The sequence below is a fragment of the Mytilus edulis genome, chromosome 3, assembly GCF_963676685.1.
Source record: "Mytilus edulis chromosome 3, xbMytEdul2.2, whole genome shotgun sequence".
Lineage (NCBI taxonomy): Eukaryota > Metazoa > Mollusca > Bivalvia > Mytilida > Mytilidae > Mytilus > Mytilus edulis.
In genome coordinates this window covers 71,044,713-71,105,660 of record NC_092346.1, presented here as the reverse complement: position 1 = coordinate 71,105,660, position 60,948 = coordinate 71,044,713, and the positions used below count along the sequence as shown (strand labels likewise).

General features: G+C 31.9%; 2 protein-coding genes across 3 annotated transcripts; both read left to right on the top strand.

The window, feature by feature from the left end:
- The first annotated feature begins 9,377 nt into the window (after window positions 1-9,377).
- On the top strand, window positions 9,378-26,745 carry LOC139517310 (uncharacterized). Of its 2 annotated transcripts, none has more exons than XM_071308233.1 (6): window positions 9,378-9,548; window positions 19,583-19,711; window positions 20,841-20,967; window positions 21,453-21,923; window positions 24,298-24,476; window positions 25,358-26,745. In XM_071308233.1, the coding sequence occupies exons 1-6, from the start codon at window positions 9,489-9,491 to the stop codon at window positions 26,642-26,644; spliced, it is 2,253 nt and encodes a 750-aa protein (XP_071164334.1). In that variant the 5' UTR covers window positions 9,378-9,488; the 3' UTR covers window positions 26,645-26,745. The 2 variants fall into 2 exon arrangements, with proteins under 2 accessions (XP_071164334.1, XP_071164335.1); XM_071308234.1 differs by lacking the exon at window positions 9,378-9,548 and adding an exon at window positions 11,999-12,171.
- Window positions 26,746-34,654: 7,909 nt separating this feature from the next.
- LOC139517291 (uncharacterized) lies at window positions 34,655-58,670 on the top strand. The gene is made up of 11 exons (XM_071308201.1): window positions 34,655-34,714; window positions 38,770-38,954; window positions 41,838-42,050; window positions 44,393-44,605; window positions 46,678-46,788; window positions 50,266-50,358; window positions 52,781-52,891; window positions 53,444-53,554; window positions 55,020-55,484; window positions 56,655-56,833; window positions 57,253-58,670. Exons 2-11 carry the CDS (start codon window positions 38,795-38,797, stop codon window positions 58,327-58,329), a joined length of 2,733 nt encoding a protein of 910 aa, XP_071164302.1. The 5' UTR covers window positions 34,655-34,714; window positions 38,770-38,794; the 3' UTR covers window positions 58,330-58,670.
- The last annotated feature ends 2,278 nt before the right edge of the window (window positions 58,671-60,948 follow it).

Here is a 60,948-nt window from a genome sequence, read left to right as displayed (position 1 = left end):
TCACGCCAATTAACAAAGCTATTAGGGTGTTTGAGCATTTGATTTTGCCATTTGAATAGGGACTTTCCGTTTTACACTTTCCTCAATGCTAGGCATTTTTGTGAATTTACTTTTTATCTTTGTGATGATCTCAGTGACTTCTAAGTTTTGAAATCTGATAGGCAATCATTTTCCCTAATAGCTTTGTTAATTGGCGTGAAAAGTAATTTGGCTGTTTTAAAATCGATGACTCAACTAAACTAAATCTTTCAGTTTGACCATAGTTTTTTTCATGCTCAATGTACATTTAGTATAACTGGGTCTTATTTAAATTTATGTGAACAGTTGTGTTGTTTTTATATGAGCACAATACTACATTTTTTAAATCAGTTATACGATTTATCTATGTAAACTAAAAGAAATATGTTCAAATGCAAAATATAAGCTCAACCAGAAAGTACTTTGCTGTCATATGAAGTCAGTGGTTCTAAAGAAGATCAAAAGTGGGGAAAAAAACCGACAGATTACATGGCTTTCATTTTAGCTAGGACAAATGTAAGAACTACATAGTCATCAGTGACAGAAACTCGGTAACGATCAATTAAGTCGTGATGGCTTCTGTAAAATATTCGAAGATCACGTCAACTTTATTGTTATACCCCTTGTTTCAGTAGCTATCTTGCATGAAGCAATCCCCTACCAAGAAAGTAAATACAACCTCTGCTGTGCTATTGACTGTGGAATATAAAGTTTTATATTTTTATATAGTTTTATATATTTTCTTTATACATTTGATGGAATGTTACTGTATAAAACTGGAAAACTTACAATCAAAGTAACAGTGAAGTCATAGATCTGAACATATCTTTTGTTGGAGAGTGGTTATCGTAAATACAGCTTAGTCATACTGTGGCTTACGATTAAAAATCTGCGTATACAGTGTTGAATTCGAGGTTCTGTGATGCAGGCTTAGTATTATCAATGATATAGGTGTAATCAGCATGAAATCACCGGACCTAGAATAATATAATAAAGAACATTATCTATATAACTAAAAATGAAGAAAACGATATACAGTAGCGTGTTTCTATTCATCAACACAAGCTCGTTTGACTTATGCTTATTGAAACATTAAACTACAAACAACCCACAAAATCAAAAGTGTTTTTGAACACTAAAGGGTAAAGGTTGCTAACAATTTGCAGTAGGAACTTTAAATTAAACATTGAATTGTATGTATTGCGGTATACAATGAATAGAAATTAGTTATGAACAAAGAAAGACAACTTAAATTTTCAATATTACTTTAACATTGACATGATCTGTATTTTTAAAACAGATAGAAGTTTAGATTCAGACACTAACCAAAATTTGTGTCTTTTCTGGACTTGTATGATTATACATATTCACGTTATTGTGTAACTTCATTAGCAGAGTACTATATTTCATTGATAACTTTTCTTGATGTTTGTTTAAGGGTAGGGTACTAGTATGTAGGATGTTGTGTTCAATACACTACTCACCGAGATAAGGGTTTTGATTGAACAAAATGCAATATTTTCACTAAACGGCCTTACAAATTATCTGAATTGCTTTAAAAAATTTAACATTAGTAACAAGTGCTTTGTAATAGATTTCAAAAATCATCTTGCGAAGTTAAAACCTTTCACCTTGCAGTTTCTTGATATTCATAAATTGGCTAATCAGAAGGAGAGAATCACTAAGTCTTTGATTGGAATTGTCCATGTGCATTTAGAGATGTCATTTCGAAGAAAGAGGTTCTAATTATGTCAAAAGTGATGGATCTGTAACATTACAACTTATGAAGAATACAGCTCCACATCGTCTATTAATGCGATTACATGTAAAAAAAAAAACCCAATCATTATTCAGTATTTCCTAGAAATTGTACAAACACCAAGGACCAATTCAGATGCAGCAGAGAAAAAAACATAAACCAGAAACTTTTTTCCGATAGATATCAAAGGTATCACAATATCCACCAAAATGACTGACAACAATTAAGAAAACTCATTCTTATGAAAGACTATAATCTTTTTTTATCATATTTGACATTACTAAGCTAAGACACAGAGAACTCTTGAAATGACCTATTTTTCTCAAACCATTTGAACAGCTACATCTTGTACCTATACACTCAACTGTTGTTTTATCCAGTGATTACCAATAAAAAAGATGCATATTGATTACAAACCAAAGGACTTGCCCTTCTATTAAGAACCAGATATGGATGTGGAATAAGTTGTTAAAACCACCCATGTTTTTTCTTCAATGTCTTATGAGAAACTATTCAAAGGCAGCTGTATTAATCATTTTATGGAACTGTTTTAGTTGCAGCAAGCTGTAATTGTCTTTTAGAAGACTTTTGGTCATTCGTTTTGATGTATCATATAATCAAGAGTACATCTTTTGTTAAAAGATACCTAGCTATGAATATTATTAATTGTTTTTATTATTACAGAGGGTCCAAAAGAAAACAATTATCAATCAGATACCAGTTTGAATATATATCATTAGGTAGCATTTTAAATTTTTTTATGAGAAATCTGTACTTTTTAATTTTATGATATCAACAAGTTCTATATTGCAAAAACCTAGTGTACTGCATTACATTGATATCATGCCCATTGACCATGATTATTTTTTCTATAAATAATTACTATGATAAGTAATTAACCCATGCATGCAGATGAAAGAAAATATGGATTGTTTTGTGTCCTAAGCTATCAAAGTTAATTAAAGTTATAAGCAGACCTTCATGTTGAAAATGTCTGAATATCAATTGTTTATTCGTTTATTATGACCAATATAATATAGTAATCATATCTTAAATTTAAAACCATAATGTTTGTTTCATACAAAAATAGCTAGTTGATAACACAGGATTGTAATGTTTTGATTGTTTCTTAAAGGGGCACTAGCTGTCAAATTCATTGTAACCGATTTGACTCAAATTCTCATATTTGGTTTATAACAAGGTAAAACATTTATCCAAACTATCAAAAGTCTAAAATAAACAGTTTACAGAGCATGGGGTAGATAATATATTTGTTCGTTTCGTGTGTATTTTAGTCCAGACGTCACCTAATTAACTATCGATTTGACCTCAGATGACCATATAAGCGATGTAAACAAAAATAAAGATACGAATAGATTAAACCAACACGTGCAATTGGATTTTTATAGGTCTGTTTGATTTTATTTTATAGATTAAAAATAGATGTTTCTCATTGTTTTTAACCATATACGAATGATTTTATGTGCATCGAATTAGTAATCAAATGATTTGCCGTACTTTCACTTTCATTGTTGACATTCTTTTTCTTTAAATAACCAGTACACGTACAATGCATGCGTTGTCAATCTCTAGCTAGGGGTTAACTTGAAGTTCACATGAATACCGGTTAGAATGATGATGACGTTTTCACTTGCAAGTGAATCAGTCAAAAATTATGTTTAATCGCTTATTTCAACAAAATTAAAGGAAATTGTTTGCTCAAAGCAAATTATTATTTGATTATTCCAATTTGATTAATGATTGATCTAAAAAAAAATCATACTTTATTTTTTTATATATATCGTAGCTAGTGCTCCTTTAACTAATTATTTTTGTAGATCAAAACCCATTTGTGATAAAAAATCTTAAGTCATAGAAAAGATAAATTAATAGTTATTGTTATTACTATTTTGCTTATTTTGTTATTTTATTTGTTGTTTTTGAAACATTTTTAAGTTGATTTTAAAACAACATATGGATGAGAGTATCATATACATAGGGTTTTTCTTTTGTTTATTTGTAACCATTTTAATCTATAGTCACATAATATAAGAATGTGACAATTACCTATAGTGTAATATATAGTTTGAAATGATTATTGTAGTTGCAAAAGTTTTTTGTTTTATGAATACTTTTATTTGGTTTTCTTCAGACACATGATGTTGTCAGTGTTTTGATACTAGGACTTGTTTCCAAATGTATCGTTGACTTCTGAAATAAAATAAAACATTCTTGATAATTTAAGCAACTGGCAAACCTGAGAAAAATTATGTAATTTCCCTTTTTTTCAATTTTAGTTTCTTTTATAACTACATTAAGTACATAACTTTTACTTAGTTTTAGCCTTTGTCTTCCTTTGTAAATTGAACATCCGCGTTTTTAGTGATATACAATTTTATTTTATGAAAGATGTTTAAAGGAAGAGAAAAACCTGTGACCTAATATTATAAACAATTTTTTTTTATCTTATATTACTTATATTATAAATACACACTACTGCAAAAAAGGTCAAATGGAAAATTTGAAAGGTAAGATAGACATGAAATTGAGAAGTCACTGCACAGTCATCATCCATTGTCAGCTACTTATTTGTTTTTAACTAAATACTGTCATGACTTGTTTTTTGAAATGCACTTTTATTTGTCATTAAAGTTTTTAGAAGGAGAAATACAAGTACATTGATTGATTTGTTTTTCTACAGTGGCACTTTAAACAATATATATGTTTTGGTTTTGCCCATTGCAAATAAGTGTCTTTTGCATAAATGTAAGACAACTTTATTGTTTGAAAGTTGATTTTCTAATTAGATATGCATAATAATAAGCATATTTTACAGGTGTTTGATGTATGATATGCGCGTCTGGCGTACTAAATTATAATCCTGGTACCTTTGATAACTATATATGCTGTGAGATAGACAGCTTAAACCAGTTCTTAGTTCATTCGTGCCATACCAGCAGTTGTTGATAGAATTATTTAAATAATTTGAGTTTCAGGAATTTTCTATTTGATATATTTGTCTTTTTATTGATTTCGTACCAAAAGCTTATGCCGTCAACAATAGTTTACTTCTCAGTTTGGTTAATAACAAAAAATGACTTCCTATATAAAAAAAACCTTCATTTTGTAATTAATTTTTTTTTTACAGTATGTTTTCTTAGACAATGTGACAAGTGTCTAGGGTTACAATGCAGACTCATTTTCTTTGAGTTTAGTATATATTTGATTTTTGGTCATTTGTACAAAACAACACTGCGGCAAATTTGTTGACTAAGGCTAATTGTGCACTGAGGTCTTCACTTCATAGATGTAGGATATGTTAGCTCTTCATTCCTCTTTTTATAGTACAGTACAATCATATGGTATAGGTATCATTTTCATTTTCCATTTGGTTTGGTTACACTTTGGTATTTTAATTCTCCCCTGAATATGAAAAAAATGCATCTGTTTGATCAGTATCCTACAGGAAGAGTGTATAACCATTCTTATTTAATTTCCCAGTCATGTTTCATTGTCTAATTATTATACCCCCGCTTTGAAAAAAGGAGGGTATACTATTTTACCTCTGTCTATCTGTCCGTCAGTCCGTCCGTCCGTCCCATGAATATTTTTGTTGCATTTTTCTCAGGAACTATAATGCCATGATTTCTGAAATTTGGTTTCAGGGTTTATATAAGTCAGCTATACCGTGTGATGTGTTTTCAGATTCATCACTCGACAACTTCCTGTTTACCGAACACTTATATCAATTTACACATGATGGCCAAGTTGAAAATTTTCGTCGCATTTTTCTCAGGAACTACAATGCCAGGATTTTTGAAATTTGGTTTCAGGGTTTATATAAGACAGCTATACCGTGTGATGCGTTTTTAGATTCATCACTCGGCAACTTCCTGTTTACCGAACACTTACACATTTTTAAACTATTAACATTATCCACTTGCGGCGGGGGTATCATCAGTGGGCATTAGCTCACAGTTACACTTGTTGTTTAAGAACTATAATATTTTCCATTTTGTTTTGCATCTAGTTTTTTTACATACATACAGAATTGAAGCTCTTTAATTCAGTCCCTATGTAATTGAAATATCATTAGCTTACAGAAAGATTTCTTTCATGGTTATGTTCCTGTATTATGATAAGCTGTCAAATATGTTCATTTCAATGTTTATGAAAGTGTTATAACGTGTAGGTTAGAATATATGGACATTTGTTTTTGTTTTCTTTATCTGAATGTACTACATCAAGTTTGACTGATATATTCGGTTTTAACCATATGTAAAAATAAGGAGATGATGTATGATTGCCAAAGATACAAATATCCTTTGAAGACCAAAGTACATAATGTGAACATAGACCCTTTGTCGCTATTTCTCGGCCATTACTGGACATCAAAAGTACCTTTAAAATTTTGACGTCATAATAGAAAATATCTGACACCACAATGGATAAGTGATTGTTGCATGACGTCAAAAGTCCATGCAGAACATATTCTCAGTCTAAGTGTAACAGATTTCCAAACAGTGATACAATTCACCATACAGCCTTCAACTATGAGCAAAATTTATGCTATATAGTATTTTAAAAATGTGAAACAAGTTTAAACAGTTAATTCAGGCCTTACTCAAACTATAACAGTAAACACAAATAATGACAGACTACAAACTATGCAGTAATGATAATAAGGTAAGCCTTTTCAAAGCCTGTTTCTAAACAGAGAGCTATTATCTGAACACTTCATATTTTAATTGAGACAATTTTATCTTGTCTATCTTGTGTCCTACTTATATTAAGCAACAAGAAGGAGTATTCATTGAAATCCGTTGTGAAATCACAATTTCATCTTGTTTAATTATCAAGCTGGGAAAGACTTGTTTGGAACCTGCTCTAATAAAAATCATTTGATTTCGTTTGGAGGAGGAAAAACACAGAGACATATATAATTTATGATCGACAAGTTTTAACAAACCTTTTCTCTGAAACTACCTAATATTTGAAACATCTGAAACCTAATTACATTGAAAAATGTAAAACTCTACAAACCACTGTCAACCAAGAGCCAACGAGCTTTGTGACAGAAATACAAAGTTTCCTTTCAAAACAAAAGGCTATCTGATATTCAACATCTTTTCTAAAATTACTTAGCGACAGGAGCCAAACTTGGATAATGTATGCACAGATCATTATAGGAAAACAAAACTACTACAAGCTATATTTTATCTTTCATTGAGTAATGAAGTGTTAATTTGACAGACACAAATGATTGATTATCGACCCTCTTTGTTGATAGTTAACTATATTTATTTAGTCTATGGAATGATTGGAAGGTGTACATGTCTTACTTGCAGGATTTATTTTACCTTGACCTTACTTTCATGGATCACTATTGTAACGTTTATTTGATACTTATGGTAAAATGTATTAACTTTGATTAAAATCATATTTGACTGTTTTGTTCTTTTAGCTGATGCCCCTTTAAAATGTATTTAATAGGTTATGCTCACTTCAAGGAAAGACGTAGATCTGAATAAATTTGTGAATTATATGTTTAAAAATTAATATTTTGAAGATTAAACAAGTGTTGAATTCATGTTTAGAATCATTTTCATAACAGCGTGGACAACAGCAATACATATGTCGGTAATAATACTGAATCATTTTCCTTTAACTTGATTATCATCGGCTATTGATAACAGTGTGTTGCGCTCATTCAGTCTGTCAGAGGCCTTGCAGTGTGGGATTTGAATAGAAAAAAGGATAAAGTACATGCCGGTGCACGAGAAAAAAAGGAAGTTTAAGTATTCAACATTTAAATTAAATCACCACACAAGATTAAGTCCTCTGCTAGTTCGTATTTTTTATTTAGACGTTTAGAATCCACAGTTTAAATGTTTATAATACGTACAATATCTATCTCAGTCAATTGAAAACCTGAGAGCGCCAAGAAATGGTCTTGTCCACGCTGTTATGGAAATGATTATATGTCAAAGTTGGATCAATCTGCCGGATAAATTAGGGTGAGTATGAGGTTGAGGATACATAATAATGTATATAAAAAGATGTGCGAAAAAAAACCCGTTACATTATGTTTGGTAAAATGTACAGAATAAATGAAGAAAAGTTACTTATATATTAAAAAGAAAGAAAAAGTGAAATCATAAAAATACTGAACTCCGAGGAAAATTCCAAACGGAAAGTCCATAATAAAAAAGAGTTGCAGAATAGAGATTAATGGACAAAAATAAAGAATATAGATAAATGATCAAAAAATTTAGAGAATACAGAAATGAAGAGCCTTCTAATCAAATCCTTACACCTACATAATTTATACGTTCATGAAAACTTTCAATCTACTGATTTTAATACTGTTTTACAGCAGTACTAGTAATTTGTAAATAATGTGATAACGTTTATCAATGGGACTTATTTCTTTAACCTCTTGCTTAAACTACATTTTTCTTGATGTGAAAAATATTGAATACATACTAAGTGGCTTTAAATATCCTATTGATTTTCATCATCCTAGTAAATAAATTTATGTTCATATAAGGGACGGTGGTCATACGGTCCATCGAACACACACACACACATACATAAACAAACATATGGAAACCTTAGATGAGTAGCCGATAATAATATGCATATACAGTTGATAAACTATTTTATCAAACATAGAAAAATACAGGACGGCCCTTATTTAGTGTATATGTAACTGTAAAACGCATAGTACCTGTTGTATCACACAGAAAAAGAGTTACCTAATAAGCTAGCTTTTATGTATGAACAAAATAAAATGTTAAGAATGCCTATTACATGAGGGTATGGATGAGGTTTACAAACAAATAATAATGGTATGACAAGCCGTTCTCATCAAAGCTATGTTATAATCATTTTTACACACTGAATAAAAAACCACATTAGGATTTAAAAACCTAAATACACACTGAAAACTGAATAATACACACTGTCGTTTTAAATAGACACATGGAGATGAATTTAACCGATGACACAATGATAATTTGAAGGGTCATCAGTTGCGAGATATATACAAAAAATAAATATGATTTTTTGTTTTGTTCAATCATTAATGAAAGTGAATAGTGAAATCATTTTTAGCAGTCAGTTTAGTTCAGTTTTACCAAAATAAGCTAAGAAACATCGCTGGTGAATTATACACTTGCGAGTGAATAATTCGACCTCATTGATTCCGTATTCGTGTGACCTAGATACTAGCCTAGATAACGTCAAGACTGAAATCCACGCATAATGGTTATTTATATTATTGAGTTCATTCGTTGTTTATTGTTTATTTCAGACTTATTGAAATTTTGACTTTACGTTTTTGTATGTTATAAATCAAATATGAGGATTTGAGTCAATCGATTAACATGATTTTGACACCTAATGCCCATATTAAATTATACACATTAAAAATGACCAACACAAATAAGATGAACGTTTTAATAAAGTTTGAAATTAAAAATGAAACCGAAAACTGAAATAAAAATGTATTATTGTTTCCAGAAAGTAGGTTATTACTCATAACAAAGCATGTATATACTCGGGTATTTTTGTTTAAATCCGGGTATTGGAATTTCGATTGACAGATGGGCTCACATATATAGAGAGAGTGTTTATTTGTTTATCTTTCCGGCAATTTGATTACATTGACCTGACCTGTGTTCAAATGAAACTATCTATGTGAGGAGAGATGTCTGCTTATGGAAATGATTGCCAATTATTCTATGACACAAGCTCGGGATGTGAAAAGGTATAGCTATATATATTTGTTTTTATAACATACAAGGAAATAAACAAATGTCCTCGAAATAAGACACATATAAAACTCATCTTTGTAGAAGTAAAGTAAACAGTTTATACTTTAAATGGTTAACATGTGGTTTCATTTTGTAATGCTGTTGGATTATTTTGTTATAGTTAGTGATTGATTCACCTGCAATAGGAGGGTGCGTGGTTTTGTTTTAAAGAAAGGTTAACACATAAGTCCCGCTGGTATGGGTAAATATTTTACAATGTCAATCATGACAATGGGGATCAGTTTCACATAGGTAATATAATAATAGGTAGAAACTTATATGTCTATGAATCATACATTTTTATCATCTATCAATATGTCTGTACACGTTTTACAAATAATATGAGCGCTTCGATGTTATTAAAAACTTATAATTGTTTCCCATGTATTATATCAGATAGATGTGAGATACATAAATGGGTAATAATTTCCTATGGCATATAAGATAAAAGTCATTTTCAGTAGAGGACCCATTATGGACCTAATCAGTACAGTGATTTTTATTTCAAACAATTGGAATATAGACTATACACAAGAAAAACAATACAAACAACGACTATAAATTGTGTTAATAAATATGGTTACATTAATCATCATGTTTAGCGTTTATTGACCATGCACCAGAAGTAGCATCACTTCCATTATAAGAATATTTTTATGATTTTAAAGCCCTTGGTGTTGTCCATCTGCATAAGTCACACATGGCAGGTGCTTAAAGGACACTCAACCAAATGCAAACACATATAACTGTTTGAATACTTTACAACACAAGCTTAAAGTTATACAAACGAAGGCTTATTAGATAGCCCTTCTCGTGGCTATAAGCACATAGACAGGATTATTATGCAATTATTCAGATTCAGGAGTCACCAAGGCAGGTGCGTAAAGAATGTAGTAACATATTATTAAAACATTTTGTGTAAAATTTATTTGAATTTGGATTCAGTCTCTAACACAATTTGTACAAATGCTATGAGAAAACAATACACAAAATTAAACAGAAAAAGCAAACAATGATATGAAATTTGAGTATTTTTCATTATGTTTTATGAAAGCCCTATTTCGTACTTGATATTCTTGTTTCATCTTGTTTTTAATTTGAAGTACGCTTTAAGGCGTTTTCATAGAGTTCTCCTTGTGCAGAGGAACTGATCCTGATGCCCTCAAGTGAATACTAAGATATGTGTAGTTATTAACATATTCAAGCAACACATTTTTATTTTTAAAACATTGTGGATATGTCTACCTGCTTTGTTGAAAATTATAACTTTAGGTTTTATTCGGTATTGACAGTTAGACACCAAACATAACAATATTGAGCAAGTAAATTTAGCTTTTTTTGAGTCCTGGAGAATTTGATAGTAAAATGATATGTATGGATAGGGATTTTTGCAAAAATCAGCAGATAAAAGAGGGGCGAAATATTCCAGAGTTATAGTCAAACTCATAGATCGAAAATAAACTGACAATGCCATGGCTAAAAAAAATCAGATCAGGAATTGGGACAGCAACAAATAACTCGTCCATGCTCATTTTTTTGAAAATAGCTCAATAAAGGTAAAACAAGGAATGATTTCTATTATTGATGATTCAATAAAATTGAAATAATCCTTTTATATGTTTATGGTAGAAATTAGAATACGGGTAAAGCCATGTAAAAGGTTAAATGTTTTCACTTAATTGGAAGCAAAATAAAATACTTTGCCTCTCAAATTTTTTCTTTATATATATATATTGGCTTTTGTTTAGTGGATGTGTACAATCAAAACATGTAATGATAAAGAGCTTGATTCAAAGTCTGTAGCAACAACTATTATTTCCTGAAACAGCAATATTGATCCCATATCCCACCGTCCACGTTTCTATCGATTAAGGGACGATACAAAGACTAATTTCCAATGCATTTATTTCAATCACTGGGTCAGCAAATTGTTAAAACCTGGAGGATAAAACTGTCCCCGTTGGCTGTAAAATACTACTGTAACACGCATAATAAATATTGTATCACATTGAAAAAATGTTTCATAATAACTTGTTATTAAGTATGACCGAAATAAAATGCCAATTACATGAGAATCTGGATGGAGTTTACAGAATAGGTACTAATAGCAAACACAGAAATTAATAGAGGGTATAAGGGTGCAAATAAAATTACGCAGACTTAGCTTTATTTTTATGGATAAGGAAAACTGCAATAAAACTTAATATCATGCAGAAATTAAAGACCCCATTCCCATCTAGAACCTCATACTTTACGTTTGGGAGCATTCAACTAAAAAAATTAAAGCTAATGAAATTCAAACGAAACCGAAAGTTGAATTATTATTGTTTCCAGAAAGTATGTTGATATTAGTAACAGAACATATAAACTTAGGTATATTTAAAAAAAACCTGGTATTGAAATTTTGATTGACAGATGATCACAGATGGTCACATACATATATAGAGAGTGTTTAAGTGTTTCACTTTCTGGCAATTATCTGTGTTCAAATGATACTGTTATTCAATAAGTGAGAAGATGTCTGCTTATGGAAATGATTGCCAATTTTTCTACGACACAAGCTCGGGATGTGAAAAGGTAAAGCTATATTTTATAACAAAATAAAGTTAGTTTTCTTAATTACAATTCAAATAAATAAACAAAAATGTCCTCGAAATCAGACACACATAAAACTTGTCTCTGTCGAAATAAAGTATTCTTTTCTATACTTAACGCGGTTAGCTTGAGGTATTTTTGTTTTATACTATGGGGTCATTGGGTTATTGTTTGTGATTAATTCATCAGCTGGGGGTGTTAATGGGGGGATCTTCCGTCAAAAAGGTATGCACACATGTGCCACTGGTATTGATAACTGTTTTAAAATGTCAAATATAGCAATGCAGTGCAATTTCACAGAGTTAATTTAAGAGGCCCCTCATGGGGGGTACTAGTAATCACATAATCACCATTTTTTTGCCAATATAATCACATAATCATTAAATATTTGCTTATCTTTAGTAATCAAATAATCATAAACTAAAAATACAGTCCTAGGTAATCAAATAATCATGAAATATTTGGCTTAATAATCAAATAATCATTAAAAAAACGGCCAAGTAATCACATAATCAAAAACCCCATGAGGGCCCTCATTTAACATTAGGTACAAATATAAGCAATTGGTAATAAATGTTTAACTCCTATCAAGATGTTTGTACAATTTTGTACAATGAGTATGCTCAGTGAGTATGAGTGCTCCCATGTGATTAGAACCTAATCAATATGTCACATATTGTATATCTAAATGCTGAAAGATACAAAAATAGGTTATGAATTCCTGTGAAATATATATATGGATAGAGATTTTCGCAAAAAATCAACATATTTTATTTAAACCCCAGCCTGACGTCTGCACCAAAATATCGAAGGCGTTCTAATAATGTTCACTTGTATTGTAGAATACCCTAGATTAAGTGATATAGATACAATGGTTAAGCGTTGATTCATGAAAAACAAACCATTCGCCCATCTATAACTTAAACTATTGTGATAATGTCTTTTCAACATTAAAGCCTATTCTTAATTAGAAGGTATTGTAAATGAGATTAAATAATCATGGTATCGTAACAAACGATGCATTACAATAAATAATAAATTACAATTAAGTATTAGATAAAATACAAAGGTAACAAAGAAACAGGCCGGTAACAGCCGTTGCCGGATAGTTTTTCTGACTACGATTGCCTATTATTGTATATATAAAGGTGCAATCCATATGTTTTCGTTGTACCGATGTATATCAAATATTCATTTATATATATAAGTTAAATAATTAAATTGTAACCAATTGGTAGCCGAAAGGTTTCGTCGAAATTTTGATGTTAGTGACACTTAAGAGAATTCATGGACGGGTTCGATTCCCAGTGCAGGCATATAGAAATTACAAAAAATAAGGGTAAGTTTTTAAAATTATTCCATTAGCGACGAATTTAGGAAACACTGCTTCTAGAAAAAGAATCCACGGTAAATGAATAGGTTGACGTCACCACAATGGTTAAAGTATGATTTAGAACTTGTACGGCTTTACCCCCCGCAGAGCTATAGAAAAACAGTACATTAACGGGTGTTACACGGACTCTTTTTGGATGATACACGGACTCATTTTGGATAATACACGGACTCTTTTTGGATGATACACGGACTCATTTTAGTTGTTACACGGACACTTTTTATGACTAGTATCACTCGGGCATGATCAGTGAGTTCATGGGCACTTTAAATTTCAATCCGATTTGATTTTTTTGGTTCACCTACATATTTCCTGTCTTTTTATTTAACAAAATATGTACGTTAGCAACAATATATTTTTTCAAGCATATTTAGTAAAGTACTATTCATATCAGTACACAAACGGATTAGACATTTAACTTTAAAAAAAAAAATTATGAGAAAAAAAAAATACTATGGTCAAGCAGATGATAAATTAATGTTCTGCATGATTCCTGATTTTCCGAATACCGTATATTTTATAGTGCTTATCTAAACAAAAATATTCGGGTGATGTCGTTGAAAAGTAAAAAGTTAATATACTCTAAAAGAACCCTTTATGAAGCAAAATAATCGGTCAATAAATGTTTTCTTCAATATATGGACGTGAATAGTATTTTGAACAATGCTGAAAGTAAAGATATGATGATACCGACGTTTATATTACAATAAAAAAGACAGGAAATAAGTAAATAAAAAATCAAATTTTATCTTTTTATCAACTCACCAATGCACGATTGATCCTATAAATAAAAGTGTTCGTGTAATATACGTCCAAATAAGTAGCAAATCTAGAAGAAAATCATTCAACTAATGCCATCAATTTTGGAAAATAAGCTGCGAATGGATCATATAGTAACACGTGTTTTATCCCGATCAACACTTGCAAATCTAGAGACGAGCATGAATTTAAAAAAAAAATCAAAGTATATGCCTGAATACATATAAAATTAAGACAAAATCCATTTTTTCACAACATTTCATTCACGAATGAAGTAGGAAATTCATTTTTTGATACATTTATATTATTGAATTTATATATACATATATATACATATATATATGTGTTACAGTAAATAGGTGAAATTAGGAATTACACGTAATAACTAAACATTTGAGTAAATACCTGTAATTACTAGCCAATTTAGTAATTACATGTATTTACTAGTTGTTTCAGTGATTACTGGTTATCACTGATTTTTTTTGTAATTTTTACAGCTATTTACTAACTTGATGTTTTTGTTTTAAAATTCAAAACATAATACAAGATACCAAATAAGAAAGTAAAGGGATAGGGATTTTAAGGGAGCTTACTTAAGGATGTAGGAATATAAGGTACATCAAAAGTGCATACTCTTTAGTGTTTGTGAATTGAAACTGAAAAATGGTTGTTTTATAGGTTTTAAAACTCTGTAAATATATGCATGCAAGATAATGATATCTATCCAAAATTGATTTTCATAATTTTGTTGAACTAAAATCTCCATCATGCACTGTGGTTTAAAACTTTAAAATAACTTTCTCCAAATATCCTACTAAACTTGGACAGAAGCTAAATGTTTATGATCATAAGATAATATCCAAAAGCAAAGTTTGTAAAAAGAATCCTTTTTTTCATATATTACTTATAAATGGACTAGTTTTTCCCCAGTTAACATTACATACACTCTGCAGTTAAAGTTTTTAAAACATTAGATTTTATAAACCATCCTGGATTTTTACCTAATTTTGACAGAAGTTTCTTACAGTACTAGTCAAAATATAGTATCTAGAGGAAAATTTTAATATTTTTTCCGCATTTTTGTTGAGCCTGTGATTAACAGCAAAAGTAGCCTATTTGTTCTGCAAAACCCTTACAATTTTAATAGCTTGATACATCGATAACCCATCTCCAGCTAGGGGTTTAATTGAAGGTCACATGAACACATATTCAATGAGGTCCAAATATTCACTCGCAAGGGCACAACTCATCAACCTTGTTTCTCAGCTACTTTAACCAAATAGAACCAGATTGGCTACTAACAGTGAATTATAATTTCACTATATCATTTTTATTAATGATTTAACAACAACAAAAAATATAATTTTTTTTATATCTCGAAGCTAATGTACATAACAGTTCATTCCAGTTCTTAACCTACATAACGCCATCTTATCTTTATAAGGTAGTAAGTCTAAATATTCTTCAAATTCAAAGTTTTCTTTTTAAAAATTTAAAAAATAATGCTTTGGGAGAATTTTCAATGTCTGCTGAAATTGGTCAAAAATTATCTGTATAATGCTCAACTTTAACCATTTTGGATTAAAACTAAAGTTACTCTGATTTAACCAAATATTTGAAAGTCCATATTTATTCAAGATATTTTTTTATAGAAATCAACCAATCAAATTTTATAAGAGTACTAACTGGTCTTCTAGTTAGTATTACCATAACTTTCACCTGACCATAATACAACATTGTTTAAGCAGTCAGTAAATAGGTGTAAAAATTCATTTTTAAATTAGTAATTACTGGTAATAACTGGGTCGTTTAAGGAATTACTTGTATTTACTAAGTGCATCGGGGATTACCTGTAATTCCTAAATTTTAGTAAATACATGTAATTCCTAATTTCACCTATTAACTGTAACATATATATCAGTGGCGGATCCAGCCATTTTATAAAGGGGTTTCCCAATCAAGGACACAACAGGGGGGTCTCCATTTAAATGCAGTGATCGTCCATAAAAAGGGAGGTTCCAACCCCCGGGACCCCCCACCACTGAATATTGAATTCATGTATTTGGAAACAAACGTGCAATTTCTACGATTTTTTATAAGGGGGGATGGGGGATGGAATGGCACATCCTGCATTTTTTCATCAAAATAAAGATCACATCCTTTTTATTTTAAATTCAATTAGGCCCCCCTCCCCGCTTTCCGTTTCATCAATAAAAATCAAACGTTAGCTTACTTACCACTAACATATTTGTTAAATATATTACTTGTTTACGAAGTTGCATTTTAAAAAGTCTTAAATGTGTACAACATTCATCTTTTACTTGAAAAGATTCTTTTTTCTCAAATTATTAGATTCCCGATTTTTTTTCTTGAAAAATCTCTCAGTTGAAGAGAAATGAACTATAACTTACATTTACTGCTTTATGGCTATATAAGTATCTAAATTTTTTAGTCTTGCAAAATATATTATTACTTTCTTGAAACGTCGTACAAGTCAGATACAAAACAAAAGTAACAAACAAACAGGCCAGAATCAACCTGCCGTATAGTTTTTCAACACTTGTAGTCAGGTTAAGGTCCTTGGCTATCGCCTCGGACCTTGAACTGACTACTCGTGCAGAAAAACTATCCGGCAACGGTTGTTACCGGCCTGTTTCTTTGTTACTTTTGTATAGTATCTAATACATACTCACCCCTTCTCGTCCAATGGAAAGTCAGTTTTTTTCCCCTCTTATTTTCATAGTACATGGTTTTCCATGCACTATGAAATGCTATACATGAATGACTTTTCATTGTCAGTTAATTATGAAAGTGAACTCTTAATAACTGCACTAACGAAGTGTAAAATCCTCTTAGGCATTTTTCATGGGAAAAGATTCTACAGTATACTGATTAAAGATGAAAGAGCAAAGATTAAAACAAAACGTTTTGATTTTTTGCAAATTTTCATGCATTTTTTAACGGTACACATATATAGAATAAACAAAAACAATTTGAGTAAGGATGTAGGCTATATAATACTTATTTAATTTATATACCTGACATTTGGTGGATTTTTTTTTTACTTTCAAGAAAACAATGCCAGTCTGCTGATATATAAAGCAAAGAATTTAAGATTGTTTTAGAGAAACACAAATACATGTATAATTTATTAATAAAGAGTAAGCATTTAATGTTGAATGGTCTGAATTTAAATATTTATACAGAGAGTTTTATATTCATGAAAAAATGTCAAATTTCAAAAAGGGATTTATATAACATTGTGTTGCTTTTTAAAATAAAAAAAATCTTAAGATATATAAGTATTGAATTTTACCTTAAGCAGTAGAAAAACAATTTATCCATTCGGTCCTCACAAATTATGTCCGAGCTTTTTCATTCCATCCATTGAAATGATGATTACCTATGTTTTACATTTAGTTCATTATAAAAAGTGAACTCTTATTTAGGTTTGAATATTACAATGGGAAAGGATAATTTTGTAAGGTCTCTCGAAAATGTGAATATGTTCTAAATTGGTCAGACAATATTTGGTCATGTTTATGAAGATTTAAGCCCTCGGCTTCGCCTTGGGCTTAAATCTTCATAAAACATGACCAAGTATTGTCTTACCTATAAATAACTTATCGATAAAGATTTAAACCTCACTCGTTATATAATCAAACTGTTCCCATAAATTTAAACAGATACAACTGAGGAGCAATTGTCATAAGTATTTTAAATACTTAAGATAAGCAATTAAAAAAAAAATAATACCAGTATTTCAAAGTGAATAAAAACAAAAGAATTATAAGATATATGCAGCACTCTATAAATGTATTTTGATCTCCACTACTGGCTTTGTAAATGTTGTTCATAATAAATACTTATGCAGGAAAAAGGCCATAATCAGGAAAAAAAGATCGCGAATAAGGATAACGACAGATAACTTGTCCGTGCTCATCTTTCTGATATTGTACTGTAAAGTTAAAACCAGCAATGATGTTCATTCTATTCATCATTATAAAATTGAAGTAGATCTATCAAGCTTTCATTAGAAGAATTTAGATTATTGGTAATATTTTTGAAAAGTGTACAGTAGTTATGTGTTTTAACTTAATTGGAGGAACACAAAAGTTGGATATCTATTCATTTATGTGAATGTGTACAACACACGTAATAACGATGAGCTTGATTCAAAATATGAAACATTAACTATCATAAGCGTAATATTGTTTCCTGAAACAACAGTATTGATCCCATTACCCACCTTCTACGTTTATATTGATTGCGGGAAGCTTAATCAATCTTAAAGGCACAAAGTGGTATGACCACTTTCTATTGATTGTATTTCGACCATCGTGTCAAAAGATGAAAAAAAAAGAAAAAAGAGATGTAAAAGATAACAGAGAGACAATCGCACTCACAAGTAAAACATAAAATTGACAATACCATGGCTTAAAAGAAAAACGACAGACGGACACAATTAATAAAAGTATGCAAAATACAACATAGAAAACGAAAGACTTAGCAACACTTCTAGCAGGAGTTAGAATATTCAAGTCTGAATAATACAAATAAACTTGAAGTAGAGAAATTAAGCTGGAATACCCTTCGTCGTTGTTCTTTTTATGCGTATTTATTTATGCTCTGTTATTACAGTTCACATCTGTTGAAGTAAATGTTATTTTGCACCCTATCAAAATGCGATATTACAGAAGTATGACAAAATGATGTGTACCAATATTTTGTAAGAAAGACACAGACTTGTATAAAATCATAATGATCAAACGAACAAAGTTTTGTTGATGATCAAATTAAAGGATACATCATGAACTTATAAAACTGACCAATATTGTAATAGTCATTGTCGTATTGCTATCGAAACAAGGTAGACGTACTTAATGTATTTGCTATTATGGGAATAAATTGAAGAAAAAAAAATGTATTCATTTAGTCACTTATTCCCTGTTTCTTCTTAGGTTTTTGTATTACTTTCATGAGCACTAAAAATTAATGTGAAAAGTAAAATAACAAAAATACCGAACCCCTAGGAAAATCCAAAACGGAAAGTCTGAAATCAAATTGCAAAATAAAAAGCTCAAACACATCAAACGAATGAATAACAATGGTCGTATTTCTGACTTGGTGCAAGAACTTACGATTACTTTTTGATTAGTTATGATTATCAGATACGTTTTCCTGAAATTATTTACCTGTATTCTTCAGCATTGCTATAAATTTTAATTTTCTCTGTTTTAGGGAGATAGATGTCCGTTTAGACATAGTGAGCCAGCTAGGTCGAGCTTCGTTACTTGTAATTTTTGGCAGAAAGGGAGATGCACCAAATCTAACTGTAAATTTAGACATTCAGTAGTGAAACAACAGCAGGTACGCAGGTCATACAATTACGCTAAGGTATCGCTGCCAGAAAACTTTCGTACTTCCTGATTTTTTATTTTAAAGAATTGACTCACCCCGGAAGCTAAGAAATGACTGTCATATTTATCTAATGTCAAAATATATCAGCTCATATCTTTCTTTCCTGATATCCGTCTGTAGGGCGGGTCAGTACATCCTTTCTGTTGGTACATGTATAGTTTGGTAGAAGAAGGTGAAATTCCAAAATTACCGAACTCCAAGGAAAATTCAAAACTGGAAGTCCTTTATTAAATGGCAAAATCAAAGCTAAAACGCATGGGAAACAACTGTCATATTACTGACTTGGTACATTCATTTCCATATGTAGAAAATACAGGATTAAATCTGAAGAATCGTTTAACCCTTAGCATATGCCCAATATACACGTAGTTCATAAAATTGAGAATGGAAATGGGGAATGTGTCAAAGAGACAACAAACCGACCAAATAAAAAACAACAGCAGAGGGTGACCAACAGGTCTTCAATGTAGCGAGAAATTCCCGCACCCGGAGGCGTCCTTCAGCTGGCCCCTTAACAAATATATACTAGTCCAGTGATAATGAACGCCATACTAATTTCCAAATTGTACACAAGAAACTAAAATTAAAATAATACAAGACTAACAAAGGCCAGAGGCTCCCGACTTGGAACAGGCGCAAAAATGCGGCGGGGTTAAACATGTTTGTGAGATCTCAACCCTCCCCCTATACCTCTAACCAATGTAGAAAAGTAAACGCATAACAATATATGCATGCATGTATATAACAAGTAATTTGAACGTTTGGAACTGAAGCATGTATTATATCATACAAACCCGATCTTGATTTATCAATGTGCTTGATTGAACCATTACGATTTTCAACTTTTCATTTTTCGATTAACTCGTATGAGACATCCGAGAATACAAAAAAAAAGAGAGAAAAAAACCGTATTAAACTAGAAAATATGATGTACTATTTATATACCTCTTGCTATATGAATATATTGAGATTCTGTAAATGCTTTTTTAAGTTTCATTTTATCCTGAATATTACAAAATACGTCTCAACTTGTATTAAAGTAGAGGTACTTCTTTATCAGCGATCCTTTAATTTACAGAAAAATCGTCAACTGATACCTTGCTGGCATGAAACACAACCATCCGGTTGTACACGACCAGGCTGTCCTTTTAAACACTCAAAACATGACCCAGTAAATCAGTATGGGTATAAAGAAATACTTTCTGGTAGGTAATTTGGCATTGAGTACCATGCAGATTTGATGCAAGTTTGTTTTCTTATTTTGTTATGATAATCACATTCTTAACTATGTGGTCAAAGTATACGAAGTTTACTCATTTGAACCATGGCTGTAATATTTTTACAATGACATACCTTTCGAAACTTTTGTAGAACTACTTGTAAAAATAGAATATTAATTGATCTAAAGTTTGCAATCTTGATCATATTTGATGCAATTTCATTATCTTAGAAGTTAAACTGAAAAGACTACATAATCTTTGATACTTCACTAGATAACATGAACGTCATAACAATAAAAAATCTTACGATTTTTTTTTTAAATTTGAAAAAGAAAAGATACAAAAGAAACATTCAAACTAAAAAGTTAAAAACAAACTGACAACGTCATTACAGAAATGGAAAAAAGTAAAAAACAAAACAAAGTTGACATTTAACATGTGCATGTCTGAATATTTATTTCTCTGTATAGCTACTGCCGTGGCATCTGTGGAAACTGGTTCTGATTTTTATGAGCCTTCAAGGTCACCGAGTGTCCCTATTTCTATAAGCTGTACGAGCAATAGTATTATGTTGTCGTGGACAGAACTAGAAGAAGACAGTGGTTACACTAATGGATATAAAATTGTCTACAGAGAATGCAATCTTGGTGATTCAAGATGGAAATCTATCATCACGGAAAGTAAACGAACAATTTACACAGTAAAAGACCTGAAAGGTGATACCCAATATGAGTTCAAGATTTGTTCTATTGACAGAGATGGAAAAGACGGATATTTCAGCAACCCAGCAGTCGCATTCATCACTAAGTCATCTCTATCACATTCTGTTAAAGGTTTAGCAAAGAGAATTAGACGTTCAGATCCCGAAATTTATAAAATTCCGTTTCAAAAAACTAAAGGTGGCACAAATAATGCAGCAAAAACACAGAAATGTTATTTTGGTAAGAATATATTACAATACAATTATTGAATTAGTAATTTTAAAATTCCTTAAATTCTGTAATTTTTTATAATCACCATATTGATTAAAGAATTCATAAAATCTTTGTTTCAAATTAAGCATGATTCTTCAATTATATTGAAATAAATGGGAACTTTTATACAAATTCACTAGATATTTTCGAAGAATTTTAACCAAAAAAATAGGTAGAATCTGTTTCGAATAACACTTTTGATGTAGGTATCTTGACCTTTGCTATTACTAGTTCATGGCAAAAATAACATTAAAATAAAAACCGCCGGAATCGCAAGAAATCTAAAAAGAGCGAAACTGGCAATCCGACAAGAGTTGAGTCTACTTCATGTAATGCAGCATACTTTATTAAAAAGGATTAGATAAAAATAAAGATATCAGTAAGATGTGATCTTTTAAGTCCTGGACTACATTGATAAAGTAACTTCTAACAACAAAAATATTATAATACCAAAGTTACAATAGCCAGTGCATATAAGCACAACACATTTACTTTCAAAGAGGGACATTCAAACTCATATATCAAAAATAAATAGACAGCGTCATTGCTAAAAAAGAAAAAGACAAATACATGTAGACAAACAATAGAACGAATACAAAACACAACATAGAAAACTTAAGACAAAGTAACACGAACCCATCAAAAACTGGGAGTGATCTCAGGTGCTCCGGAAGGATAACCAGTTTCTTCTCCCCATATGGCATTCGTGGTGTTGCTTATGTTATTTCAAACCACGTAAAAAGTATAGTTCAAAAGGTACGGAATTGTAGTTACGACATAAGGAACATAAACGTTATAATCTGTGAAAAGAATATTCCATAACGGTGAATCAACTTGTGATAGCGTCCGTAAATGGTTTTTCGAGTGTCAATGATTAGTCTTTAGTAGACCAAACGCACGTCTAGTGCGAATATAAAATGCATGGTGGCTTTGATGAGTTTATTTGCATACAGTTTACAATAATAAACTAACATTAATTAATTTAGAGTGACAGTGGTGTTCACACGAAAAGGCATATTGAAAATATGCGTATTGACAGATAAACAATTTTTAATGTTCTAGATAATGAAGCAAAATAGAGACTCTGAAATGGACACGAGCTGTCAAATGTATGTTAACCGATTTGATTCAAATTCTCATATTTGATTTATTACCGTGTAAAACATTTTCCGAGTTATAAAAAGTCTAGAATAAACAACTTACAGAGCATGGACTCGATAAAATGTAGCTTTTTTTGTGTATTTAGTCTTGACGCCATCTAAATAACTATCGAATTGATCTCTGAAGGTCATATAAGCGATATGAACATAAATATAGATATAAATAGAAATGTTTATCATCAGTTTTACCTATATTTTTTATTGTGGATCGAATCAGTCAATCAAATTATTTACCTTTGTTTCACTTTCAATATTGACATTCATTTCCATTAACTAACCGAACACGCACGATTCATGCGTTACCATCTCTAGTTAAGGGGTTAAATTATATTTTTATATGAATACGGATTCAATGAGGTCTTATTATTCACATGTAAATGAATAATTCAGTATCAATATTTTCAGCTTCATTTGACAAATTAAAAAAACCTGGCTGCTAAAAGCGAATTGTTATTTCACTATTTCACCTTCATTAATCATTGAACCAAACAAAACAATCATACTTTAGATTTTAATTACTTCGTAATATTGATTTTTTTTAAATTTTGAAACAAGTTGAGTTCAATTTGTAGGTAAAGACAAATTTTAGATGTACAAAGGAACAATTTCAATCGGACTGACTTGCCATTATTTGTTGACATAAGAACAAAGACTCTAAAGATTCAAAACGACACTATTATAAATTAACATCTGTGTAAACATTAAATGTACTATGCAACCATACCACATCATCTAGTTCTATCTTGAACATTAACAGAGGACTCCATCATGATTATCAGTTTTGTTTAAGCTTTTGGATTAAAACGTTTACATTCATATTGATTTTTGTATTCATTTTTATTCATTTATGCATATTCCATTCCCTACTTAAAATGTTTATCATACATGATTTGTATAAATTCTGATTTACAGAAAGGAAATTGTATTTCGTATGTTGTTTTAAAGCAATAACAATTGATCTGCACTTAATCTACTTTAGAAAATTGTTGTTTAATGAAATTCGCATCTTAAATGGATTAAAAAAAAGACAAGATAATCAGAAATCTAAGTAAGATGTTAGTTGATAATGGAAAAAAAGTTGTAGCTTACCTGTAATGTACGTTTCCGTAATACAACATAAGGCTATGATAAAACTGTTGTACTTGAGTATGTAAAGTAAAACTAGAATGTATATTTACCAGGACAAAAGAGACCGGGCACTAGTGGTAAAACCATAATGCTTGTTGGAGCTACTGGATCTGGAAAAAGTACACTGCTTGATGGAATGATTAATTATATTTTTGATGTTTCCTGGGACGATGAATTCAGATTTACGGTTGTTGAAATGTCGGATGAGGAAAAAACAAGATACCATGACCAGGTGAAAAAATAACATAACGTTGTAAAAACTAGACATTTGTAATAAAAATCAATATTGTATTCAATGACACAAATTCAACGCTTTGTTACTATGTCTGTCAAAAAATTCGAGCAAATAATGTTAAAAATATATTGCATAAAAAGTTGGCATGTTTTCTCTAATACCCTTAATTGATGAAAGTAAACCTGTATACTTGTTGTCTTAGTTATGAATCTATCAGGCAATTAATATACCCAAAAAAAAAAAATATTTTGAAAGAAATACTGGTGTATATTTAAATTCAAGAAGAGATTATTTTACATCTTCAATTAGACTTTGGTTAATATAAAGTCCTTATTTGTTTATCTCAAAAGTAAAGAATGATGCTCTTATAGGAACACATAAAATTCCTCAAAGTATAATGATTTATTTACAACTATAATCCCCCCTTTTTACCTATTATGAATTTGAAGATCTGGTATGACTGCCAATCAGACAACTCTCCATCCAAGTCACAATGTATGAACATTAATAATAGGTCACGGCCTTCAACACGGATCCTTAACTCACATGGAACAGCAAGCTATAAAGGACACCAAAATAACTGGTGCAAAACCATTCAAACATGAAAATGTCTGATTTGCTGTTAACATAATGGAATTCAATGAGAATATCATACATGTGAAAGGTTAAGCTAGCTGTAACAACCGTTTTAATCCACCATGTTTTCACAATAAATACCCGTAGCAAGACAGTAATATGACATTTCTTTTCTATTCCTTTGATGTATCTAAGTTTTGATTTTGCCATTTGAAAAAGGTCTATTCGTTTTGAATTTTCCTATGAGTTCGGTATTTTTGTTATTGTTCTTTGTACTAAGCATATTTAATACATTATTTCAGACTCAGTCACAAACTGAATGGATCACCAGTTATACCATCAGAACAATGAGTGGAAGTAATATAGACTACGATTTGCACATAGTGGACACTCCAGGCTTCGGCGACACACGTGGGGTTGTTAGGGATAAAGAAATAGTTGACCAAATAAGACAGTTCTTTACCACAAAAGGAAGCCAAGGCATTATGTATTTAGATGCAATATGTTTTGTTATACAAGCACCACTTGTTCGATTGACGCCGCCACAAAGGTATCTTTTTGACGCAATTTTATCGATATTTGGTCAAGATGTTGTTAATAATATTTACGTATTAATAACATTTGCAGACGGTAAGCAACCACCAGTTATTGATGCTTTGCAAGGTGCAAAAGTACCATTCAAACACTTTTACACGTTTAATAACTCCGCACTTTTCTCTTCAAGACAAATCTCTCAAGAATCAGAATTTGCCAGTCTCTACTGGAAAATGGGGAGAGAAAGCTTTAGTGTATTTTTTGAAGAACTGCGATTTACACAGACTAAAAGCTTACAGTTGACAAAGCAAGTCTTACAACTTCGACAAAATATTGAAGCTACAGTTCAAGGATTGCAACCGCAGATTCATGAAGGTCTGCACAAGCTGAACACCATTGAACAAGAAAAGGAAATTCTGAGGCGACACGAAAGAGAAATAGAAGCTAACAAAAATTTTATGTATGAAGTAGATGAAATTCACATGAGAAAAATAGATTTATCTGCTGGAACCTACGTTACCAACTGTCTGACTTGTAACAGAACATGTCACTTTCCCTGTCGCATACCAGAAGACAGAAATAAGATGCACTGCGCAGCTATGAACGATGGCCACTGTACAGTTTGTCCCGAAAAATGTTTCTGGGATATTCATCGCAACAATGATTTTCGTTTCGAAACCTATTCAGTGAAGGTAAAAAGTTCTTATGAAGAGTTAAAACGAAAATATTTGCTAGCAAGAATTGGTAAGGAAAGACAAACCTCTGTTGTGGATAGTGTCAAATTGGCATTCAAACAACTCTACAAAAAAGTCCAGAAAATGATGAATGATGTTCGCTGTTATATAAATAAACTGAATGAAATAGCCCTGCGACCAAATCCATTGAGTGACGTTGATTATATTGATCTTCTTATACAGAGCGAAAAGAATGAAAAGAAATATGGATGGCAGAAGAGAATAAATTTCTTCGTTGACATGAGAGAGGAGGCAGAAATCATAACAAAAATAGCAAGAAAAGAAACATTCCACCCCTTTGGTAAACTGCACAACTATTAAATATTTAATTTTAACAACATTTTCAAAAAGTCAAGTAGTTTTATAATATATCCATAATTATTTGTAGTTTTATTATATATTCATAATAATCCGTTATTTTAAAATATATCCGTAATTTTTCATTGTTTTAATATATCCATAATTAATCGTTGTTTGATAAAATATAAAAGAGTGGCGAAGATACCAGAGGGACAATTAAACTCATATATCAAAATTAACTGACAACGCCATAGCTAAAAATAAAAAAAAGACAAACAGACAAATAATAGTACACATGACACAATATAGAAAACTAAAAACTAAGCACCACGAACCCACGGAAAAACTGGGGTGATCTCGGGTGCTCTGGAAGGGCAAGAAGATCCTGCTCAACATGTGGCACCCTTCGTGTTGATCAGGTTATAACAACCCCGGTAAATAGTCAAACTAGGTTGGTCACATTCATGAAAAGGGAAGGGGATTGTAATAACGACTTAAGGAAAATATCCGATATAATCTGTGAAATGGTTATTTGATAACGGTCAGCCAACTCGTGATGGCGTCCGTAAATTTACGAAGGGATGATTTCAAGTTCACAATTTGGAACTCTTTGTTTATTAGCTTCCTTGTGAGCAGCAATCCACTCTCAAGGAAATCATGATAGGGAATGCAAGGCCGCGAATATCGCATCTTCTCTTTTGTCGTAAAGTTTTGTTTTCAACCTACCATAATTGTCAATTTCTAGATGTAAATCAAGCTATGAGGCTCACTAAACTGTATCTGTTGTATTCTTTACCTCTAGTTCGATGGAATAGATGCTTTCAACATAGTCACCAAATATTGAATTACTAGTATTTAGTGAGAGAGCATCATCTTTATAGCGGAAAGTAAAGTTAAAGGATATTGCTAACTCCTTATATTTCTTCCTAAGAAGTCCCTGTATGAAGTCAGCCTCGTAATAATAAAGAAACAAGTTGGCAAGAAGAGGGGCACGATTGGTTCCCATTGCCGACAGTCTGTTGAAAAACGCGTCCTCCAAACGTAATAAATATGTTGTCAATCAAGACATCAAGCATCTTGATTATGTCAGTTTCAGAGAATTGTTTGTTTGAATAATTATTTTATTCGTTGTTTTATATTATATCTGTAATTAGTGTCTACTGTGAGCCAATATAGCCATCAATTGTCAATCCATTAGATTATAAAAAGTCAGGATGTCAACGTGTACTCGTGTATTGCTAGGTCGAGTAGAGCATTGCATTCAAAAAATATAATTGACGTTATCATAGACGTGAGTAATCAAATTCTTGTGATTTCTGCTGGGACATCGTCCCTTTCATTTCATATACTAGTAATGATTTTCTTGAGAATGTCATTTGGAAAATTAAATAGCAATTACTGACTAATGATACAGTGAAAATACGTGTCGTATGTTTGTGCAAGATTGTCGCTCAAAGCCCGGAATTCATCCGTTATTTTAAAAATATTTTTTATTGTTATATTGAAAGAAGTAAGTTCATGAGGATTACAATTGTCCCTAAGATTTTGATGTTTTCTTTTAAACAGGCCATACTTCTTCAAATTAAAAAAAAATATAGTTATGATATTACTATGAAAACAAAATAACTTTATTTTAGCATTTATATTTAAAATGAAGTATTGTTGACTTTTAACCATGCTTAATTTGAGTTGAAATACCAGGTCAAAATATATTAAAGCACGTGTTGGCCTGATATTGGTTTACCCAAAGCACAATGCATAACATGCATATATTCACTTTTATAGTATGAAGATTTGATGTACCGTCTTTTACGATAGTCTATATTCATTAATCCAACGTTCAACGTATTTGAATGCCCTTATTATGTTGGACCCTCCATCACAACCTTGAACGTTTTGTTTCAAAAAGAAAATTCCTTCTACTTCATGAATTTATTATTCTTTATCAAGGCTTCTTTGTCACAGCGCTACAATCAAATGGAGTATAAATCTACCCTGTAAATTATCGAACTAATCAACTGAAAGACACAGATAATGCATAGTCAATCAACAATTCATTGTTTTATATCAATTAACTTGAATTAACATAAATCCGTTTAAAAAATTCCGTTTATTTGCTTTTTAGACTAAATACTATTTGAACACCTTCGAAAGTGAAAGTGAATATAGTTTTTGAAAAATGAATATATAGATCAATTAGACAATAAACAACTAGTTTACTTTATACGAGGGCGTTGGATCGTTATGAAAAACGATATTGCACAAAATAGATAGATTAAATAAACGTATAAATAGTGTACGACATAAAAAATAATTAAACGTAGGTACCCACAATAATATATACATGTCTACAAAGCATCTCCCCGACAAAGTCTTGGTCTGTGAAATTGACATTTATACAAATAGTAACATGTGCATGTGAAATGTCAATTCTCCGACAGTCTGTTGAAAAACGCGTCCTCCAAACGTAATAAATATGTTGTCAATCAAGACATCAAGCATCTTGATTATGTCAGTTTCAGAGAATTGTTTGTTTGAATAATTATTTTATTCGTTGTTTTATATTATATCTGTAATTAGTGTCTACTGTGAGCCAATATAGCCATCAATTGTCAATCCATTAGATTATAAAAAGTCAGGATGTCAACGTGTACTCGTGTATTGCTAGGTCGAGTAGAGCATTGCATTCAAAAAATATAATTGACGTTATCATAGACGTGAGTAATCAAATTCTTGTGATTTCTGCTGGGACATCGTTCCTTTCATTTCATATACTAGTAATGATTTTCTTTTAGTAACATGTGCATGTGAAATGTCAATTCTCCATAAAACAGAGTCTATTTCAAATCTTTCATTCGCATATTCAAATGTTTCGTAAGTGTGTACAAAATATTAACAATGGGCAAACAATGTATGATCAGTGACACTTGGAGTTGCTTAGTTACAAAGAACTAGTTATATTTATTATTAAACACCGTTCAGTAAATAGCATAAGCTATCATAGTTGTAAATTTTATAATGCACCAAGTAACATTCTGTTTTTCTGAAAACCATCATTTGCTATAAATAATCAAAATAATTCCCAATTGATATTTATATATATGTGAAAAGTTTGAAATGACATTGAACTTTGTATTGCATATTTTATAATGAGGTGTAAAAAAAGAATAGATAAAGTTCAACTTATTTTAACAATCAGGCACCGACGTTTATATATTTTTTAATCAAATGCTTTCTTGACTGAAAGCACAACTGTTTGTACTATTTTATCATTCAAATTTTGCTTATAGTTATGTTCTAGCAATAATTTAATTTGAATCACATGACAAAAGAAGTAAAATTTATTGTTGGGGATTGCATTTTAAGCCCCAGTCCCACTAGACCACGAATGCACCACGCTCACCGCGATCTAAAATAAATTCAGATCGTGGTGAGGTCGCGGTATGAGCGGCATGAAAATGTAAATTTCCGTTGCTTTCACGATGCTACTACGTCCTCATTACGCTTCTACACCGATCCCGCTACGATTATATCACGTTCTCATCGCGCTTATTCTGCTACCTCACTACGCTTATCAAGGTCTTTCTATGCTCTTCACGTTCTCACGATCATACCACGAGTTATCCGATTGCAACACGATCTTACCACGCTTCTATTGCGATTATAGCACGTTCTTGCCACGATTATACTACGTTCATACCGCGATCTTACTACGTTCTCAGCAATAACGTCAACATCGTGTTCCATATCAATACAGTTCAATTCTTTCTATTTCTGATTAATACATAGATTTCTCGGAAACAATACAGTCATGCCATCAAAATCTACTAGAACACGTGGTCGTGGTGGTAGGAATTGGTGTAATGGCAGACGGAGCAAAGGAACGATTCCTGATCAAGCAGAGATGTTGGACCGACCAATCCAACCTAAATTCCAACCTATTACCGATCCATAAAGCTCAAATGACGATATTTTAGTGAACGACAGCAGAGATGACACAGATGTGTCAATAGATATGGGAAGATGTGGTATCAGTGCCAATGAGACAACTCTCCATCCAAGTAACAATTTATAATAGTAAAACATTATAGGCCAAGGTACGGCCTTCAGCACGGAGCCTTGGCTCACACCGAACAGCAAGCTATAAAGGGCCAAAAAATTACAAGTGTAAATATAAAAAAGAAGATGTGGTATGATTGCCAATGAGACAACTGTCAACAAGAGACCAAAAATGACACAGACATTAACAACTATAGGTCACCGTACGGCCTTCAACAACGAGCAAAGCCCGTACCGCAAAGTCAGCTATAAAAGGCCCCGATATGACAATGTAAAACCATTTAAACGGGAAAACCAACGGTTTAATCTATATAAAAACGAGAAGCATGGTTTGGCCGTTAGAGCAAAAGAATAATAACATACAGACAAACAAAATCTAGGGAGCTTTTTTTATATATTTTATGTGAAAATGACAATGAGAATGATGGTCGTAGTATGAACGTAGTCAGGTCGTAAGAAAAGCGTGATGAGGACGGCAAGGCCGTACTAGAATCGTACTATGGTCGTGAACATCGTGATATAGTCGTAGTGGAAGCGTAGTTGGCTCGCGGTGAGAACGTGATGGTCGTAGGGAGGTCGTAATAACGGCGCTGTGAGATCGTAGCGCAGTCTCTCCGAATAGATTCACGCTTTCGCTACGCTCTCGCTACGATGGTACAGCAACCTTTGCGATCCTACTACGATCTTAGTGCGCTCTCACTACCTTTTTACTATGACCTGATTTCGCCACGACCGCACCACGATTTTTTTGAACATGTTCAAAGTTGGTCACGCTCATCACGATCTTGAAGACCTTACCACGACCGTAATACGACCTTACTGCGATCTACACGATCGTACTACGATCATCAAAATTTGCGTTTTTTCACAGATCGTAGTGCGATCGTGGCCTTGTGGGACTGCGGTATTAAGCTGGTATTTTTACTGCCGTCCTTGACAGGACCATTCCCGATTAAAATTTGTCAAAAGTCTAATCAAGATCCTGTGAATCGTGTATGGAAACATAAACTTTAATTAAAATTTGTAAAACAAATAATTTAATCACGACAACAATCAGATATTGTTCAGGAAGTGTCGATATTCAACCGTTTCCAAGTGAAATTTATCCCGATAATTCCGTTCTCAATCCGCTTCTAATCCAATTTGTATATTTCCCCTGGTAAAATTCGACCGAATCTGTCACGACTGCGTCCCGATTGTACCGAATGTAATCCGACAGATATCAGACAGTGACCAGACAGTTAACCGACGCTGACGGAAGTTATCCGTTCGAAAACTGTCGACAAACTCGGGATGATCAGGTACTGTCGGAACGTAATCCTATCACGGTCCGCTCTATTGCATTGCAAACGGCTTTGTCTGGTCTCAGTCGTAATGTATTCTGTAATTGTCGGGACTCTGACATGGGTATCATTGACGAATTTCGTATTAATAACGGGACTGTGTCGGAACGGTTTCGGCAAAAACGGTTCGCAATCGACAAGATCTGGATGCAATCTGGACTCAATCGGCAGAAAAACAGCAATGAAAAATTTCTCTAGATCATTCCCGTTCCACAGGACACCGTCCAGAATACACAGAACATTGTTAGGATTTTGATCTGATACAGCAGAATCTGTCACGACATAGGCACGATTGTCATCCGACTAGACAAAATCGGCTGAGTTTCCCCGAATGTAACGGGACGCACCTAACTGTCGGGTGCTTCGCCGAATTATTCGGACCCTTCCCGACCCGTAGGAATCTGTTACGAACTTAAACGACTGCATTCAGACAATGAAGATAGTAATCCGACTTTTTAACTTTTCGTGTCGTATCGCTGTCTGATCTCTAACGGGAGCAATAATCGGCAAGGAGGTGTGAACCCCGCATTAGGTATTACATTAAAACATATGATTTGAAAAAAAATATAAAAAAAATGTCCAGTCATACATTTTATGCAAAGAACATTTAACGATGATGTAAGCTGGTCGTTAAAGTTCATTATACGTCGTATACATTTGTATAATTAAATTCAATGAAATTAAAAGAACTACTTATTTCGTTACCATTTCAATATCTTATCTGTAAAACGTGTAACGATATAATTAATACTATCTCTTAATAAAAGAAAATTTGATATAAGTCAATGAGAAGTCACCAAACATCCTATAATGTCTGGTTAGCAATTTTTAAACTTATAAAAAAATAAGATTTCTTGTCAACCCAAGTCGATAACGTATATTCATGCTTTCTGGCAGATTGCTGGGTGTAAAACTAAATATTTTGTTCCTCTAAGTCTGCCAGAGAATAAACTAGCATACGGAACAAATTGTCTTGACAGAATCACACAAATACAGGAAACAGTAGTATACCGCTGTTAAAAATTCAGAAATTGATTGAGAGGAAATAAAAATCTGGGTTACAAACTTAAATCGAGCAAAACACATCAGCGTCAAGAAGAAACAACGAAGCAACAGAAACTATACACACTAAGGACAGAGCAACGTCATATGTATCAAAGAAACACAAAACATTACACGGACAAAGCATATAAGCAAACATGAAAGATAATACAAACAACACAATGCCGGTGTGCATAAGTACAGAGCCACGCCAAATGGATATCACCAAAAACAGACCAAACAGTAAAAGTAATATTAATAAAGTCAAATAAAAGAACACTTTCACTCGTCACTAAGATGACAAATAATGTCAGTACGCAGAATCTTTACTTCACGACCATCGTGAATTATTTTTGAAGTTGAAACGAATTATTAAATAACGACTGCCATATTCCTGACTTTGTATAGGACACTTTACGAAAAAAGGGTGAGGTGAACAGAACCTGGTTTTGATGCTAGCCAAACCCCGCGCTCCGTGGCAATGTTAAATGTATCACTAAATTATTTTTTATAAGATTTGTATTTGTTTGGCTTTACAACTATTTTGATCTGAGCTTCACTGATGAATCTTATGTAGACGAAACGCGCGTCTGGCGTATTGAATTATAATCCTGGTAACCTGATAGCTCTTTACACCACTGGGTTGATGCTACTACTGGTGAACGTTTCGTCCCCGAGGGTATCACCAGCCTAGTAGTCAGCACTTCGGTGTTGACATGAATATCAATTATATGGTTATTTTTATAAATTTCCTGATTACAAAACTTTGAATTTTTCGAAAAACTAAGGATTTTCTTATCCAAGGAATAGATTACCGTAGCCGTATTTGGCACAATTTTTTTGAATTTGAAGGTTATCTATGCCTGGGATAAGAAATTATTCCAAATAATTCATACTTTTGCAAAATGTACATTTATGAAAATGACCATATAATTGATATTTATGTCAACACCGAAGTGCTGTCTACTGGGCTGGTGATACACTCGGGGACGAAACGTCCACCAGCAGTGTCATCGACACAGTGGTGTAAATAGTTACCAAAGGTATCAGGCTTATAATTTAATACTTATCACATCCTAGGACAATTTCGCCATAGGAAGTTTCTTAATATTTTTAAAAGTGATGTTATGAAGTATACTAGTATTTTATAAATCAGATCAGTTTCATTCGGGGGACTATAACAGGCCATTTACAATTGTATTTATCCAGTGCATGTAAATAAGAAAAAAACAAAAAAATAAATTTCGCGACTTATTCCATATATTGATTTTCGTGCTATACACCGGGCATCACAGTTTCAAATAAAAAACAAGCATAGTAAAAGTCATATGACGTTTAAACCGTTTGTCAAATTCAAGAGTTTGCTTTACTTCCTTTTATTGATCTTGGCAACTATCATTTATTTTATGCATATTCCTGACATATCTTTTTGACCCTTTTGCAATTATCATGGTGAAATGTTTAATTCTTTTATCGTATCGTGATATTGAATAATCATTGAACAAAGGCAAATGACGACGCATCTTTTTTTCTTTCTCAAAAATATTAATATTCTATATATAGTCATAAATTTTCCACTTGATATTTATAGCGTCTGAAAATTCCTGGAGGACACACGTAGACAGTCAGAGAAGAATACAGAACGTATGTAAGTATATCTCTAATAAGTGTTAAATTTAGTGTATACACATGTGCAGTAACAATAATTACTTCTATGGTAATTTGTTTTATGTAATGATCACATTGTATAAATATCAACTAAAATTGAGAATGGAAATGGGGAATGTGTCAAAGAGACAACAACCCGACCAAATAAAAAACAACAGCAGAGGGTCACCAACAGGTCTTCAATGCAGCGAGAAACTCCCGCACCCGGAGGCGTCCCTCAGCTGGCCCCTAAACAAATATATACTAGTCCAGTGATAATGAACGCCATACTAATTTCCAAATTGTACACAAGAAACTAAAATTAAAATAATACAAGACTAACAAAGGCCAGAGGCTCCTGACTTGGGACAGGCGCAAAAATGCGGCGGGGTTAAACATGTTTGTGAGATCTCAACCCTCCCCCTATACCTCTAATACTAATACATGTAATCGAGTTTTAATAATGCGAATCCATGGCTTAACAGTTTATAGGTTCAGAGATACAATACAATATTTAAAACATTATTTTGCGAAACAGAAATATTTGTTTGGATTACCTTTCAGAGAATCATGGCAAAACATTACATGAAATTTGTTCTAATCCATTCGTTTGATGTGTTTGGGCTTTCAATTTTGCTATTTTAAAAGAGCTTTCTGTTTTGGGGCATATTATGGTTATTCAAATGAATTTAATTTCGATAGCTTCTTATGAAATAAAAGGAAGATAAACAGTAAAATAGATATGGCTAGAAAATAATTCAAATCAAAACTTGCCAAAAAAGTTGAAGCAACAATCTGAAATGTTAAACTATTTATATATAAACCATTACATGAACATGGTAGTGTCATACATTTTTGTTGATGTGGACTCCCTGAAAAAAATTCAAGTCATATTATATTGTATGGGTTTTCGTATACTATCGTCTGTCTTTTGTTCGTTATATATATATATATACATTTTAACCTGAAATGTGATAATATACAATGTAGCCGTTCAATAGACAACCTACACACGTTTTAAAGAGACGTATCTTTAGCTCTCGTACAACAAAACGAAGGTCTCATAGGGACGGGTTGTACTCTTTTGACATATAAACTGAAAGTTATTTCTTTCTGTCGTACGTTGTCGCGTCTCGTCATCAAAGTATTCTTACAAATTTTTGTATGATTTTGGATTTGTCACTGCTATTTCATTCTTTAAACGTATCCATATATATCTTATGATTTAATTTGATTGGACATTATATAATAGTTTTATGTGAAAGAATAAATTAAAATAATCGCTTTATTCCGGCAAAATACTACCAGCACTTAAATGAAATATGGACTGAAAAGTTTACTATATTTCAAAGGCAAAATACTCCGCCAGCAATTGCGCAAATTATTAAAGGATTTCCAATGAGACAACTGTCCACAAGAGACCAAAATGACACAGACATTAACAACTATAGGTCACCGTACGGCCTTCAACAATATAACAAGCCCATACCGCATAGTCAGCTATAAAAAGTCACGAAATGACAATGTTAAACAATTCAAACCAGAAAACCAACGATCTAATTTATGTACAAAAAATAAACGAACAACAAATACGAAACACATAAACAAACGACAACCACTGAATTACAGGCACATACATGCAGAATGTGGTGGGGTAAAATATGTTAGCAGGAACCCAACCCTCCCCTAACCTATACATGTTTACTTGTTTATTAGTAAAGTCATTCAAGTTAATAGAACCTAGCTAAAAAAATTTGATATGCAGTACCATATGACTTTAAAATATAATATTTCCGCGCATCGAAAATTTTTAAGTCATTTGTTTTATGTATGTAACATATGTTTATACCATTTGTTTGAAAATACCAATTATATCTATTTGGGTTGCTTGGCCAATTTTGTCAATATAACATATCTATAAACACCGGTTACACTATAGGGAAGTAAAGCTAAGTATTAAACAATGTTTAACTCACCATTTTTCAACAGAAAATGCTTGTGCCAAGTCAGAATAACGACTCCATTGTTTGAAATAGTCAAATCTTTGATTTTGTTAGGTTTGATGGACTCTCTTCACCCCTCCCCCGCGTAACAAGTTGCGGAAATACCGGGCGTTCGTATATCCGTCTTTCAAGCCGGTCTTGTGAGCGGTCTCACGGTTACAATTCTTGCCAGATTTTCTTTTATAAAACTTATATACTATAGGTTAATATTAGCGGTATCTCGGATTAATTCTAAAATGGTTGACGATTGTCTTTTTTAAAACAGTTACGCTCCCTGAAAATACAAAAAAAAATGCAACACGGGGAAAAACGGAACTCTTCTTTTATTGAATCTTAGAGTTTGGTATTTTTGTTCACACGTTTTGTAGTTGATCCGAATTCCTGAGTGTGTGTTTTTAATCTTGATTAATTAGTATCTTCTTCATCGATAAATGAGATTTCAACATCTGTTAACTTCTGTTACCTTAATTTGATATGACCAGAACACATGATGTTATGAGTCCACGATTTTGCTCTGGATTCGTTTTTAGATTTCTTCGTAGTGTTTTTGTAAGGTGGTTAACCAATTTTGTATTATTTGACATTTTCCCTGTGAAACGTTCTAATGCCTCACCCTCAGTATCTTATCTTCCTTTGTGTTTGGCACAAGACAATCTATGTCTAAGTTATTCTTTTGCGAGTTACTTTATTGCTGAAATGCACTAATTTTTTGACAAATAGAATGAAATACAGTCTGCGTATGTATTTATTTTTACATGACCCATTCAAGTAACTTTATGTATCAACTCCTCACAGTTCTTAAGACACTGATTGTTTCACTGATACAAAACAGGTTTCCGGAATTAAAACGAATCGGCTTTTGATAACTTAATAGGTTTCTTTTCTTACTTTCAATTAGTATGTATATTCATATTGTTAAGATTTTCGTAAATGATATATATCAATGACTGGTCGACATTCAATGTAAACAGATTTCAAAGATTGAAACTAATTTTTGCTGGACGAAACTTTAAACTTGCTAAGTATCCGATGTTGCAATCATTTATATTAAGTGGATATATTGACTCAATCACACAAAAGAAACATAGTTTAAACCATTGAAAAGTCTATCAAAACAACAAACTGATTGGAAGTCTTAAAACATTGTGTGTGTTTTTTCATTTCTCGATATGATATATTAAATAAATCAAAACGACCGTAAAATTACAAAGTGGCTCGAAGTGTGTTTTACAAATCAAATACGAAGTTATGATTTCTTTGAAAGAATAGTGCAACTCGTCGCTACCTGTACGGTAATAATTGCAACTATATGTGATGGGAACATAAACACAATAATCAACACTGGAACATATTAACTCTTGACAGACTTGACACATATACATATTGCCTACGTGTTTAAGGTACAGTCAAGCCGGCGTTATATTCCTTCATTATATAAAATGTTTCTGTATTTTTTTTCACTTCATTTATTAGAACTAACTGCTTATTAAAAGAATAATTATGATTAACTCCAGCATAGATACCAGGCTTAAATGTAAGCAAACATCATTATCTGTTATCTTCTGAATGATATGTTATAATTTTTTATTAAGTGATACTGCAAAAAGTATCTCGGACAAAATAATATGTCCCATTGGTATCATTTGCCTCTCTTGTAAAGAGCTGTGGTTGGTTCTAAACTATATGTACCTTCTTCATGTGTGCTGACATGAATTATCTTTGATATGGTTATATTTATAAATTAACTGTTTACAAAATTTTGAATTTTTGAAATAGTAAGGCTTTTCTACCTCAGGCATAGATTACCTTAGCTGGATTTGGCAAACATTTTAGGAATTTTGGTTCTCAATGCTCTTCAACTTCGTACTTTATTTGGCCTTTTTAACTTCTTTGGATTTGAGCGTCACTGATGAGTCTTTTGTAGACGAAACGCGCGTCTGGCGTATATACATTTAGTCCTGGTATCTATGATGAATTTACTTCATACGACTATTCAAATATAAGAAAGGAATTTTATTTGTATCATACGACCTTATACTAATTTTCTTTGTAGTGGACATTCTCTTTAAAGCAAGAAAATGGACAATGGAAATGAAAATATCAATTCAAATACCATGCAAAACGTTTATATAAATGACCAGCCGTCTTTACAGACAACGCAGCTGACATTACTGGTAGCAACTACATCAATAACCGATGAAGCAAACGCCGCCGATAATCTTACTGAACTTACGGATGGTAAGTCTAGTTTTTCAGTAAAAGGTAGAAATGATAATATCTTACAACCGTCTTGAACAGTTTCCAATTTATCAATTTCTCACAAGAACAGAAGTGCAATAGTATAGTTTATTCCCAGGTCGATATTTCCTTAATAGAGGGTTGCTGCTCAGAAGGACGGTATTACACCAAGAGTTTCAAATGGTGAAATTAAAATCATCTATTCGTTAATTTTACGAACGCCATCACTTTGGTTGACCGTTATGGAATAACCGTTTCACAGATGATATCGGATATGTTTCTTATGTCGTAAAAACCATACCCTTCTCTTTTCACAAATGCGACCTACCAAATAATACTATTTACCGGGTTTGTAATAATTTGAGCACCAAGACAGAAGCCTCATATTAAGCAGGATGATCCAGTGGCGGATCCAGAACTTTTTCTAAGGGGGGTCCGCTCCAGTCATGCTTCAATGATTCCCTATATAATCAACCAAATTTTTTCCACGAAAGGGGGGCCGGCCCCCCAGGCCCCCCCCCTGGATCCGCCTTTGGGATCTGCGTACCCTTCTAGAGCACCTGAGATCAGCCCCAGTTTTTTGTGGGATTCGTGTTGCTTAGTATTGGTTTTCTATGTTGTTTCTTGTGTCCTATTATTTGTCTGTTTGTCTTTTTCTTATTTAGCCATGTCGTTGTCGCTTTATTTCCTATCAATGAGTTTGACTGTCCCTCTGGTATCTTGCCACCTTTTTTTTTTTTATATATATTTGTGTTCTAATATTACAACAAATAACCCTCTTATGTGTCAATGTCTCTGTATATAAATGATTAACAATGGTTAAAACTCCACAAGTGATTTCATACTTTGTGGCTATTCTCAAGCCAATGTTCCTGACGACGTCGTCATTGACGGAAAAGAGGGGGATTGGGGTGCTCGGGGAAGTGACCTAGCTCTAATAAGTTTTTCATTTTCATCATTTATTCCGATTTCAGTCTCATTGTAAATATTACCTCTCTATGCAGATGCAAAATTTTTCTTTAAAGGGGCACTAGCTGTCCAATTCATCTTCACCGATTTTAATTAAGTTCTCATGTTTGATTTATAACAATGTAAAACATTTATCCCAACTATTAAAAGTCTAAATTAAACAATTAACAGGGCACGGACATGGAAATACGTAGCTTCGTTTCATGTGTATTTTAGTCTATACGCCTTCTAATTAACTATCTAGTTGACCTCTAAAGTCTTCCGATGACCATACAAGCTGTGTAAACATAAATTTAGATATAAATAGATTAAGCAAACTTGTGCTATTGGATTTTTTCTAGGTGTATTTAATTTCATATCATAAATGAAAAATAAATGTTTATCATTGTTTTTATCTGTGTAAGAATGATTTTTAGTGAATCGAATCAGTTAATCAAATGATTTAACTTTGTTTCACTTTCAATGTTGACATTCTTTTCCTTAAAATAACTTTACACATATAATTCACGTGTTATCCATATCAAACTAAGGGGTGGGAATTGAAGTTTAGATGCATGCGGATTATTTAAGATGGAATTATTCACTTCCAATTGAATAACTCATAATCAATGTTTTTAGCTTATTTTGACAAAATTGAACCACACTGGCTGCTAAAAGCGAATTATTATTTCACTATTTGCATGTCATTAATGATTAAGCAAATATAATAATATATTAGAGTTTTTATATATCTCGTAGCTAGTGCTCCTTTAACACCTTTAGCTTGGACAAAGGTGGATTCTTTTTAAATGTCTTTGATTAAACATTCACATTTTAGGCACAACAGTGCCAGGTTTTTTATCCTCAATATATATTAGGTTAACTTACGCCTCGAGTGTATGTCCAAGTTGTATATAAAGGAAAAGAGAGGCAGAAGATTCCGAATGTATATTTAAACTCATAAGTGGATAACAAACTGACAGCGACACGGGAAAAAAAGATTACATGAAACTCTACAACAAAAATATTATTAGTAACTTTGAGAGATTACTTTAAGCTCATTCCATAAAAAAACAGATTCTGCAATAGAAAATACCAGATAACCAGGGATTATTGTTACCTCTTCCAAAACAACAATAACAATAAAACAAAACATTTTTTTTTTATTTAACATATAGCATCTACAATAGGGGCATCCTAAGATTGCTGTTGGAAAATATATCTTATCTTTTAACATATTATAAAAAACATTGTAATTCTGTGGATTAATTTATTACCGTCGGTACCAATTTTAGGAGAACATCAACCTCTTAGCTTTGCCAAAGCCTAAAGAAAATTAACACTTCGTCGAACGTTTAAATTCGTCTTTCATCTAAACTGCAAAATCAGAAAATATATACAAAAATGAGAAAATTGCGTAAATTGACGAACGAACTTCTTCCGTTTACAACAGATCAACAAAAATTAGGGCAATAGGTCTCTGTCAGTAAAACTTTATTTTCGTTTGATTTAAATCGTTTTTCTTTGGAAAGTGACTGTAAAAGGAATATGGCAGTTGGTTTTCACTTGTTCCGTTATTTGATAGAGTTTGATTTTGTCAGTTTTAATGGACTTCCCTTTTTTATATTTGCTTTGGAGTTCATGTTGTTTTGCCAAACATTTTACATGTCATTTTTGAAGTGATGTTTTCATATCACTCTAGTGTCTAAGACAAATTCCTAGAAAACTTTAAGAATAATGGATATTTTTTAGTATTTAAAGCTTGTAGAATTCTTACATGATCTTCAGATAACAACATCTCATTGGCAAATGTCGAACCTGTTTTGTACATCTTGAAGTACGCATATCCTTTAATCGATATATTTCTTGCTTTTTTGTGTTTTAGGCAAAGAAAAACATTGTTTATTAATCCTGATTTTTATTCATTTAAATTAGAAAATAATACGAAAGAGGAAAATGGAGATAATGTTACAGTTAAAGAGGATGATAGAATGCAGCAACCTACGACAAATGACGCCAACATATCAACAGAAGTAGTCAATCTACAGGATGATGATATGACGACACTTGAAGAAATGTTAATTAAAGAAGGAGATGCTGGAAACACTGGAGATACATTTAACGTAGATGATATTGAACATAGAGGTGGTATGTACAATTAATATTTTACAGCATCAAGCAAAACAGTTAATGTGTAAAGTAAGCTAAAAATACGTTAATGAATAGTTATAAAATAATGTTCTGGTAAGCATTGAAAATGAAACAATAGTAGCCATGCTTAGAGACATAAGGAACGACTTGAATACTATGTTTCAAACCTTTGCTACCGACTATTCCTAAAAAAAACATTATTTCAACTATTGTGTAAATTTTTCGCTACACCCGTTTTTGAATAATTATTGCACAAAACATTATTCTTATTGTTCTTAATGATAATGTTTAAAAAAAACGCGGTTTAAAGCATACATTTATAGAAGGTACCATGATATTCCCGGGCTTGTATTTCCTATCATGATTTCCTTGGTAGAAGATTGCTGCTCACAAGGAAGCTATTAAACCAAGAGTTCCAAATGGTGAATTTGAAATTATCCCTTCGTAAATTTTACGGACGCCATCACGAGTTGGTTGACCGTTATAGAATAACCGTTTCACAGATGATATCGGATATGTTCCTTATGTCGTTAACTACAATACCCTTCCCTAGAATGTTACCTACCGGATAAGACTATTTACCGGATTTGTTATAACATAAGCAACACGACGGGTGCCACATGTGGAGCAGGATTGTATTGCTTAGTCTTTTTAGTTTTCAATGTTGTGTCCTCTGTACTATTATTTTTCTGTTTGTCTTTTATTTTTGGCCATGGCGTTTTCAGTTTATTTTCAATCTATGAAATTGACTATCCCTCTAGTATCTTTCGTCCCTCCTCTACTTTTCACTACGTCAAAATTTAAAAAAAAAAACATATCTTTATAACAAATACTCTATGATTGAAAAAATACATGTACATGTATTATTGTGTCATGTCCCTTAACAGGGATGATCCCAGGTTCTCCTGAAGGGTATGAAGGGTAACCTCACATGCTCCACATGAAACACTTGTCTCTATGATTACTCTATGATAAGTATCATTCGGTTATGTCATAGTCTAGGAAATAAATACAGGATTGTTGTATTGACAATTGGAACATTTATTATACTGATATTTCAAAATGGTCAATCAACTTATGATTACGTCCGTAAAAATTCTTAATGGGAGAACTTCAACATACCACTTTAACCCTTGCTTAATTAGCTCTCCTGCAAGCTGGAATTCTATCAAGAAATCATGAAAGTAAACGCATGCTCAGTTATATCGAGATATACATATTTCGGTTTTACATAATACAATGTACATACTTCAGGTAATAGCATCATTTATTCATGCAAACTACTGAAGTCTTCTCAATTTTTAGCATTTGTGCTTATTTCTAGATGGTTGTTACCTAAAATAAATGTGCACTCAGTCTTGAAATTTGAACATATGTTATATTTGATTTTATTTACTCCCTCGTTTCACTCCTCCGAAAATAAATTTTGTCTTAACTATATATCGTAAAAGCAACATGTTCAACATAAATATATACAATAGTCATACATAAATGAATCAATTTTTACCATACACAAGTCGAATGGAAACGATAAGGTAACATATAAAAAGGGTGGGAGGGTTGGGAATAGTATACCAAACTAACCTAGTCCTTACTATCTTGTAACGAGCGTCGCATTAGTCAAACACACCTCAAGTCTTCCTTATATACTGACTGCCAAAATCGTCCGTGCAGAAAGGAATTCAATGGGTAATACCCCATCTCATTTAAATATAGAAAGACCGTTATGTATATGAAACATGTAGCCGTAAAGAAATGTATATACTATATATGATATTTAACTGAATACAAATGTGGCTCAGTCCATTATAGACAAAAACCATCGGAAAAATGACGTTTTGTGGCATATTTCATGGATTTTTCAAATTTAAGATTGAAAATGAGCGTCTGTAATGACCAAAATAGTTCATATCTTTTAACATAAACTTATTGGATCGACTGAAGTACACACTTCAATGTTTTAAAAATGTATAAATTTTTTCATCAGAAATACCTCAAATTACCGGACTTTCAGCGTTACTCATAAATATATTTTCTTTGGAGTTCATGTTGTTTTGGCAAACATTTTACATGTCATTTTTAAAGTGATGCTTTCATATCACTCTAGTGTCTAAGACAAATTCCTAGAAAACCTTTAGAATAATGGATATTTTTTAGTATTTAAAGCTTGTAGAATTCTTACATGATCTTGAGATTACAACATCTCATTGGCAAATGTCGAACCTGTTTTGTACATCTTGAAGTACGCGTTCCTTTAATCGATATATTTCTTGCTTTTTTGTGTTTGAGGCAAAGAAAAACATTGTTTATTAAGCCTGATTTTTATTCATTTAAATTAGAAAATAATACGAAAGAGGAAAATGGAGATAATGTTACAGTTAAAGAGGATGATAGAATGCAGCAACCTACGACAAATGACGCCAACATATCAGCAGAAGTAGTCAATCTACAGGATGATGATATGACGACACTTGAAGAAATGTTAATTAAAGAAGGAGATGCTGGAAACACTGGAGATAAATTTAACGTAGATGATATTGAACATAGAGGTGGTATGTACAATTAATATTTTACAGCATCAAGCAAAACAGTTAATGTGTAAAGTAAGCTAAAAATACGTTAATGAATAGTTATAAAATAATGTTCTGGTAAGCATTGAAAATGAAACAATAGTAGCCATGCTTAGAGACATAAGGAACGACATGAAAACTATGTTTCAAACCTTTGCTACCGACTATTCCTAAAAAAACATTATTTCAACTATTGTGTAAATTTTTCGCTACACCCGTTTTTGAATAATTATTGCACAAAACATTATTCTTATTGTTCTTGATGATAATGTTTAAAAAAAACGCGGTTTAAAGCATATATTTATAGACGGTACTACGATATTCCCGGGCTTGTATTTCCTATCATGATTTCCTTGGTAGAAGATTGCTGCTCACAAGGAAGCTATTAAACCAAGAGTTCCAAATGGTGAATTTGAAATTATCCCTTCGTAAATTTTACGGACGCCATCACGAGTTGGTTGACCGTTATAGAATAACCGTTTCACAGATGATATCGGATATGTTCCTTATGTCGTTAACTACAATACCCTTCCCTAGAATGTTACCTACCGGATAAGACTATTTACCGGATTTGTTATAACATAAGCAACACGACGGGTGCCACATGTGGAGCAGGATTGTATTGCTTAGTCTTTTTAGTTTTCAATGTTGTGTCCTCTGTACTATTATTTTTCTGTTTGTCTTTTATTTTTGGCCATGGCGTTTTCAGTTTATTTTCAATCTATGAAATTGACTATCCCTCTAGTATCTTTCGTCCCTCCTCTACTTTTCACTACGTCAAAATTTAAAAAAAACAACATATCTTTATAACAAATACTCTATGATTGAAAAAATACATGTACATGTATTATTGTGTCATTTCCCTTAACAGGGATGATCCCAGGTTCTCCTGAAGGGTATGAAGGGTAACCTCACATGCTCCACATGAAACACTTGTCTCTATGATTACTCTATGATAAGTATCATTCGGTTATGTCATAGTCTAGGAAATAAATACAGGATTGTTGTATTGACAATTGGAACATTTATTATACTGATATTTCAAAATGGTCAATCAATTTGTGATTATGTCCGTGAAATTTTTTAATGGGAGAACTTCAACATACCACTTTAACCCTTGCTTAATTAGCTTTCCTGCAAGCTGAAATTCTATCAAGAAATCATGATAGTAAACGCATGCTCAGTTATATCGAGATATACATATTTCGGGTTTACATAATACAATGTACATACTTCAGGTAATAGCATCATTTATTCATGCAAACTACTGAACCTTCTCAATTTTTAGCATTTGTGCTTATTTCTAGATGGTTGTTACCTAAAATAAATGTGCACTCAGTCTTGAAATTTGAACATATGTTATATTTGATTATAATATATATGATATTTAACTGAATACGAATGTGGCTCAGTCCATTATAGACAAAAACCATCGGAAAAATGACGTTTTGTGGCATATTTCATGGATTTTTCAAATTTAAGATTGAAAATGAGCGTCTGTAATGACCAAACTAGTTCATATCTTTTAACATAAACTTATTGGATCGACTGAAGTACGCACTTCAGTGTTTTGAAAATGTATAAATTCTTTCATCAGATATACCTCAAATTACCGGACTTTCAGCGTTACTCATAAAAATGAGTATCGCCTTTCTCTCTGGTTTTAAAGCTCGTTAAATATGGTTTGACAATGCACGAATATTGTACACAAGTAATCCTCTTGCTGCCTTAGGGACACGTATGCTCATACGTCAAATGTATACAAGTATCTTTTCATTACTGTATATCTTTCAAGTAAAATATTGAAGACTTATATAAACAGTGTTATATGTTTATTCATTTGGTATCCACAGTTATTAGGGTATGACATCATGTCATCAAGTTGGACAAATGCCATCAGAGACGTCAAGCTGTCGATTTTTCTGGCAAACGAAATGGAACCGTATAAAAGTAGCGACCACTGAGTATGGTTAATATTAAACAAGGTCAAATTTGTTAAACACTATAATTCCAATGAAAATCAATACAGATAATCATAAGTATTCTTATTCTAGTAATATCCCATGTGCAGCTTGTTGAAACAGGAGCTGGAGTTTTGAGTGATGCGACAACTGAAGGAACTTCGAAACTTTCAATTGCATCAATAAGTGATTGTGAAAAAAGCGGTAAGTATACCATACTTATAATCTACTGCATTGTTTAAATGGAAAACAGAACTAGGCTCTTTTATCTGATATACAGCAATTCTAATTTTTTTTTCTCTCAAAGTCGAAATAAGATATACGATTACGATATTATAGTATCTAAAAGAAAACTGGTGTTTGAAATGTTGCCTTAATGAATTGTACCATGCTAGTTTAATTCTGTCTTGTAAATAAAGGATTTCAAATATCAAACAGTAAAGTGGTTGTACGCAATATATTATCAAAAATATTGGTTTTTTTAACAGCAATTAGTTTATCCATTAAATAAAGGACTCTTTATTTTCTTTTGCATGGCACGAAATGATATCTTCTTTAAGTATTTACACTTAAATATAATGTCTAATTTGCAAAGGTATCTGATTGGTAACATTTCCACAAGATGACTGTGATGCATCGACAAAACAAACATAAACAAAACTCATATAAAAGGGGATACATGTGAAAACAGGAAATGTTCAGTTTCATCTAAAAAAAACTTGTGACATCTCACAGAAGCAAATCTTCTGATTAAAACAAAGAACATTTGTATAATCAATAACTTTATTTTTTACATAAAATTTGTTTATGCTTACATGCTTAAAATTATATCTGTAACTTAACTATAGGTGTAATACCACCATTGATTTCCCCCTGTTAGTCATAGCTAAATTTGCACTTTTCATTGAATTGTGCATTAAATTGTGCAGAATTTATCTTTGTTTCAAATAAAGAAATACTTGGCATGAGTAAAGTTTTATTCTGTCCAGTTCTATAGAAAAAGATTTCACATAACATTTCATTGCATATAAGAAAATAACCATCATTGGAAGTTAACCAATCAAATTTCTCCCCTTATTCTATCTGTGTACAAGGTTTAGTCGCCATGTAACCTCAAGATTATAAAATTTTCTATAGAAATCACAAATAAAAAATAATAGTGTTTTAAAATACCCAAGACATATGTTTATGACACAGAAATAGTTTTACTGCAATAAAATGTAGGATTAATTAGCTACAACGGTCAAATTCAAGGGAATATTTTTTTCGACCTAATTTCTTATACAACCGGATGTGACGTACCATGATTTGGTGGTATTACACCTATAGTAATTTGGTATGTTTTGTTTTAACATTCCTTTGCATTCAGTGTCATCGAAACTTGTTTTAGTTTTCTATTTTGTATTTTGTGTTCAGTATTGTTTTTATCTTTTTATCGTTATACGTTATTTAATATGGCATTGTCAATTTGTTTTCGACTTTGAATGTTCATTTGGTTTCCATTTGATATGATTTTATTTTTAATAAGCAATCCATAAATAGTAAAGTGACTGGTCTACTTCAGGTTGTCAATATAAATAACAAGTAGGGAATTTGTTTTACAGCAAAAATCATAGTGTAATATTTTAAAGCATTTCTTAAAAAGACATTGTATTAAAACTTTGTTTGAAATGCCAAATAGAGTAAAAAAATCATTTTCTGACACAATTTCAACTATATGACACACCAATTGTGATACATCAGATTAACCATCCTCAAAATGAACTTAATGAAAAAAAACGCCCATTTACAGTTTTTCTTAACATATCACTAAGAAGTTGTGTTAATATAAGGATGAAGTGGTAAAGGGTCACCCTGCAGACAACCAAGCCCACCCTTAAACAATTGGAAAGATATTTCCTAGAATAATCACAAGTGAAATATTGTGTATAATAATTTAACCCAGCTCTGGTATTTTCTTATTCCAGGAATAGATCACCTAAGCCGTATTTGGCACAACCGTTCGGAATTTTGGGTCCTCAATGCTCTTCAACTTTGTACTTATTTGGCATTCTAACTATTTTGATCTGAGCGTAACTTATGAGTCTTATGTAGACGAAACGCGCGTCTGGCGTATTAAATTATAATCCTGATACCTTTGATAACTATTGGTACATTCTCCAAATAAACAAATCAAATACTATAAAAGAAAATGAAAAGATTTAGTTTCAAATGCCATTTTTCAAATCAATCATGTGCAAAAAAGTATGTTGATTCCTTTCCCAGCTTTCGCAATACATTCATAACTTTTTTTATTATTATAACTCTTTGTCTTCTTTATAGTAAGCTTCGGACTTTCAAATATATTAGCCAAATCATCACTTGAGAGACATGTATTGTTGAAACGCATATCTGATGCAGAAGAAATGATACCGTTTATGTTATTTTTTTCTTAGTTTATAGCAGACTTGGTACAGGCATTTTCAAATGTAGAAAATGGTGGATTAAACCTGGTTTTATAGCGCTAACCCTCTCACTTTGATGACAGTCTCATCAAATCCCGTTATATTTACAGTGATGCGTGAACTAAACAGACATAATACATAAAATAGTCAAAATACAGGTACAGCAGTCATCATCGTGTAACAATTTTAAAAGGAACAATTTAACAGAACACAAAAACGTCTATCTACAAACGCATTCATTCATTCGCGTGTCTGACGTCAGAGAATTTTATACGTCACTTGTGTTTGTCGTTCAATGTATATACAAACAATTTTAAAATTTTACATAGGCAATGTTAGCATACAGGATTAAGAAATCAAAAGTATGTAAGAATTAATTTCAGAAATAGACCGAGATTTAAAATAGTCCAAAACTCCTGATTCAATTTATCTTACAGCATAAAATAATGATATAGGTCTCAATTTTGTAGGGGATATGTCTGCTAGAAGACATGTTATAATCCCCCTTTTTTAGTTTCTGATACTTCCTCTATTACAAATGTACATATCGAAAGATTAGATATAAAAACAAACGAATTTAAATCTTTCCAGAAAACTTGGATAAATAGTTGTCTCATTGGCACTCATACCACATCTTCTTTTTTTCTTTGAAAGCATCCAATTGCTAAGGCATCAGATTTGGGTGTTTTATTTGTACGATCTTGCCTTCTTTGTGTTTTAAATCGTTGGTTCACAACAAAATTACCGAGCTCCAAGGAAAATACAAATCGGAAAGTCCGTTATTAGATAGTAAATTCAAAAGCTTAAACGAAATGAAAACAACCGTTATATTCCTGACTTGGTACTGGCATTTCCTTACGTAGAAAATGATGGACTAAACCTGTTTTTATGCTAGCTAACCCTCTAACTTGTATAAAAGTTGCATACAATTCCATTACTAGTAAATTGACAATAATGTGTGAAAAAAAAACCAAACATAATAGAAAAAATGGCAAAACATAGGGGATCAGCAATCAACATTGTGTTTTAATGAAAGAAACATGGCACATAACTTGTTGAAGAATCCTTCAGCCCATTCAAAATAATCATTGTGACTGTTTCAATGTGAATATGATGCTGTCAATATGATACTGTCAAAAAATGCTGTGTTTAAATTGGTTCTGAAAGATACAATCATCTTTTTGTTTGTTTCATTAAAACTTGGTTGACATGCAAGCACAATAAAATATGTTTACAGTGATAACTGGTGTAGAGGTAGTTCAAACACAAATAGGAGATATGAATGATGAGACAAATGAAGTAACAACGGGTGGTAATGCTGATAAAAGTGGTAAGTACTTGAATGCGTTAATAAGATCGTAACAATCGGGGTTTTTCATATGTATTAACAAAGTTCATCTTTTTAATATAATAATCTTTTAAACTTCGACCTTGAACTTTTGAATCACTGGTATACAGGATTTTCTAGTTTGCAAATCAAGTTTTCACAAAAACACCGAATGCGTATGATTGTTTATAAAAAGTACAGACATTTATCAGAAATTCTTACATTAACCAAAATTTGAAAATAAACACCAATAGAGATAAAAAATTATAAAGGACAATCACTGATAATGGCGGGCCTATATAACAACATCTGAATATATTATTCATCATATAATAAAACTACCGCAGAAACACTGCATAAGTGTAGGATTGATTCAAAAATATTAATTTAATTATAAAACATTTAATATTATTCTCACAAATGAGAAAAATTCTTATTAGCTGGAATCTATCTACTTAATATTATTCTAGATTATGTAATAAAATATTTTATTTCACCATACTATCCTATTTCTGTCTTGTACATAAATGATTTCCTTGATCAAACAATATTGAATCGATTGTACGACCAATATTATAAAACAATTCCATTTTTTTTAACAGCAACGTATTTGTCCATAAAATACAGGGCATCTCTTTTCCTTTTCACAGCACGTTTTGACAACCGTTGCAAAATCTTAACATTTAGAATACAATGTCTGATATGCAAAAGTATCTGATTGATCACATTCCACAAGATGATTGTGACGCAACGCCAAACAAACAATTTTGCATTTTAAAAGAGATACATTTACCATTTGAAAACACTCAATATTCAGTTCATTTAAAATCATATGTGACATCTCAAAATTACAAAGCAAATGTTCATTTTGTCATCTTCTACATGAAAAATATATTTGGATTATTAATGATTTGGTTGTTTTTTCAAATTTGTTTCCTTCATATATACGCGAATTAAGATTTGACTATTTCACTTATGTATGTTTTGTTTCTTTGCATTCATCGTCATCCTAACCAGCTTTAATTGTCTATTTTGTCTTTTCTGTAAAGTTGTTTGTATTTTTGTCGTATTTTCGTTATTTACCATGACCTCGAGTTTGTTTCCGAATTTGAATGTTCATTTGGTATCTTTTACAATATCATTCCATTTTTGTCTATTTAATATGATTTTATTGTTAATATGCAATACATAGAATATTATATTCCCCTTATGGTTCTCGGTATAAACTAGCAAATAAGGCTTTATATGGATTATATCGAGAAAATAACTTAGAGTTATAGAAAGCAGTATCCTCCTCCTGCTTATTTTACAACAACGCATGTCGAGTTTATTTCTGAATTTGAATGTCCATAATAATTTTATATAGTCAAATAATGTTGTATAGTCAAATAATGTTATATAGCCAAATAATGTTATATACTGTAAACCAACTTATTTTCGCGGATACTTTATTTCGCGTTTTACCCTTCTAGATCACTTCGCGGGTATTTAATTTCGCGATTTTATGATTTACTTGATGAAGTTTAATAAGGAATAATTGAAGTTTTACATATTCGCGACGATTTAAATTCGCGTTTTTTTCTGCTCTCGAAAGTCGCGAAAATAAATCGCTCGCGAAAATAAGTTGGTTTACAGTAGTCAAATAATGAAAAAAAATACCATTTTGACATCTGACACAATTTCAATTATATCACATAACAATTCAAATATATCCGTTCAACCACACTTACTATGAACTTTCTAAAACAAAGATGCTCTTTTATAGTTGTTTTCTTTTTTAAATAATAATTAATTCCACATTACTAAAAAGTCTGTGTAAAATGTAAGAATGAGGTGATAAAATCTGTCAATCTGAAAGTTACCTCATATAACCATAGGTGAAATAATTTGTACTATTATTTTATCTAGTTTATAAAATATATTCTCCAAATAAACAAATCAAATACAATGAGGGAAAAATTGGTTTCAAATACCTTTTTTTCTAACTATATCGTAAAATGTTCAAATTGTTCTGATCTTATTATTATATATTTATTTATTATTAGATACTATTATTAATCTTTCAGGACAAACGCTAATTGTTTTTATTCAATTCACCATTAGATTTCTGTGTTTTATTTGTATTATCTTGCTTTCTTTGTATCTTTAATCGTTATTCATATTTCATCAATACAGTAAGAAAATGCAAACACGTAAGAATCTGATCTTATATATCGTTTTGAGAAAACGATGAAAAATTTACCGTTTTATAATCTTTCTATACATTTCGAATGACTTCTACAATTTCGATATGATGCGCTCGAATATTGCTGTGTTTAAAGTAGTCTTAATTTGATTCTGAGAGTAACAATGACCAGTTTTATGTTTAACCAAAACTTGGTATACATATAAAATATCACAAGCAAATATTGTTCTCTTTTTACAGTTAAAGCTGATGTACAGGTTATTCAAACACAAATTGAAAGTATTAATGATGAGACAAATGAAGTAACGACGCAAAATGTAACTACAACTGTTGACGGTGGGGATACAAGTGGTTAGTATTTAAAGGTGTTCGTTTTACATTGATTGTCATTTAAACATATTGAAAGTGTAAGGCACATTCTTCTTTCCAACTAATCAAATGACGTAGCTGTAGGCAAATATAGGTTCCTAAACCCCCTTCAACAATGAACGAAACGTATACTGTATAGTTTATATAGGCAAAGTATTTAAATGATGATAAAATCTAATAAAAAGTTTAAGGAGACAAATCAATACTAAGGGAGCTGAATAAATTTTTGGATTTCAAATTTAAAAATATGAGCCTACTTATTTTAACTTCTTTTTTGTTCATTCGGTTTGACATTCTTTGTTTTTTTCTTCAGTTTTATAAAAGTTTTGTAAATAAAAAAAAAGCATGGCATTAAATGTGCTGGGTATATGCTGCAGTCTTATTCGACAAATTATGGTTTCTGGGAGAAACACTGGTTAATATTTTTTATAATATTCCAGGTACTTAGAAATTAAAATGGTTAATGCTACGTTAAGCCTAAAACAAATGTACCAATATAGTGAAATAACAAGTAAATGATGTTTTTATAAACAGGAGAAATCAGTGTGCAGGTTGTTCATACAAAACCTGGCGTTTTGAACTCTGGGACAAATAAGCTTGTCATGCAACATCCAGATGCATCGATAACTGAAGGCGTTAAAACCGGTAAGTATTGATTGTTTTAAGACATCTTAAAATTTTGATTTTGATAGTGTTTACTATCTTTAACTTGCCGTTCAGACGTTGAGCGCTTGCAAACATTTGATCTCGTCACATGCTATTGATGCCTTTCTCGCCAGGAAATAAAGACAACAGTAGTATACCGATGTTCAAACTCATAAATCGATAGAAAAAACAAATCCGGGTCGCAAAGCAAAACCAAGGGAAACGCTTTAAATATAAGAGGAGAACGACGACACAACATTAAAATGTAACACACACAGAAACGAACTAAGCATTAGACAAAATCAGATGAGAATAACAAATATAACATCTAAACTAAATACATGAATTTGGGATAGAAAAGTACCGTGACACGTCTTATAATAATGTGAATTCACACTCAAATATAAGAGGAAACAAACGACACAAAAGAAACACATTAAAATGTAACACACACAGAAACGAACTATAATATAACAATGACCATATTCCCGACTTGGTACAGGACATTTTTAAAGAAAAAAAATGGTGGGTTGAACCTGGTTTTGTGGCATGCAAAACCTCCCACTTTAATGGCCATTTTAAATATAACATTAAAATGACAACACAACATTATAGGACTACAATACAAATAAATAGGAGAACATATTGGACAAAGCAATTCAGTGCTTGTAATTGGTTACTGTACATAAATATATATAGGTATATAAATTGACCTAATGCAAATAAATATATCCATTCATCACTTCATCTGATAATCTATTTTGGGTTGAAAATATTACGACGGAGAGTCTCTTACTGTTTGAATATTGAATTGTAATAAGAATCCTACAAATCTGACTAACTTTTTTTATTTCGTATTTTAACGTTCCAAAATAAATCAAATTCTTTTTTTTTTTACATTTACATGTATGCATGAACTTGCATTAGGACGATTTCTATCCGACGCAGCACATATAATAATTTTAAATTGTTTAAATTGTTTTGAACATATATCCGACTGTTTTGTTTCTCTTTTGAATTGTTTTGAATTTGGTCATGTCGATACCTTTAGTAACATTTCGACTAGGTGTAGATTCGCATAATGCATGTGTTTGAAATTTATTCAGCTCCCTTAGTATTGATTTGTCTCCTTAAACTTTTTATTAGATTTTATCATCATTTAAATACTTTGCCTATATAAACTATACAGTATACGTTCCGTTCATTGTTGAAGGGGGTTTAGGAACCTATATTTGCCTACAGCTACGTCATTTGATTACTGTTGGCTCATTGTCTCATTGGTAATCATACCAACTATCTTATAAGTGTACCGAATCTGTCGATATATTAAAATTATCAGTTATATATAATTAACATATCAGAACTGCGTTCAATACATATGAAATGAGAATGTTTATATTTTTCAAATTTGGTAATAATTTAATAAGACGGACTCTGTTTCCTGAATATTTAATTGAATTTGTAGATATCAATGAAGAACTAGAAACAGGATCAGACTATTCTGAGCTACCATCAGCACCAGGAGATCTGATCGAAATAGAATCATCTTCAAATAGCATTTCATTAGCTTGGAATGCACCTAAACAGGGTTCAAATAACGTTGATTATTATGAAATTAAATACAAAATATGCAACAAACGGGGTGTGAAATGGATACCAGTAGTTACGGAAACAAGCAGACGAACAGTTACGGTTACAGATTTGAAATGTGGCACAGATTATGATTTCAGAATACGAGCTGTCAACGAAGATAGTGATGAAGGTCCCTATGGCACAACAGCTAAGTTTTCAACCAGATTGTCATTAGCCAAATCTGTACAGATAGGAGCCACAAAGATAAAAGATGGAAATCCTAGTATCTATAAACTTCCTTTGTACCAACTAAAAAATTCGATAAACATGAGAGCAAGAACAAGAAAATGCATCTTCGGTAATACGTTATTTTTTTAATAATGGTAATGTTTTCACTAAAACGTTTGATAGTCTAAGTGGTAAAGTTGTTCTTATTAATAATGGTAAAATAAAACGTTCAATATTTTAGAAAAAAAACCACTATGACGAAGATGATTTGAATGTATCAAAGTGACAAAAAATGAGTGAAAAGAAATCATTTGAGATATAAATCCGAGTCAGCTAAAAACCAAATTTATACATCTTACTACACAATATTTTATGAGACTAATACTGCGATTGTCACATGTGAATCAAAACTTTTTAACCCTTCCCTTTTAAAGCCTGTGATAGCCCCCTGGCATTTGGTGATTTCGTGTTTTTTAATCTTTAGTATTCTTTGTTATGTTTTGTATACCACTTTTGGTGTCTTTCGCCATTCTTTTACTACAGGAAGTTAGTCGTTAATATTTAGTTTGAAAAAAAACAAGGTCCTTATCCCTTGAGAGTAGTCAGAAATAGTACCACTGGTATCGGACTGATGGCATGGCACGGGTTATGTTCTTCTTATATATGTTATGATGGTATGCTACTAAACCCCTAACGGGAAGGATTGTGCCTGATATTCATATGATGAAATCATAATCTTTCAATCAGTTTAATTGAAGTCTGGAGCTGGCATGTCAGTTAACTGCTAGTATTTTGTTGTTATTTGTGTATTATTGTCATTTTGTTTATTTTCTTTGGTTTCATCTTCTGAAATCAGACTCGGACTTCTCTTGAACTGAATTTTAAATGTGCGTATTGTTATGCGTTTACTTTTCTATATTTGCTAGAGGTATAGGGGAGGGTTGAGATCTCATAAACATGTTTAACCCCGCCGCATTTTTGCGCCTGTCCCAAGTCAGGAGCCTCTGGCCTTTGTTAGTCTTGTATTGTTTTAATTTTAGTTTCTTGTGTATAATTTAGAAATTAGTATGGCGTTCATTATCACTGAACTAGTATATATTTGTTTAGGGGCCAGCTGAGGGACGCCTCCGGAAGCGGGAATTTCTTGCTACATTGAAGACCTGTTCGTGACCTTCTGATGACCTTCTGCTGTTTTTTCTATGGTCGGGTTGTTGTCTCTTTGACACATTCCCCATTTCCATTCTCAATTTTATGTTATTTTCTGGAGAATATGTGAACTTAAGTTCAAACTGAATTTTAGGTAACAAAAAAGGGGTATGTGCAGAAAAGACTATTATGTTAGTTGGTGCTACTGGATCTGGGAAGAGCACATTGATAGATGGTATGATAAACTATATTACTGATGTATCCTGGGATGACGATTTCAGATTTTCATTGGTGGATTTAACTGATGATGAAAAGAAAAAACATAAAAACCAGGTATTTAAATGTTTTAAAGACAAAAAAATCAAAAAAAAAAACCCACAAAAGACATATATTTTGCTAGAATTTCAATATGTATAATTAAATTTAAAAGATAAGGAGATGTGGTGTAATTACCAATGACACAACTTTCCACCAAAGTTCAAATGTATTATTTGTATTTTTTTATTTTCCTGCTCTTGTTTTAATTTTTAATATCTGTATATTTAATCTAGTCTAGAATTAAAGGAATCCTATTCAATAAAAAGTAAATTTCAAGCGCAATATTATGGAAATATATATCCAGTATTATAATTGTTTGGCCTCAGTTGTCCAAGATTCTTTATGGAACACCTTGCTTACTTGAATACCCGATCAACATATGATGGATTAAATTATAAATACGTTATTATGCTCGGGTTTTTTTTGTCATTCAGGCTGAATCCCAAACTGAATGGATTACATGTTACACAATTCACAAAATGGACGGAAGTAAAATAAATTTTGATCTCAACATCATCGACACACCTGGGTTTGGTGACACTCGTGGTATAATTAGAGATAAGGCGATTGTCGATCAAATACGCGAATTCTTTACAACACCAGGAGACCAGGGAGTTGCATTTCTAGATGCAATTTGTTTTGTTACACAGGCACCAATGGCTAGATTGACACCTCCCCAGAGATATATATTTGACTCTATTTTGTCAATCTTTGGACAAGTTGATCCCAAAAGTCTGCAGTTAACAACAGAAGTGTTGCAACTAAGAAAGAACCTGGAGGTCACAATTCAAGGCTTACAACCTCAAATTACGGAGGGGATAAACAAACTCAATACGATTCGACAAGAACAAGATGTTTTAAAGCGACATAAAACTGATATAGCAGCAAACAGAAACTTTACCTACGAGGTCGACGAGATACATATGAGGAAGATTGATTTGGAACCAGGAACCTACGTTACCAATTGCTTAACATGCAATAGAACTTGCCATTTTCCATGCGGCATACCAGACGATCGCGGAAAACATGGCTGCTGGGCAATGTCAAACGGAGATTGCAGAATTTGTCCCAAAAGATGTAACTGGATTATACACAGAAACAACTCGTTCCGTTTCGAAACATATAATGTGAAAATGAAGAAGACTTATGACGAACTGAAAAAGAAATATGAAATTGCCCAACAAGAAGAAAAAAAACAACGGTCTGTTTTGGGAAAGGTCCGAACTGCGTTCTCATCTCTCGGTAGAAATGTTATGACCATGGTACATGATGTTCGTGGCTACATTAATAAATTAAATGAAATTGCTCTCCGACCAAACCCTCTGAGCGATATTGATTACATTGATCTGCTTATAGAGAGTGAGAAGAACGAGAAAAAGTATGGATGGGACAAACGACTAAAACTTTGCTATAAAATGAGGGAAGAGGCTGAGCTTGTTTCAAAGACATCAAAAGCAAATTACAAACCATGGGGTACAGATGCCGACATTATCAACGAAATTGATGATTGACACAGATAAACATTTTCATATACTGTGGATTCATTAATATTTGTTGGATACTAATTTTCGTGGATTTCGTGGGAACAGATTAACCACGAAATTAAATGTACAACGAATCACAAATTTCTTATAGGCTTGTATGCAGACTTCAGCCAAACAACGAAATTAAATATCCACGAACATGTAAATTTTCCTTAAACCACGGAAATTGCTACCCACGAAAAAAAATGAATAAATAAGTAGATACGTTTGTTGTATTGTATATATTTTTCAAAGTTAGATATAGTGTTATGCATCTAGAATGATTATATTCTATTTTACTAGTAATAAAAACGAGCCGGTATATCGAGTGTTTTTCCTGCTGTAATATATATAAACTGCTCTACGAAACCTCTTTCGAAATTATAAACATCAATTGTATCAGCAATCAAAGCCAGGCTTTAAAGTTATTGTGGAACTGAATATTCTAGAGGTGGCGTGAAACAGATGTGGATCGATAGATCTTTTAGAGTACACACAATTTAAGACTTTTTCATCTTGCAATAGTATTTAAACATTTAACTTTTCTACACTTTTCACAAGTATTCCCCATATCAAGCTAAAAAACTAATTGAAAGAGTTGTACTTGCTTTTTTTTAATAAAAAAAAATGGCCAACGTAGAAGAAAGTTTCTTGTCTAAGGGAGAGATAAATCCTTCTCTGTAAACAATCACTTTGATTCAAACAAAACTTTTCTGAAACTGACATTATCATGATGCTTGATTTCTTGATTGACAACATATTTGTAACGTTTGGAGAACGTGTTCTTCAATAAACTATCGACATTCCCATAGAAACCAACTGTGTCCCTCCTATTTCCGACTTGTTTTTTATTCTTATGTGGCTAACTTCATACAGGAACTTTTTAAAAAGAAAGAAAAATAGTTAGCGGTATCCTTTAACTTTACTTTCCGCTATAAAGATGATGTTCTCTCTCACTAAATAATTCAAAATTTGGTGACTACTAGTATGTCAAACGCATATGTCCCGTCGAACTAGAGATAAAGGATACAAAATATACAGTTGAGTCTGCCTCTTATCTTGACTTACATCTTGAAACTGACAGTGAAGGTGGTTTGAAAACAAATGATGATTTCATCTTTTCAATGGTAAACTTTCCATTTTTATGTAGCAACATTCCAGCAGCGCCTGCATTCGGAGTATATATTTCCGAAGTGATACAATATTACCGGGTTGTATTTCCTATCCTTAATAGAGGTGCTGCTCACAAGAAAGCTATGAAACCAAGAGTTCCAAATGATGAAGTTGAAATCATCAATTCGTAAATTTTACGGACGCCATCATAAGTTGGTTGGCCGTTATGGAATATTCGTTTCACAGTTGATTTCCTTATGTCGTAACTACAATCCCGTTCCCTTTTCACGAATGTGACATAACGAATTATACTTATATTCGTGTGTTCTAACATGAGTAACACGACTGGTGCCACGTGTGTAGCAGGATCTGCTTACCCTTCCGGAGCACCTGAGATTATCCCCAGGTTTTTTTATCGGATTTGTGTTGCTTAGTCTTTATTTTTCTATGTTGTGTTTTGCGTAGTTGTTTGTATGGTTTTTTTAGCCATGGCGTTGTCAGTTTATTTTCGATTTATAAGTTTGAATGTTCCTCTTGTATCTTCCACCCTGCTCCTAAATTATGTCCTAAAGCTATGTCAAAGGACAAATAAAATGCAGCAACTGCATCAACTGCATGTATGATAAGTTTAAACACAAAATGATGATTATGTTTATAATGTATAGTATTAACCTAAAGACATTCTAAATAGTTACTAAGGAGGTATAGGAGTATAAATTAAAAATAATGTGTTCATACTTTGCCAAAACGTAGTGATATGTTAAAAATATAATCAAAATGATAGGTCACCTAGCATTTTCTCAAGCTTGATGTTTTTATGTATACTATCCTTTTTATGAACATTTTGTATGGATCATAAAGGAAAAATCATCAATATGTGATTAGAAGTTAAACTATATGATAGAATTGTATTTAAGAATTGAATGCTTCTTTTTGTAACTTCATTGGAGTGTAAAAGCGTTGACTGAACTACATTTTGTATAAAACGGGGAAGCACTTCATAAACAAGAGGCTCTCAAGAGCCTGAATCGCTCACCTTAATTCTTTTGGTTAAATCTCTCATCAATGATTATTTTGGCTTTTCAATTTATTTAAATGTTTTTTGGATCGTCCTATTTTCTTCAAAAGCCAAAAAAAATAATCATTTTCTCCTATGTTCTATTTTAGCCATAGGAGCTATGTTTCTTGACATACAAGGAAATAAAATATAAAATTTATACTAGATACTCTGAAATTCATTTAGCCTAAGTTTGGCTGAAATTGATACAGCAGTTTCAAAGGAGAAGATTTTTTAAAGTAAGTCAACATGATGAACAAATTGTGAAAAAAGACTTTAAAGGGCAATAACTCCTTAAGGGGTCAATTGACAATTTTGGTCAAATTGACTTAATTGAAGATCTTACTTTGCTGAACATTATTGCTGTTTACAGTTTATTTCTATCTATAATTATATTCAAGATAATAAACAAAAACAGCAAAATTTCCTTAAAATTA

What these genes read in the sequence shown, in the direction of transcription:
- LOC139517310 (XM_071308233.1), top strand. Translation starts at nt 9,489, where the DNA reads ATGTCTGCTTATGGAAATGATTGCCAATTATTCTATGACACAAGCTCG. An exon ending in CAAGCTCGGGATGTGAAAAG is followed by an intron (nt 9,549 to 19,582) that starts GTATAGCTATAT and finishes TCTCTGTTTTAG; the next exon opens with GGAGATAGATGTCCGTTTAG. An exon ending in AAACAAGATACCATGACCAG is followed by an intron (nt 24,477 to 25,357) that starts GTGAAAAAATAA and finishes ACATTATTTCAG; the next exon opens with ACTCAGTCACAAACTGAATG.
- LOC139517291 (XM_071308201.1), top strand. Translation starts at nt 38,795, where the DNA reads ATGGACAATGGAAATGAAAATATCAATTCAAATACCATGCAAAACGTT. An exon ending in AACAAGAAAATGCATCTTCG is followed by an intron (nt 55,485 to 56,654) that starts GTAATACGTTAT and finishes ACTGAATTTTAG; the next exon opens with GTAACAAAAAAGGGGTATGT. An exon ending in AGAAAAAACATAAAAACCAG is followed by an intron (nt 56,834 to 57,252) that starts GTATTTAAATGT and finishes TTTGTCATTCAG; the next exon opens with GCTGAATCCCAAACTGAATG.